The sequence below is a fragment of the Eschscholzia californica genome, unplaced genomic scaffold, assembly GCF_041429995.1.
Source record: "Eschscholzia californica isolate CP2 unplaced genomic scaffold, dmEscCali1.0.p SCAF_1, whole genome shotgun sequence".
Lineage (NCBI taxonomy): Eukaryota > Viridiplantae > Streptophyta > Magnoliopsida > Ranunculales > Papaveraceae > Eschscholzia > Eschscholzia californica.
The window spans coordinates 77,799,703-77,854,373 of NW_028238198.1; the positions used below are offsets into that span (position 1 = coordinate 77,799,703).

Genomic DNA, 54,671 nt, shown 5'->3' on the forward strand with positions numbered 1-54,671 from the left:
CAATAAGGAGTAATATTGACAATTTTTCTACTATTGCACCAATAGCGTCAATAATTGTTGGTGATGGCAATAAACTTCCAGTTATGGGCTCGGGAAACTCCACCCTTAACTTTGCCTCCAAACCCCTATACCTTAAAAATATCCTATTTAATCCCAACATCGTCAAAAACCTTATTTCTGTTCGTCAATTCAATGTTGATAATTACACTTCTATTGAATTTGACCCCTATGGTTTTTCTGTGAAGGATGGCACGATCCTGAGTCGTCACAACAGTTCGAGTGACCTGTACCCGCTCACCCAAAATGCTTCCGCCACTGCTTGTTTTGCTTCTACCCAAGACTCTCCATTCTGGCACAATCGACTCGGTCACCCGTGTCAACCAGTGATGGATTTTCTTCGTTTGAATAACTCTATCTCTTGTAATAAACAGAAGAGCTCATCTCTCTGTCATGCTTGTCAGTTGTCGAAACATAAACGACTACCTTTTTATGATTCAAGTACTCATACTTTATGTCCTTTCTCGTTATTACATTGCGATTTATGGACTTCACCTTTGTTAAGTCATGCAGGGTATAAATATTATTTGGTAATCATTAATGACTATACTCAATACACATGGGTTTATCCCCTTCGTTTTAAATCGGAAACCTTTTCCAAAATCACACACTTTCACCAATTTGTCACCACCCAATTCCGCCTACCCATCCAAACCATACAATGTGACATGGGAGGAGAATTTGACAACACAAACTTTCACAACTTCACTTCCCAAAATGGCATACAGCTTCGCTTTTCTTGCCCTCACACATCTCAACAAAATGGCAAAACGGAGCGCATGATTCGTCGCCTCAACGAAATCATGTTTACCCTTCTTACCCATGCCTCTCTCCCTTCCAACTTTTGGGTTGAGGCTCTCCATACAGCCAGCTATCTTCATAATATCCTTCCAACCAAACTGCACCAAAACCGCACCCCCTTATCCCTCTTGTACCTTCGGGAGCCATCCTACGATCACCTTCGCGTCTTCGGATGCCTATGCTACCCCAACACCTCCGCCACCCGGCCCCATAAGCTTACTCATCGAGCCACACCGTGTCTCTTCCTTGGCTATCCGGCCAACTACCGCGGTTATCGTTGCCTCGAACTCTCCTCGGGCAAAACCATCTTCTCACGTCATGTAACCTTTGACGAGACAATCTTCCCGATGGTCAACCCTCAAACACCTCCACCCTCCCACGACTTTCTCGACCCCAATCCTCTCATGTTTGACCCAACCTATTTTGCCTCCTCATCATCCCAGCCTACAGCCCAGCCTCTTTCGGAACCACCTGTCCAAGCCCATTCCCCCACCCCAGCCATCCCCACTCCCCAACCGGCCCAACCCACTACCTCAATATCCACCCAACCACTCTCCCACAATGTCCAACCGAATCCACCACTCAACTCATCCCCACCTACTCAGCAACCCGAACCGTCCCACCCAATGCAAACCCGCTCGCGGTCAGGCATTTTCAAACCCAAACTGCCGTATTCCCTCCATACCAGTACATCACCCACCATGTCACCTCTTCCAAAGTCCCATCTCACCGCCCTCTCCGACCCGAACTGGAAACTTGCCATGACTGACGAATATGAAGCTCTATTGGCCAACAATACGTGGGAACTTGTCCCTCGACCACCTGATGTCCCGGTCATACGCTGTATGTGGCTTTTCAAGCACAAGTTCCACGCGGATGGCTCTCTAGAACGTCATAAGGCTCGTTTGGTCGTCAATGGGAAAAGCCAAACAGTGGGCGTTGATTGTGATGACACATTTAGCCCGGTTGTCAAACCCACCACCATTCGCACGGTGCTCAGTCTTGCTATTTCGCGTGGTTGGTCGACTCACCAACTTGATGTCAAAAACGCGTTCTTACACGGGCACCTAAAGGAAACCGTATACATGTTTCAACCCCCTGGCTTCACATCCACATCCAATCCCAAATTTGTCTGCAAACTTAAGAAATCTTTATATGGTCTAAAGCAAGCTCCACGAGCTTGGTATCAGCGTTTTGCAGGTTATCTAATTAAGTAAGGCTTCAGGAGCAGTGTCTGCGACACATCTCTTTTCATTTATCACCACGGGGACCAGATGGCTTATCTGCTACTGTATGTAGACGACATTATTTTGACTGCCTCCAGTGATGAACTACTACAGAATATCATTAAGTCACTTACTACTGAATTCAAAATGTCTGATCTGGGGACTCTACATCATTTTTTGGGTATTGCTGTCAACAAACAAGCTAACGGGTTATTTCTCTCGCAATCAACTTATGCAGCTGATATTTTGTCTCGTGCGAACATGTCTAATTGCAAACCCGCTAGCACTCCTGTCGAGGTCGGATCCAAACTTAGTGCCGAAAGTGGTCCCGCTTTTACAGATGGTTCTTTATACAGGAGCTTGGCCGGGGCTTTACAGTATCTCACGATCACCAGGCCTGACATTGCCTACGCTGTCCAACAGGTCTGTCTATTTATGCACGCTCCTCGGGAACCACATTTTCAGTTTCTGAAACGGATTCTTCGCTACATTAAAGGCACCTTAGATCAGGGCTTATTACTTTCCCCGTCATCTTCCACCGAATTGACTGCATTCTCAGATGCTGATTGGGGCGGGTGCCCCGACTCCAGACGCTCCACCTCTGGTTACTGTGTTTATCTTGGATCCAACTTGATCTCCTGGTCTTCTAAACGACAGTCTACAATTTCACGGTCCAGCGCAGAAGCTGAATACCGGGCCGTGGCAAACACCGTTGCAGAACTTAGCTGGGTTCGTAATCTTCTACTGGAACTACATATCCCTGTTCGCCACGCCTCAATCATCTACTGTGACAACATCTCGGCTGTCTACCTCTCCGACAATCTAGTTCAACACCAACGCACCAAACATATCGAATTGGATATTCATTTTGTCCGAGAAAAGGTTCGCCTTGGATCCGTCAAAGTCCTCCACGTCCCTGCCGACTATCAGTATGCCGACATCTTCACCAAAGGGCTGCCGAAGCATCTATTCCAACGTTTTCGATCCAGTTTATGCCTTCGGTCTCCTCCGGCTCAAACTGCGGGGGCGTGTTAGCCGATAATTATATCCTACCATATCGGTTCATCATTGTATATTCTTTGTATATTTACTTCCGTAATTATCTCGATGTATATTTAGCTATTTCCGTATTTAACCCATTCCATTGTAACTATATATATGAATTGTGATCAATGAAATAAGGAAGGGTTTAGAATATCTTACACGACCAACTTTGTTCTTTCTTATAACTTCTCATTTCTCCAATAGTTCATTAGTGAACTTACACGTATGAAAATCTAGAAACCTACTAAGTTTGAACACACACCTATTGTCTACGTTCTGAATTGTTTTCTGGATAATCTCAGACTATTTAACGAGAAAACAAAATGAGCTCTGATTGGGTAAATTTTGAAAGAGACAATAATAGATGGGGTAGAGTATGGAGAAGCAACAAGAGAAGGGAGTGCAAAAGGATATATAGCTTGTAATGATTGGGGGAAGGATTGAGGGTGACGCCTCAGGCTGTCGCTTATATTTTTGTTTTCCGACGGTTCCTGCGTGGGAAGTGCTGTCTCGAGGGGTTTCTCTTTCCCAAAGTCATACCCCTCTTCCCCTAAACCTTATCCTAAACCTAATCTCTCCCGCCTGCCCTAATCACCATATTCTTATTTTCTACAACAATATTTTAAAGATTATAAATAACTTGTTTAAGTAGAATTTAAGTAACATCCATTATTATATTTTGGAGGTTCCTCCTTTTGGAAGGCTTTTAGGTTACCTCATATAATTTTTTTTTTTTTTGTTGAAAGAGTTACCTCATATAATTTGATTCCCCTTAAGAAAAGGAACGATAACCGATTTTTTTAAATTAAAACAGTACTTCTAAGAAAATGTACTAGCTCCAGAAGAGTCATTCAGGCGAGTCAAATATCAAAATTCAGAATAAATAAATAAATATTTTGAAATCAAGATTTGTCTTGATTCAATAATATTTTGTCTAGTTATAAGTTCATTGTTCATCATCCAATATGAAATGAACCTTATTATATATATATATTAAAACTTGATCGAAAGTCAAACATACCTATTTTTAGAGAGAAAATCACACGCAAAGAAGTCCATTCGTGTAGTCGTTTTATACGTGGCGTTTCGAATTTTAACTCTGTAGATATTTGTTTATACAGACTAATTTGATCATCCTTTCCAACTCTTTTTTGGAATTTCTTGATATTCCTCCACTTAATTTGGGACTTTGATGTGAAACTTACCTTTTTAATGACATTGACTTCGAAAACTTCTAAAGATATTTTTTATTTCAATCATTTTATCTGATATGAGTCTACGTCCCATACCAGACTGAAGTGCTGACGTGCCCAAAATTTTATCGTTCGTTTTTTTATATAATAATGTTTTCTAATGCACGATGACTCTCGGTGCATAAGCTCTAGTGTGGGATGGAAAATAGGGTAAAGCAAAATATTTCTACTCACATATTTGAAATTAGGAACCATGGACACCCGATAAAGCACAGGAATGAAATTATATTTCGTAGTAATCTATAATGCAATTTTAAGAACATTCATTTCCTCTTAGAACATCAAGCAAAACTTCCCACAGTATCAATCAGTCTAACAATGGAGAAAACAGCAAGTAAACCCTAAAAGAAAGAAGATAATACTTTGCTTCGAAAGGTCAATTACCTGCATTATTCGCCCGTCTTGTCTCCAAAATCCATCCTATTGGTTACTCAGAATATCCATTCATCGGGTGTAACCCACGCGAGAAGTTCCTCAATTTCGTGAAGCTGAAGCTAAATCCGCTAAAAATGTAACAACATCATCTGCAGAGCTTAGTAGGTATCGTGCATTGGAACGTTTCCTTCCCACGGCACAAGAGAAGTAATTCTCTCCTTTGAGATCAAGAACCGATGAACCTGCATTCCATTTTATATTCTCTGGTGATGAACGTAATCCACTCCCGTAGTTTTTGTCGTGGTTTGTTCTTTTCTCAAGACTCGTAGAAGTCTTTTGAGGCCTACCTTGATGAGAAGTTCTTGATCCACTTTTACTAGTCATTTGCTTTGGTGTAGAGCGTTTCCGATCCACAGATGTTTTTATGGGATCGACTACCTTGGCTCTTGAAGTGGATGGAGACTCAGACGGAAGCTCTGGCTCGAAAAATGTATAGATGTCTTCATCCTGAAAAAGCAAATATTAATTTACAAAATGTAGTAGGAACAGATTGAATCTTCAGTGCATATACAGTTGCATTATGGTGGTAAACAACCGACGACAAATTTTTCTAGTTCAGCGAAGAAATTTTGTAACGGACGTTTATCAAATAAAAAATTGTGGAAGAAATCAAATTTTGAAGGATGAAGGTAAAACATACCTTTCCTAGAAAATGTCCGATGGAGAGGACGTAATCAATTGGTGTCACCATGCATTTATTATGAACAATCTCTCCCAAGATACGGTCAACAGCGGCACCCTAATTAAAAAGATCTTGTTATGATCGATGTCCCATCACATAGGTGTATATGTATACGTGTGTGTGTATGCTCAATGACAAAAGTTGAAGTTCACAAACCTTGGTGACACCAACTGACCGAACCTCAACTGAACGGCTGCCTTGAACAACATCAACGGCAGCATTAGAAATTGGACCTGTCCATAGATGCTGTAACATATCCCTCGCTTGGAGTCTCCCAAATTCAATATCTAATTTAAGAAGAGAGAAGAGAGCAAGAAAAAGTACGTATTTAGGCAAACTAAAAACAATTAGAAATAAAAGAACAGAAATAATATGTGATTCAAATATGTACCTGCATATTTATAACTCCAAACAAGTGAAGTCTGACGAAGTTCACAATGAGATCGTGGCGTTCTTTCTGTGAAATACTCGAAAACATGCTGAAAATTTGTATAAAGAAATTAACTTAGCAGATCAAGATTTCGACAAACTTGAAAGGACATGAAAGACGAAGTTACATATATGATAGGTACCTTCACACTGTCAACCCAATCCATGTTCAGATGTTCTGGCATTGTTGTCATCCATTTTCCATTTGTAGGTCGGAGAAACATCCCATTCTCTGCTGCTAACCAAACATCGTATTCTCCGAAGTTCTGCGCTTTGCACATTGAATCAGGGATGGAGTGTAATAATCTTTTATACAGAGAGAAGGGGACGAATAGTGACTACTAAATTTAAGTACCTCGTCTAGAACATTTCTATCACTTCCACTGACGATAACAACGGTAGTTCTTTTATCACTGCATAGAATTTTAAGTGGTTCTTTTAAATCAGGATGCAACTTAAGATCCATTTCTTTTATTTGATCACCCCCTCTTCTCCCTGGAGTATCCACGGGCTCGGTCAAAGTTGCATTGAAACCCTGTGGTTTTGAAACAACATGATTAGAAAAGGAAACAGAATGAAACTCGGTCAAGAGAAGTTTGGATTTTCATCTCAAGGAAACAAGTAATGTGATACAAATACAATACAACGCTATTGTAAGTTTATATTGTAAGAATAGTCCGACATGGATAAAGGGTACTGTCATGACTCATGAGCAAGAATACAATATCTAGAAATTGCGCCGTCATTGCTAATTACTTTTCAAGTTGGATGCCTACAAACTTAATATGGTATCAGAGCAACGCCCATACGTGGTAGACTCGAGGCTGCACATGCTCGCTCAAAGAACACACAAGTGAGAGGGCGTGTGGTAATAGTTCCACATGAACGACGGATACTCTCATGACCAAGAATATATAACATGTAGAGTGTCTCCTTAGACATACGCGAAAAACTAACACATTAAGTGGGTGTTTTTGTAGTATTATAAACGGATGGTACCAATATGAGTAATCGATTTTTAGATTGCAGATAACGTTCAACTGCAGCTTTGACAGGAAGAGTAGGAGGAACTTGTCGCATCCTCAGTTGAGCTTCCACAACAGTATCATTCAGTTCACTGCATTAACACCCATGACATGAAAAATAATTATATCAAATTTAATGTCATTGAAAGTTCAAATCTTGGTTCGAAAGTAGTAGTACAATTGCAGTGAACCCTTAAACACTCATCAGATATGTTTTTGATTGGTGGATCTTTGTACTTATCTGTCATTGGTTCTGAATTATCTAATTCACTCTTAGTTCCATACAACTGTTAGAGCTTGATAACAATATTTTGAATAGAATCAGTACCTTACGAATGTTTCTGCCCAATCTTGAGCCGTGTGAGTTGTAACATGTACGAAGTTATGGTGATGTCGTTTTTCCCTTTCATCAGCAGCCATATTCAAAGCATAACCAATTGAGGCTGCTACTTCTGTGATGTTCCATGGGTTAACAAGGATAGCTCCAGCTCCAAGAGATTGTGCAGCTCCTGCGAACTAGAAAACGAATTGACAACATTAACAAAAACCAGGATCCAAAAAAGTTCACAATTACCGAAAAACAAGCAAATATTATCTGAGTTCGCATGAAGAAGATACAAAGATGGATGAGTTCAACCCAATTGTTTGTGATTACTCAACCAGAAGCATAAGAAATTACATATGCAAATTAACAACCAAATGGTTGAAGTGGCTCAATAGGCATACATAAATGTGAGATAAGAAAATACATTAGAATAAAATTTTCACGAGCATAACAGAAAGAAGCTAGGAAACAAAAATTTTAAGTTATTTTGACAATGACCTCACTAAGGATGAGAACTCCTTTCTTTGAATCTTGGCATGCAACAAACTCATAGCTGACGAGATTCATTCCATCCCTCAAAGAAGTAACTAGAGCTACATCTGAAAAGAACAAACAGAGCAACAACAAGAATTCCATTAATGAAAGTGATCTGAAATTGACGCTTCACGCAGTACCTTAGATAAGGCTTTGCGTAATAGTTTATATTTTGTTATTTTTTCAATCTTTCTTCTTTCACAAGTCCAAGCTAGTGGTAGTGTTTGCTTATGCTTTACTATAATTCCCTATGACATTCATTTATCTTTTAGCTCTATAATGCTGAATTTGAAGTTAAACATGATCTTTTTCTTTTGATAATGTATTGGCAATAAGTGGCCAGTACTTATATCAGTTATGAGAAAACAAATACCCTCTTATATTCTGCAGAATATAGTAACGGCGACCAATTTAATTCTCAACTCATCCGATTCATAAAAACAGAAAAACTCCAATAGACAACACTAATTAATACCACTATACCAGTGACAGCATATAGGGCACATAACGCATGAAAGTCGAGAGATCGATCCTGTGAATAAAGAAGCGAGAAAATGCTTCAGACACTCTTATTATATCAATAAAAGTAAGATATTAACAATAATACATGAGAACACATGAGATCCTATCATATACAATTCGCGAAGTGCAGTAGATAATCAAGCTTCAGTTTTATATTAGTGTCAAATCCAAAAAGGCTTCTTGGACATTGAATTAAACAAGAATGAAACAGCATATATTTATAAAACAAGCTCTTGATCTTCACCATTCCTAGAGAGAAACATAATCTGGAAGAGATCCATTCATATAGAGCACACTCAATCCGACAGTGAAATAAAGAAAAAAGTGGTTTGTCAAATTAAAAAGGCTGAAAACTAACCAGGTGATGAATTGGAACAGCAGTCAAAGATCCAAATCGTCCGTTAATGCGCCCAACTATTTCATGAACCTGGCTTGTAAGTTTTTGGTCTGTATAAAAAGGGAGAAAAGATTAATGAGATGTTTTTATGAGCAATATATGATATGCACCAGTGTTAGGAATGCAGATGAAATGGTCGTCAAGTACAAAATAACTTATAAGGCCACTGAAGAATCACGGGAGAAAGCTACTCTTGGTATCTAGTAATAAACCACCTAAAGACGGGAAAAGGAAATAACTCATATAAAAAGCATATAAAAATATATGTTTCTTTTTCGAACGTAAAATTTAAAGAAACCTGGCAAGATCATCGATCTAAGGTCATCTTATACAAAACCCATTATGGCAACTAAAATCTTTGAGATGTAAATCAGATGTGGATCCTGAGAATTTTATCTTGATCATTTGTTTTGACAAAATAAGGTGTAGTGCTTCCATTCCTCAATACACAATAACTTGATGAAATCTTGTCTTCCAATAGACAGACTAAACCAAATATTATCAAGGATGGGTCAATAATACAACATTTAGATGCAATAATATACTCGTACATTAGAGTATCAAGGTTTTAGAAGCATACACTCAGGAACGTCTGTTCTTGTCGGGACTGCTATTTGCAACAACACCACTTTATCCTGCCAAGCTTTGTTTTCCTCCAGGAACTTTTCAAATGCCAATATCTTTTGCGGAATTCCTTTAATCATGTCAAGGCGATCAACCCCTAACATTACCTAACAACAGCAGATTCCGATGAGAAAATAGAATGACGAAATGATAATGAAATCCCAACACTCAGCAGAGAAAATCTGGTGCATATATCAAGTCTGGCTTGTAGCCTAAGCAGAAAAGAAAAAGAAGCCTATTCCGAGCCTTGAAGTGGTGGAGAATAAGTTGCGACCACAGTAACAAACAAACTGTCAGGACAATCCCATACTGGTTATGGAAGGAGTAGGTGGCCAGGGATCACCTCTTCAGATAGCTTTTGGAGCGAGCGCCTGAAGACTACCAACATTGAAATCAGAGCCCAGGAAACAAGTCTAGACCCAAGCTATAGAAGTTAAAAACGAATGTGTGAAGGGGAGATTCTGGGATAATCACACGTTGGTTGTGTAAGATAAGTGGTTAGATCATTAGTGTGTCTGTATGGATGGGGGGGTGGGGGGGGGGGGGGGGGAGCTCACCTGTTGACTACCCAAAAAGTTGCCCATATAAGAATATTGTGATGATACACATGGAGAAATGGTATTAGCAAGAGAAAACTAATGAAATCAACAGATTTTTCACCCCATGATCTCTTGAGGAACATCTACAGCTTTCTAGCTTATTGAACAGAATTTCGAAGGGAGAAGAAGACGAAGAATCCCAAGATTTTTAAATCAATACAGTAGTTTAGAATTGCATTACCATATTGCATTCAACTTTAAACAAGAACTAGACATTATTCAATAATGTTGCCACACACCTTACGTCCAGCAAATCTTTCCTTCAATTCTCTAATGTCTTCTTGGACCTTTGGAAGCTCAAGTGCGCGAATGAATCGATCAGAATCTATACCAATTGGAAACTGAAATTTCCATCGCAAAGACAAATTTAAAACACCCAAATAAAGAAGCATGAGAAACTAATAAATGCAATTTTCTAGGAAAATTGGTAGAAGAAAACAATGAAATCATTGGATAAATAGTATAGGTATACCGCAGCCACCCTGGTTAGCTTTCCTTGATCTTCGACACCTTCAGGAGTGCCTTCAAGCCCAAGAATACGAGTACAAGCACTGACAAAGTGCCTGGCGTAATCATATGTATGGAAACTGGAGAAAAAAATAAACAAAATCAATACAACATTATAAACTTCACACACAGTGATCGGAATGTGAAAAACAAATTTAATTATATCAAAATGTAGAACTATAACTCAATATGATTTAAAACGCTATCAATTATCACTATCACAAATCTAAAATTTCTTACCCAACAAGGTCAGCAGCAAGAACAGATCTCAAAAGCTCGGAACGAGATGGTAAAGTTCTATGGATTTCGGAAGAAGGAAACGGAGTATGGAGAAACCAACCAACTTTCATTGAAGTGTTATATTCCTTTAAGCATTTTGGAAGAAACATAAGATGATAATCATGGCACCAAACAACATCTCCTTCTTCATAGTGCTCGTTTACCACGTCAGCAAACATTTGATTTGCTGTTTTATATGCATCAAATTGGGATTGGAAACTACGGGTAGTTGCAAGGCGATCTTCTTGAGGAAGTCCAAGATAATGGAAAAGAGGCCATAAAATGTTGTTGCAGTATCCATTATAGTATTGATGTACTATCTCTTCGTCGAGGAAGACCGGGATGCACCTCTGAAGTGAAGGGAAGAGACTTTAGAAGGTAATCTAAGTCGTGAAAAGTTAATGGTTAGTCCTTTTTAGGCAAAACCAAAGTTAGCCATACAAATAAAATGTAGGGATTCGGAGTAGTCTGATTATAAGTGTAAGACCAAACCTTTTCAGCAAGAGCTTTAGTAAGTGCCCTCTGCCCAATCTCGTCGGGTACATTTACCCCAGCCCACCCAATCCATTTTGCCTCAAATTCCTTAACACCTATGAGAAATTATGCCAATATGAGGTGAACAGTTCCACAAATATATCTAGAAAAGAACGGAATCATGTAAATCATTACTTCTACCTAATCGATAATCCAAAACTAAGAACAGTTTTCTAAACTACATCTGTTTACATAAAGTACATGAGACACCAATCAGCAAGGTATCCGATTTCCGCAAAATTTATTGAGAAGAAACTCTGATCCATATCTTCACAACCACCAGAAGAATGGTCATGCTAAATAAAGAACAGACTTGTGGTATGTTATTACAGACAAGTTTTCAGTGTAAAATAAGGGAGCCCGATTATTAATTTCCACGGTTTTTGCAAAATCTAACTACCATACTCAAATCATGGTAGCTCTGGCAATTGACACAGAAGCTTTTGAATTCTTGGCGTTATGTTTAATTAACGTGCATGACTATAAAGAGAATATCATCTACATACCAAGAAGAGCACTAACAAGACCTCCTGCACTTATCTCCAATGACCAAGAATCCTCTCCTCTTCGAACGGCAGACACTGGCAACCTATTAGCAACCACCAATAGTCGTTGTTTCGTAGGCCTACCATCTTTCCTTTCATATCCCTCATTAAGTGCTCTTGCTGCGGAAGCTGCTTCTAATAACTCTTCCTCATAAGGTGTATCCCAAGAGTTACCTTCTCTCAAGCTACATTCTTGTTCAAAAAGCTCAGCTTCCCTACTACCGTCATTGGCATCCTCATTCGGTCGAAAAGTTCTATTGAATTTTCTTAGCTCTCTCTCTCTTAAGAGTCTTTCTAATCTAGTTGGAGGAACAGAAGGATAACCATTGTAATTGTTACCAGGCATGCTACAAAATTCTCTATATTCACCTCTACTTGGACCTTAAATCGGTTTCCGCCCCTGAATTTCATCATCATCAGCACAAGTCAATAAGAGTAAAGCCCAAATTCAATTCAAAAGAATCACAAAAACTCTGTAAATTAAAAAGTAATCACATTCATTTCAAAATCACCCATGAAAAATCATTTCAAAAGCAAAAAAAGATGAATACCCAGATATGCAAACAAGGAAATTGAGACCCAAAAACAAGAACAATTTGTTCCAGACATGAAAGCACACAGAAATTAAAACCCATGAAGAGTCTGATATTCATTAATGAAATACAATTCCTCACAAGAAGGAGAGAAACAAAAATCAGAGTTAAGCACATTTAAACCACAAGAAATGAAAAACCCATATCCAAAATAAAACCCTGAATCTTATACTCATCCTCATAAACCCAAGAAAAATTCAAAATGTATGGATTAGATAATACCCATAGCTGCAAAAATCATAGAAAAAAAAACCCAAGCAAGAAATTGGAAATGCAAAGTATATAACTAGAATTTGACTGACCTAATTCGAACCTGAAGAGTGGGTATGAATTACTTTTTTTTTTCTGATTCAACCCACAAGCTTGAAGGGTTTGAACTGAAAGAAGTAAGAAGGAAACTTAAAAATCTGCCATTAATTTGTAGTGAGAGAATATCAACTTGCCAAAACTGATACTCTTTTTTATGCTTTTGTAATCGTCAGTATGGAATCTATAAAATTAAAAAAATCTTTCATTCCAGGGTGTAAGATATATAAATTGGTTAGACTTCTATAGAGAGAGAGAGAGAGAGAGAGAGAGAGAGAGAGAGAGGGGGGGGAAGGAGAGAGAAGAAAGTGAAAAAATGATTGTGGATATCCATGAGGAAGCATTTTACATAGATTTCTATTGAACACATTTTTTTGCTCCATGCAGACAAAATCAAATGATGATATAGAATTGGACCCACATTCAATTTTTTAAAAACCATGAAAATGGTACTATGATATTACAATTATGGTTCATGATTTTTCTATGTAGATAAATAAAAAATCTTATGAGAAAAAATCCAATAAATGCAGGCCCTAGATGTGTTGGGGACCTAATGAATTCCCTGTGATTTTCAAGACATTTTGTCGATAACATCTAGTTTGGCTTGGGTTACAGGCTTACACAAAACATAGGATATTGATCATCGAATAAAATGTTCTTTAATTTTACTTCGAGTTCATCAAATAAGCGTAGGACACACTAAAAGAAAACAACTCATGTATTGGACCTTAATGAATTTTGGATGATTTTGAAGCTTATGTCGGATGACCAATCTGTTTGGCTTATTTTAAAGAACACGTATGAAACTGAATTATTCTTTAAACTGAATGCATCTTTGTTTAACTTTGAATATATAGACGCAGTAGGTCGTGAAAATATTACTGCAAAAAATACACAAAACCAAGATACCCATTCCTATTGAGTTATAATCATTCTAAAACTTATGAAATACTGTAATTGTGTTTTGGTTGGAAATTGTATGGTTTACACATTAGTCTTGTACTAGGCACATTTAGAGGTAGCATAAAATGTATCTCCAAGAATGGAAAAATTCTTGAACTCATTCAATATGTTTTAAATATGTCATACATTAGTTTTAGTTTAGATTTATTCCCAAGTCTTTGGCGCGATGAGCACGAACATTAGGGCCAAACTTCCACGTCTTTGACTGATTTCTTTTATTTTTCTTCAATTTGGATTGTGAAACAACACTTTTGCATCTAAGGAGTGCTTGGGGACTTTCTACAAGACATTGTCAAAATATTTCTTTAACAATATATTAGGCTCAGTATAGTATCAATGTTTGAATAGTTCATATTTGTATCACAACAAAAAGAAAAGAAAAAGCCACAGTAAAATAGTTTTCAAAACGTGAAAAAAATAGAAAATATCAAAAGATATTACTTAAATTATAACAAACAAATTTTCTTTTTCTCCCCATGATTGTTTGTTACACCTCACTTTCAATTTGTTATTTTTGTAATTTTAGATTCTTAATAACTTTGACAGAAAGTTGTGATATGAATAGTATTGTTATAATTTAAGTAATATCTTTTGATATTTTTGTAATTTTAGATTCTTAATAACTGGATGCCTCTTTGTTTAACTTTGGATAGATAGATGTAGTAGGTCATGAAAATATTACTGCAAAAAATACAGAAAACCAACATACCCATTCCTATCGAGTTATAATCATTCTAAAACTTATGAAATAGTGTAATTTTGTTTTGGTTGGAAAATAGAATGATTTACCCATTAGTCTTGTACTATGCAAATTTATAGGTAGTATAAAATGTAGCTCTAAGAGTGGAAAAATCTTTAACTCATTTAACATGTTTAAATATGTCATATATTAGTTTTAGTTTAGATTTATTTCCAAGTCTTTGGCGCGATGAGCACGAACACTAGGGCAAAACTTCCACGTCTTTGATTGATTTCTTTCATTTTTCTTCAATTTGGAGTGTGAAACAACAATTTTGTATCTAAGGAGTGCTTGGGGACTTTCTATGAGACATTGTCAAAATATTTCTTTAACAATACATTAGGCTCGGTATAGTATCAATGTTTGAATAGTTCATATTTGTATCACAACAAAAAGAAAAGAAAAACGACAGTAAAATAGTTTTCAAAACGTGGAAAAATAGATAAATATCAAACGGTGTTACTTAAATTACAACAAACAAATTTCTTTTTCTCGACATGATTGTTTGTTACATCTCACTTTCATTTGTTATTTTTGTAATTTTAGATTCTAAATAATTTTGACAGAAAGTTGTGATATGAATAGTATTGTTGTTGTATATGAAAATTTGACATACCCAAAAAAGATATCAAATTGATACAAATATCGGCAAGCTGTACCAACTTAATCAGTGGGGTCCAAAGAAAAGAGATGGGAAAGAAGTAAACTCGAAAAATTGACAGATTCCACAGAATTTCTGTTTTTATTATAGTAGGAATAATATGGATAGAATATAAATACCCGTGAAAAGAGGGATTCTGTTAAGGGCCGGTAATTATAAGGCCCAAAATGGGGAAGTTAAAGAGAATCAGGCCCAATACTAAATAATAATGAGGAAAAAACCCAGTAGGTAAAAATACAATTTTACCCTCCAAAATGAAATTTTCCGCCCAAATCAACGTCAAAAACAATTTTGAACATTTCTGAACAATCTTTGGTTTGCTCTCGACAATTTTGTAAATTTCTGAACAAATCTTAGTTTGTCTCAACAATTTGTAAATTTTTGAACAAATTCGTTCTTGCTTAGACATTGTTTTGCCAAAATATTTCGCATTTTTTTCTTTTGCATTTTACATAGACAAACTAACACAAACATTTTGGCTACAACATTTTTCGATTTGTCTTGTGAAAAAATAAATGGTTTTGGCATTTTTTGTTTTGCCTTCGACATAAATATAAAGACTAAAGCATTTATTTATTTGTCCTTTACAAAAATTAAAATGTTATGCATATTATCCTTTGTATTTAACAAATCTGTTAACGAACAAATAATATTTTGACTAATACATTATATATGTTGTTAAGAACATTATATATGACGCCAACATTTTATAATAAGTCGGGACATTATTATAGATATTGTTTTATAACAACACAATGATATATGTTGTCAACATATAAGGGTAAAAATGGAATTATGAAAAAAATATGTTGTCTTGTTAACAACATAATTACATATATTGTGAACATTTTGAAAAATGTTCAAAAAATGGGTTTTTTTGACATTATTATTTTTGAGTGGGTTTTTTTCTTATTAGGGTCTAGATTTTTGGGGTTTTCGCTCATTGTTTATTCTGTTAAATGGACACCACCCATGTGGGTAGACACCACCATTATATCCTTCACTAAAAACAACACTTTTGTAAGGCTCACTATCTTTCTAGCATATTTGGTCTTAGAGTAATAGTAGAGCACAAGAAAATTTAAAAAATTTTGGACAACATATATGTGATTTGTCACATTTCAGTAGATTAGAATCATCGGAAATACGAAGCACATAAAATTACATAGAATTTCTGTATAGACTCATAGCTTTCTGGATTTTCTTGTTTCTTTATTTCGTAGCATTATTACTCTTTTTTGTGTTTTGTAAGGCTCACTATATTTTTAGCATAATTTGTTTATAAGAGTAATACTAGAGAAAAAAAACTTAAAAAAATTAGACAAAATTTATGTAGTTTGTCACATTTTAGTAGATTAGAATTATCGAAAACACGAAATACAAAGAACCATCATAATATATAGTATATATATGTATATAGAAAGTTACACAACATAATATATAGTATAGTATATATAGAGAGAGAGAGAAAGTTAGGTCACAAGAGAGAAGTGTGATGAGGGAATGAAACATAGTGAAGTTTTATTCTTTAGTTATTGTGACCAATCATTTGGAGGTAATGTGTTCCTTTCTTTTTAGAAAGAGGGGAACCCCTTTTAATCTTATTAGAACAACATAGGTGCTCTTCCTTTTATCTCTTCTATTAGTGTTTACTCCTAATCCAACCCATATTTAATTTGAAAGTACACTAATTATACATTTTAATGGATTCCACAAATTTTCATCAACTAATCTTTTTTGAGCATCCAGTAAGTTAAAAACGGTTTTATACATTGTACAGACGATGAAGTCGATATTTTAAGTAATAAGAGTTAAATTGATGAATCTCCACTAGTCAAGTGGGAAAAATAAACTCGAACATGTGATGTTTTGTTCCACTTGAGTTTATTATTATATGTACGAATACAAGTACAAAACAAATAACCTAGCACCACCACCCCATCACAAGTTCCCCATTCACAAAGGAAAAGTTGTTTTCTTGTGTAATTGTTTTAATTATGCAGGAGAATATCTTATCTGTGCAGAATCTATACTCCAATCTTTGAGTGAGTGATACATCTTCCACTAATGACTAAACTACTTATTTCATTTTTTATTCTCTTTTTCTTAAAGGGTTCGAGTCTATTATATGGTAATGGTACCGTTAGGGGGTCGGGTTGATGTATGGGTAGGTTCCAACCCTCGCCCTCACAAGAAAAGAAGTAAATGAAAACATAAATAAAGATACAATTGTCCGGTGTGTTTTTTTATTTTCTGAATCTGACTCGCTTTTGTTCATGAATACACTAATAACCATTTCGAATTATTTTCTTAATTTTGACATGTTTATATGGTTGAGTCAAACTTAATTTGAGTGACCCATTCCATTCACACAAGTTAATGGACAAACCATTCAGACAAACCTAAAGATATATTAGATTTCTGCCTCTATGTCTGACTTTTTTGTTTGAACATGAAATGATGAATAACTTTTGTTTTCTCTCTCTTTATCTCCAAGTAGAGGAAAGACATAAAAAGATTTCTTTGTCTAAGAAAGTTGGTTCTACTTTAAATCTTATAATAGATTTTGTGTAGATAACTCACTTTATTCTTCAACGTCAAATGATATCTAATGTCTTCTTTTTCAGCTCCTGGAATAAACCTTACTTAATGAGAGGGAAAAGGTAAAGGAAAATTTGTCGATCTAGGTCTATTCTAAAAGTCGCCGAAAGTTTTGGGAAGGGTTTTTATAATAATATTAGATGTCTCTAATCTCCATAATCTACAATGTGATTTTACTCTAATGAAACAGGTTTCGCTTAATTTAGTTTCTTTCTGAATACCATCAAAGTAAAATTCAGCTATTTATGTAAAAATGAAGGCGCTATCAAACACAACTTAATGAGGCCTGGTTCATGGATGAGAAAAAAAATCATTGAATTTCATCTTCACATTAACAAAAACATGCTAAAGTCTTTGATTTCAAATACATCAATCAACAATCTAGACACAAACTTTTTTAATTTCAGTATGTTAATATGAACTTATCAATACAAGTTTGTTGTTCTTAGTACATAAATGGTGAATGATAGTGGAAAAACAATCACAAGTTTGAAATCAGTGGTTGGTTGAAGAAGTCGATGAATGTGAACTGGGGTCTCTCTTCCACATTGCTTCAAGATGGAAACATCTCAAGGATTTAGCTCTAGCCTGTTAATATCAAAAGAGTAAAAGAAACGTCATAACAAACGAACACCCAAAATCTCTTCACAAGGTCAGTATTTGTGAACAGAATATTCACATATACACAAGGAATTGAGATACTGAGAAACCAAGTTTCGAATTTTTTTTTTTACAATTAAAACCTTTTCATTTCAATCACCAGAATGTTTTCAACTGTCAGTTGCTAGAATGACAAACTATGTCTTCTGTAACTCTTTTGCTGATCACAGGATCCCATAATTCAGATCCTAATGTGTTCATGTGTAGGAAATTTAAACCCACGTTGCTTAGGAAGACCTTTTTAGATGTGACTTATAACACGACCTTTTATCTCACGGGTTATGCCTTTTGAGTGGGTTTGGGGCCTAGACGGGTTAGGAGTCGACGCCTGGGTGGTTTAGGTCATTGCAAGGGAAGACCTTGTATCATGCATTCATGTGGAACTAAGCTAGTAGTATTCCTAGGTTGTGCCAATATCAAGAGGGCAATATGGATCGTGTTGAGAAAGAAGGTCCTGCATCAACTCGTGCATGTAACTGCTCATGCTAAAAGCCTAAAACCCATGACAATAATGGCAAGAAAAATTCCTATGATGAGATGGGTTAGTCTCTAAGATGAAGTTTCGTTAGAATTTATACTAGAGAATGGGGAGTGGTTCAAAATATTTGTTCGGGTTGATACATAACATTATAAATTTACAAATATTAAGCACTAACCTTCCAACGCCGCTTATGACCGAGACTTTTATAAATGGCATTCAGCTTTCCTATTATCACTCTAAATGTTGGTCTCTTCTCGGGCACCTCATTCCAGCATTCCTCTATCAACCTGTGAATGGTGCAAGGACGACAGGACATTTAGAACTAAAGTGTCACTCAATTGTGTGAATAGGCAACAGCATGAGCTGAAACTCGGAAGATATCGTGAGTGGTGAAGCATTCAAATACTATACAAGGTCTACGTAAACTAGCTGACAGTAACATGAGAAGGCGACACATAAATAACAAATCAAAGATCCCCTTTTCTAGAAAAAAAGACAATTTGCCCAAACACGAGACATTAAAAAGAGAAACCAAACATAAATAACAAGTACAAAAGGGTTTTCTTTATATTTCCTGACTAATGGTTGAAATTGATCTAACAACTTATATAAGAAAGAATAGAGTGTCTCATTTTAACAACTCTTTGCCTCCTAAGTTGTAGTTCTTGTGAACCTTAAGGATATTTTACATAACTACAATTCTTTGTAGATGTACTGTAATTTCCTTAACTTTCAACAAAAATACAATTAAGACAAAAAGATGTTAAAATGAGACACTATATTGAATAACCGTTTTCTTATATAAGTTGTTAAATAAGTCTCAACAATTCGTCATGAAATATAAAGAAAAAACTTTTATAATGCTATAAATTCGAAGTTTGCTCTCTATCTTTTCTATAAATTAAAATACGTCCAACTTCCAAAATTTTGCATGTTATATATATAACCAAGTTAAAGGACATACTGTTTTAATCCATGTGAGTAAAGCTTTGCTGAAGCTTTAAAGGCTGGACGCTCTCTTGCCACATATGCGTTAGCAACTTCATCTTCTTGTTTTGTGTCAAAAGGTGGGTGCCCTTCAATCATCTATAAAGAATAACAATATCACTGACTACCAGTAAACTCCAATATCAGAAACAAGCAGGCAGCATACTGCAAGATCCATAATCTACGAATAAAGTTACGTGGCATTATATTATTATATTAAAACAAAGAAGTACTAACTATTACACAATGAAGTTATGTTCACATCACTTGCCTAAGATTCAGTGCAGGTTTAGCAATCTCTTTTTTGAGATAAAGCAAGAATGTAATTGCGGGTTTCCAATGAATTTGAGTAAGCGTAAAGCCATTAAATGAAAACTCATACATCTAGCTGTTACTGTAGGTAAAAGCTAATCATTTTTGGGTAATGGATGCTTCTTTGTTTACGAGAAGTTAATTCAAAGCTCCAAGGCTATATCTGTCTTCATAAAAGTTCTAATCCTTTTGCTTATGAAGTATACAAATTATACAAAGAACTAAAGAGTAAGAATGTGTTTGACAAAAAATAACTACGGGAAGGCATAAGTTATGAGCAAAGTAAACCCATAATTTCGTCTAACTTACTGAACAGCCACAAACCCAGTAGGGCCACTGTACAGAGGCAAAACATTAAGCAAATCCTTGTTATGTCAAGATTTCAAAAATGCAACCTTAGTTTCCGTGACTAAGCTAGCTAATATGTGAAGTCGTTAAACATTTTGATGTGAAGCTTCAAAGATTTCCATGTGAGATAAACCCATAATTTCGTCTAACTTACTGAACAGCCACAAACCCAGTAGGGCTACTCTACAGAGGCAAAACATTAAGCAAATCCTTGTTATATCAAGATTTCAAAAATGCAACCTTAGTTTCCGTGACTAAGCTAGCTAATATGTGTAGTCGTTAAGCATTTTGATATGCAGCTTCAAAGATTTTCATGTGAGATATTTTGATTGTACACCCTCATGGCAGAAGTAATTACAAGATCCTCAGAAGAGATGAAAAAAGTAATTGAATAGCATTATGGTAATCATATTGCAAAACCCAATGCCGTATAACTTTCATAAGAACATTATATGAACTCGAGGTATAACATAGCAAATGCAAACTGATTTGAGAACTTAAATTAACCCTGATCTTGACTATAAAGAATATTTAGAAAGTGAAAGAAAACACAGAGAAACATACACACACTCACTGACACAGACACACAGAGACAGTTAATAAAGTAAACATTTACCTCATGAAGAATTAAAGCGAAGGAAAATACATCCACTTTCATGTCATATTCGTCATTTCTGAAAACCTCTGGAGCAACATACCTGCCTGTCATTTTGAATTAAGGGAATAATAAGAAAGTAAACATAAAGACCTTAAAAGATCAAATCCGATTGATTTTCAGTACAACATTGAGTTCAAGTGGTTCTACTTTGAATGAATACAATAGGGCAAGGACAACTACAGTAGCAAGAAACAACTTACAAGAAGTGTCTTCACATGCCAAAGGTTTATCTTCTTTTATAGTATTTGTAACTTTCAGTAGCTTGCGAACTCCCAAATCCTCAACTTTCAGTAGCTTGCTGACGCCAAAATCCGCAACTTTAAGATGACCAGTATCGTCTCGTAGTATATTTCTGTTACCTTACTCGAAGGTAGTTGGAATAGTCAGATAGTTCATAAAAATCTATTTTCAGATTTCAAACTGGCATGAGGATATAACCTCTACAAGAAAACTACTTCAAGAAAGAGTTAAAGCTGAAAACTTACGAAGGCTCAAGGTCACGGTGAATTATAGCTTCAGGCGTCTGCTCATGCAAGTAATTCATTCCCCTGAAAATTATCAAAGAAAATATCATCAAGAATCCTCCAATTGTTCAAGGTACTGTATTAAGTGTTTGTTCCAGTTCAACACCAGAGGTCTGACAATCTGTTTTAACATGTGATTGTTCTCCATCAGATAGCAACAGTACAACAACATCAGTGATAGATCGAAGCTTGAGGTTTTGGACTTACAAGAACGTGTAAGCTATTATTTATCAGTGTACCAATTAAGAAAAAGAAATTATATTAGCATTTCCTCGAAGAATAGTATTAAACCACATTTAAGTTGTCTTTACATTTTATGTTACTGGTCTCATATAAGACATAACAACTTAAAAGAGGTACTTCACCATCTAAAAGTAACAACATTTCTTAACTCGATCTGAGAAATAAGACCAGCATAGCTCTCAAGGTTTACTCGACTGTAGCTTGGTATGTGAACTCATATTTCACTAAGGTAGATTCCATACTTATCCCGCTAATTTTCAATTGTCATGTATATTCTTTTCACACTTAATTTTGGCCATTATATCCATTGAGGTTGCAAACAGTGATCTAGAAAATAAAAGTATAATTGCCTCCATTGAACTTCACGCTTAATGGAGCTTGTATCATTGACATATCACTTTCCTATCCTGTTTTACTTCTCTACTTAACTCACTCCTTTCAAGATTCTGGACATCCTAAACCTAGTTTGTTATCCAACAGTCAGATCTGTCAACTCGCAAATAAAAGATTGTGGCCCCCCTAGTTGGATCAGGAAGGTAATCCAACTAGAGTAAAGCAAACAAAATCTGGAATCATCTCAAACAAATTATAACTTCCCAAATTATTCTAGATTCCAGATCCAGACGCAACAGCATGATGCACAAGGTGATACCATTATGAAAGGTAGAAGTAGAACAGGATTAAGCAGCATATCTTTATTAAAAATTTGGCAAATTATACTATGTTAAAGCATCAGATTTATCGTGCTGCAAAAACAGAGACACTTCCAGATCACCTTGCAATATCAAGTGCAAATTTCACTGCTGTTGCTGGCTTTAAGGCCCCTTTCTCGGTCAAGTATGCACGAAGATCACCCTGCAACATAAGTTTGACATTAAATATTAGCATCAGCTTCTAACTTTGCAATTGAAATCTCAGTGTTAAAGGAATTGCACATATAGTATGAACCTGCTAATCTTTATAAATTGCTTCTAAATTCTGCTAACCAAAAAAGACATGGGAAACATTTGAGGACCTAAGATACTAATCAGTGGTATAATACAACAAATAAACCCTGCCCCAAAATAAATCAAGTCAAGTTCTAAACTCAACACTAATGCAATCAAAAACATCGTGTTAGAAATTATGAAGGCTTAAGGTCAATCCAGCATGTTAGAAATTCAAAATAAATCCAGTCAAGTTCAAAACTTATATATCAGAATAGACCTTGGGCAAGTATTCGGTGACAATCATCATTGGACTACTTTGTGTTACAGCTCCCAAAAACTGGACTACATTAGGATGGCGTATCCTCTGTAGCAATGCAAGCTCATCCCTGAAAGCTTTTCTGCAAAATAACCTTTCTTAAAAAATATATATGTAGTCATTTTAAGAAAGGTGCTCTAATTCATAGAGCGTAACACTAAGTTGCGCCTAGCAAAGTAGACAAAATTCAATAATCCACTAAAGCATATGAGACACTCACACTTTATCACCGTCACTAATTACGTCCTCTGGAAGCTCTTTCACAGCAACTTGAATTCCACGCCATGAAGCAATACGAAAGGTTCCCTAGATAAGATCGATGGTGAATTACATGAAAGAAATTGACAACCTTAAGGAGTGAACTTGTCTGAAATACTCAACATCCACATACTTAACAAAGCAGAAAGTTAAATTTTCAAATAAGATAAAGTGAGTGAGCGAAGTTCCCATATATAAATAACCTAAAGTTGGAACAAAAGACATTATATACCTTAGTTATGTAAACACTGTTGGTAAAATCAATCTCACTTGGGTCGATCTCATATTCCGGAACTTCACCGGCACTGTTCACGTGCATCGGAGCCACCTAACGAAGTAGTCATAAGAGAAAAGGACAGCAAAATCAGTCACTGGGAGATAACAAGCATTGCAAGTAAGCTTTAAGGTGTCTAGAGATGCAGAACCTCGTCCCGAAGCTTAAAAATAAAGGATGATATGATGTAAATGTTTACCAGAGGCTTTGCTCCTTTCTGCTCTAGAAGCTTTTTCACATTATGGTTTTTGTAGTAGATTGCATCAGCAAGAGGCTATTTATGCAAAACAAGAACAGTTGAAAGTCATTAGAATTCATTTCGATGCACAGCCTCTCGAGAATAATGATATACACTTGAATAGTTTCTATAGATCACCTATCCTTAACCTCAGTTTGCCCTAGTTTTATAAAGGGTGGCTTTTCGATGTAAGAGGTGTATTCTATTTTTCGGTTTTGAGAGGGAGTCGTGGAGGTGGAGTTCTAGGGTTCCAGTGAGCTACAAATACTGAAATCCTAGAGATAATGAAAAGCATCGCGTCATAGTTTGTCGTGGAGTAGGTCTCACCAACTTGACCACGTAAATCTCTTGTGTCACTGTGTGATTCTTTACTTTCGTTATGCTTTTCTTGGTTTGCTTGTTCTTCGTCATAACAGACTGTATACTAAGAAATTAAGGATTTCACACCTCAATACTTCAAATAAAAAAGGGTATATCATCCATGTATTTCAGGCATTCATTTATAATAATAGCAGCTTTCACCTCTATTAAGCAAAGAATCTATAATACTAGTTCAATAATAAACTAGTAATTCAAAGTACTAACCCAAATACCTAACTGATAAATCTTATTATTGCTACTAGTTTAGGTAAAATTCGAACACCAAGAGACATCAAAATAGCCTAATTAAATCCGTAAACTAGATCTAATTAGGTTTTGCGATTTTCTGTATATAAATTCTATAGAGAGAGAGAAGATAAATCATATATATATACCGTACTGCCCCAACGATCTTGAGGATCAATTTCAGCACCACGTTGAAGTAACAAATCAACAACATCAGCAACACCTTGACAAGCAGCAATATGAAGAGGAGTTCGTCCATCTTCATCCCTAAAATTGACATTAATACCTGAATCTAAAAGTTCATTAATACCTTCTAAATCACATTCATTAGTAAGATACATGAGTTGAAATGTTGGATCAATTTCATCTAATTCTTCTAATGATTCTTCATCATCTTCAATTCCTCCAAGTCCATCTAATTTCGCTAACGATGATTGTCTTCCTAAACTAAACGTCACTGGTACTACTTTCCCTTCCATTTCAACAAACAAAATCTTCTTCGATTCAACAAAAAAAGAAAATCCTCTTCGTTTCAACTTCCCTGAGAAATTGGAAACTACTATATTATTGGAAGAAGAAGAAGAAGAAAAATAAAGCTAGAGATGAACTGTCAAAAGAAGGGATTTTATGTGATCAAGCTGCTGGTTGAGGACAGAGTATATAAGAGAAGCCCTAAAAATAAAAACAATCTGTTTGTTTAGAGGGAGAAAAGTCAGAATGGGATCATGTGAAGACGACAACGAATTTTGACCCTATTTTACGTTTTCCACTTCTCAAATAATTTGACCGACAAATTTATTCTTATTTACTAGTATATATTTAATAATTTAGATTCAATATGTATCGATTTCGCTTCTTCTTGGAATCGAACTTAAGACATGTCAATGTTATCAATCACTTAGATACAAATGTTTTTTTTGACATAATAATCTTTTTTTATGATCTATCAAATGTTGTTTATAACTGTTATTTTTATGAAAAAACATTAAAGTGATTATTATAGTGATTCCTGTTTTAGAGATCAAACGCGTAATGATTTTGTTGAGAATAACTTATTCCGTATTACAAGGCGTCTAATTTTAAACACCATTACCAACCCTTCAACTTGGTTGTGTTTGTGAACACATAATCTATAAAATTAAGGTGCTGTTTGTTTTTTTATTTATGTCTGAATCTGAATTGGTTGAATCTGAATTGGCTGAACTGAATTGGCTGAATCTGAATTGCCTTAATTATTTTACAACTAAGATGTTTGTTTTTCTAATCTGAACTATTAAGTCTGAATCGATGTTTTGTCAATTATACCCCTAAATTTGATATTTATACCACAAAAAACCTTTTTCACAAAACCCTAAACTCTCCTAAATCTAGAACTTCTGCCGCCCCTTCCTTTCTCAACCCATTACCCAATCTCAACTTTCCATTATTTACCCCCTTCCCTTTCTCTTTGTAACACCATTACCCAAAACCTCAAATGAGCCACCAGGATGATACGATCCTTCAGGAAGACTCCATTGAAGACCTAAATCAGAACTAGATGAAAAAATCCCATCTTTTCTTTTACTCTCAATAACCTTCACACTTTCCCTACCCATTGATTGCAAACTTGTAAAAAGTTAACCTTTTCCCTAAAAGTATCACCTACCCAGAGTTAAATTTCCATTCAATCTAATGATTTGATGGTCTGAGAACACAGACAGAGAATTCTTATAATCAAATGGGTACCCAAAAAGACAAATTTTTATCTAAAAAATGAACTTTTGCAAATGAAAAAAAGGTGAGAAATGTCACAAACCTGTTAAAGGAGAGATTTTGAGATATGGGTATTGATATATTGGATTAGTAATGGAAGAATCAAAGAAGGCAGGATTATTCTATAGAGTTTTTTAGGAAGAAAATCAAAGATAAAAGAGAGGGTAGGGACTCTCTCTCTCTCTCTCTTCTTCTTCTTCACCCTCACAAAATTAGTAAATCTGACAATGGCGAATACTAATAGCTTCAAGGTAGTTGTGTTCCGTTACTTGTTACTTCTAATGGATATTTTTTCGACAGATCTACGAAGGTAGTAGCTTCAATTTATATCTCTCTCTCTCTCTCTCTATTTCCCTTTAACCGATCGGCAACTTTAAGCCCTCGCCAGATCCGGCGAGGGTTCGTCTCCCTCTCTTCCTCAGTCTCTCTAACCAAAGATCGGTTTGTGGTGGTGCGATTTGGTGTCGTTTGTTGTGTGGTGATGCGATTTGGTTTTCAGTGGTGGTGCGGTCTGTCATGTGGTGGTGCTGGTGTGGTTTTTAGTGGTGGTGCGGTCTGTCATGTGGTGGTGCTGGTGTGGTTTTTGGTGGTGGTGCTGGTGTGATTTTTGGTGGTGGTGGATAAGGAGGACAAGGAAGAAGAAGGATATAATTATGTATTTTAGATTTAAACAGGGGTATATATGTCTTTCGTAACTTTTCAGATGTTGGGTTTCATTTTCAGACTTGTTTTTATGTCTGAAAAGAATGGACCATTATTCAGCCCATTCAGACATGCAATCCACTCAGACGAAATTTCAGATTTACATAAATGTAAAAAACAAACATCTGAAATCTGAATTGAGTCCAATTCAGATTTCAGACCTGAAAATTAAAAAAAAACAAACAGCACCTAAGTATTTAAGCTTTAGATATGTGAGTTTACATTATTTTTTTGTATTTTAAATATGGTATTAGATTTGTCTAAATAGATCTAACTGATATTTTAAGAGTTAATTATGTTGACTTTTATTGGTCGCCAAAAGAACTTAGCAAGAAACATATTGAAAAGTCAATAACTTAAAAGATAGAATGGTCGTCCCCAAAATAGCAATCCATATCACAAATGAGATGGAGATGATGCAATCTATATAACATATGAGATGGGGATGGATGGATGATGAGACAGTTCCCTGGCATCAACCAATGTGTTAAAGGGAGGTTCTTTTTTTTTTTTTGTTGAAGTGTGTTAAAGGGAGGTTGTGAATTGTGATATCATTTATGTACAACTAGGTATAGCCCGTGCCTACGGCACGGTAAAAAATAAAATTTCAAACATAAATGTAACTTCTAGGACACTCGAAGAAATGCATACATTTTTTATGATGATTTTTATTATCCATTCCATAATATCAAAATGAAGAAAAATCTTAATGAAACGCAAACATGATTATGAGAATTTCATATTTAAGATTGTAAATTAGGGATAACTGAGATGGAAATACCATTGAGGCCCAAAAGGGATGAACTTATTGTACATTAGTTGATGAGATTACACCAACCGGAGCTAAACCTTAACAAAACTTTGATATAGTGATTGCCAAAATCAAAAGCCTCATTTCTTTCAACCCATGTAACTCGATGGAACATAACCGACCTTGTTTAGACGAACATTGGATGTTTCCTGGTCAAATTTGATATGTCAATACCCCACCTCCTAATTACCATGAACTACTATTTTCCTTCACATAACTTTGTTCTTAGTAAGAACGAAGTAATTCAGTGATCTTTTGATTCAAAGTCTTCTGCCCCACGCATTCGCTTTTTCAACAATCCTTCTTCCATTGTCTCCTTCAATCGTTAACAACCTTTGCATCACAACTGGTAGGTTCAGTTCTCCCACTTTACTAATATCAGATTCTTCTTTATTCAATTAGTAAGCGTCAAGCATTATCATGATCCACTTGTACAAATCTTTCGGACTTATGCATCACGACGACCCAAACCAGAAGGTGAAAAAAAATATTGAGATTCTTTTATTGCAGTTTCGTCACCAAGAGAAGAGCAGTAGCTTTATCTCTTTTTGCAAAACGCTCTCAAGACAACTCTTTGTAAATGGAAACCACGAATCACAACAATATGTCTTTTACCTACAAAACCGAGAATAAACATTAGAGAGCTTTAACATAAGTTTGTATCTGAAATAATTTCAAAAGCTTCCAGGCTATACATTCTTAGTTGTTAGGTCAGATTTCCCTTGATCTTTTATTCTTTATAGTTGTAGACTCTTGAGGTGCAACCCAAACACTGCCTTTAAAAATATCAATGAAGATAGATTTCTTTTGTCTTCCATTCTTTGATCTTTTCATAATGTGTTTGAAACAATGGTCTTCGGATTTGAGGGAAGTTGAATAGGAAAAACCTTCAGAAACACAAGAATTCACCCATTGGAGTTAATATACTAATTCCTTTACACCCATAATTTTTGTCAAAAAAAATTAAAATAAGACATAAGTGATGGAAAATTCATTACTTATGCATATAAATAACAAAACACAAGTAATGAAATTAAACCAAGATCACTATTAGATGAATTAAAGAGATGTAAAAGGTTTCAGGTACTTACCCGACTCCATAGCTTGAAGATACATTAGATTTCCTTGTTAACCCTAAGATTTGGACAATATCTTCTAAACCTTGAGAATAGACATTGTTTCTGATTTCTCAAAAATGGGAGTTGGGAAAATCACGTCTCTCTTCTCTGGTTTAGGGATTTGCCCTGAATAATATGGGAACTGCCTAGGTAGTTACTAGCAGTTACCCAAGTAATTATTAAAGAGCCCATTATTCTTTGATAATTACTTTTGAGTGCTCTACACATGACATATTGCTAATACGCTCCCCACACTTCAAACTGATATTTTATGGTCCATAATGTATAAATTGATTAGATCACCTTTTGGGACCCTTAAGTGAAATAACATGTATTATGTAATTAATACATATATTAGTCCACATTAGTAATTAGTATTAAAAATACTAACAATCTCCCACTTGGACTTTATATGTTTCTCGAATTACATAATACAAGAACCTTAGTGTGCACAAAAATTGTTATTTCACGACTTCAAATATCACGTACAATCTGGTTCATTAATCACATTAGCAAGGGATCAAAACGGCGTTCGTCGCATTAGTTCATGACTAAACCTTTAATGGTCACATTACTAACGTAATCAACAACATAGATCAAGTGTGGATGTGTAGCATGGAAATTGCATGCAATTGTGATCTTAAACATGTCTATTTCCAACTAATCCAATGACTCCACAGAGTCCAACTTTCTCCCAATGGTGTCCTCAATAGAAAGTTGATATCCTTATGTTCAGAGTACCAAAAATAATACATAATTTCCGAAACAACGTAAGGTCAATACAAGAAACCAAACATTTCCAATGAGCACAACCAAATGGATCCAAAAAATTAAGACAACAAACTCCCACTAATCAATGGGATCCTAGAATCCCGATATAAACCACATACTTGCTGAAAATCTTTAGGCGGTAAATCTTTAGTGAGTGGTTCACCATATTGGAGTTTGTGTCAATGTGCTCAAGGGATACCAAAAGACTCTGAACGTTATCTTTTACCGCAAGGTACTGCATACCAATGTATTTGGACTTTGAAGAGCTTTTGTTGTTATTTAAGTACAACTCAGCTGCCTAATCGTCATGTTAGATCCTCATTGGTCGTTTTACGTATCCGACCACTTTTTAACTTAAAGACAAAATTTCAAAGCCAAATTGCATGATTGATGCTTGAAAGCATGTTAAGAACTCTGCTTTCATGGTCGAGAAGGTCATAGGGATTGTTTTACACTTTCCAATAATTAACCCTTCCAACCACCACAAAAATGTAACCTGACCTGGATTTCTTATGATAAAGATATCCAACAAATCCGCATCGGAGCAACCCATGATCTCTCTCGGTTCTCCTCAAAAGTGAGCATGTAATCTTTCGCTCTTTTGCAGTTATCACATAACCCGTTGGATGACCTTTCAACGGTCTAGCCTTGGGTTACTTGGATATCTACCCAACATTCCTTCAACAAGTGTCAAATCCGAACATGTACAAACTTGTGCATGCATGAGACTTCCAACCACAGACGAGTTTTGGATTGTCTCAGTTTCCTTCTCAAGATCGAACTTCACAAGTTGGAGCAAACTAAACCGTCATTATTCACTGACGTATCTCCTAGCGAATATTTCTGGATGCCATAGAGAAATTAACGATATAGGCCTTTTGGGAAAGACCAAGAGTGTCCTTAGGGTGATCTTGGTCTATCTGAATACCCAAAACATAAGAAGCATTTCCAAGGTCTTTCATTTTAAATTCGCTTGAGAGAAAGCCCTTGGTCTAATGCTACAATCCTATATCAGTGTTTGCTAGTAGAACCACACCTACATATAGTTCTAGGATCATAAATTCACTCCCACTGATCTTGAGATATATGCACTGATCGATGATATTTTCCTCATAGAACCTAAAGAGGAAATACCTCATCAAAATTTTGGTACAATTTATTTGACTTAAAGAATACTTCGTAAAGTCAGGTGAGAATACCTCTTCGAAGTTTAATCCTCCCTTATGAGTAAAGTCATTGACGACTAGACGTGCTTTATATCTTTCGATGTTACCTTTTGAGTCCTTTTGGTTTCGTAAATTCATTTACAACCAATTGATCTCACCCTACAGGTAACTCGACAAGATCCTAATGTTAATGTCGTCCATAGACTTCAACTCTCCTTTCATGAGCTCAATTCAGTCATCAGATTTTTGAGCTCATTTTGACTTCACTAGGAGAAGTTAAATACTTCAAACCTTAAGTCATAATTGTGCTCATTAAGATAGACAACAAAGTCATAGTGGATCTCCTAAGTGGTTCCTTAATTCAAGGTCGTTAATGTCAACCATAATCTCTCTAGCTATTCCTCTGTTTCTTTTAGAGGTTCTTTATTAACTAGTACGAGAAAAGGTTGTTCACTAAATGTGGGATTAACCAACATGGTTGTATCTGATTAAATACTTTAATTCACAGGCTGAACAATAACTGTATCCAAAAAAATTTAGTTATTGTCAGTCGTGACTTTAAGACGAATATTTGCATACTCATCTTCAAACACAATCTCTTTATTTTGAGCGATCAAACTGCTTCCAGTAAAGGTATTCCTAATGCGACGAGTCATTATTGAAGCAGACAAGACAATGTTTGTCATTCCACGATACCTAAGGGAATGAACCCCAAATATCTTTGCCTGACTCCACATTCGCCTTTATGGTGTTTGATTATATATCTTTAATCAATTTAAGTACTATAATCCACAATATTAGAATTTAAAGAAACATTAAATGATCTATTTCAATTGAACAATTAAAACCAAATTTGTCCAAAAGGAAATAGAAATTAGTTCCGTCTGAATGACGGTACATGAAAAGTTTCTTCTAAATTCAAATAACAATCAGTACGTAATTGAACTACAAATAAAACAAACACTGATTGCTTCCAACTGCAAGGTTGTTCTACAACCCACAAAGATGTATCTTTCACCATCAATCGACTTTCAATAGTGGAGGCAAACCTTTCTTAGCACGCCAAGCGGCGTATTCATAACACATTTTCTTCACGATACCAGTCCTTTTGCAAAAGAAACAGGAATGCCTGGAATCCAAATTTCTCTTGCCTTTGACTTGTGAAGTTATTGTGTTTGCTATACCTTTATCCTTCTTTTGCTTATCTAGCCTTTTTACTCCTGAAGTTGATGCTAGGTGAGCACTTTCTGTCTTTTCCTGGTTAATCTTATCTTCTTCCTGAACACAATGTGCAATGAGCTCGTTCAAGCTCCACTTCTCCTTTTGAGAATTATAGGAGATCTTAAGTGTGTTATACTGAACAGGAAGAGATATGAGGACCAAATGAACAAGTATGTCTTGACAATACAAGTCTTAGTTCCCTGAGTTTGGTCATCAGGTTAGACATATTCATAATGTACTCCCGTATGTTCCCCTCACCGTTATACCGCATGGTGACAAGCTTAGATAATGTAGTGCTTGTCTCTACTTTCTCACTCGCTGAAAAGCAATCAGAGAGTTGCTTGAGGAACTCCTTAGCACTCGCCTTAGTCAGTCCACTGCTTATCGAGTCTGGAATTGAGTTTTGCATGATCATCAGGCTCATCCGATCAGATCTCTCCCATTTTTTCCATAACAACCTTCTGTTCAGTAGTACTTAAGCTGGACAGAGGCATTGGGCGATCCATCCTAAGAGCAATGTCAAGATCCATGCAACCAAGCACAGTCATCACGTGCTTCTTCTATTTCTTAAAGTTAATGCCGTTAAGCACCGGAATGTTGTTTATGTTGGCAGATATAGATGATACTAAATACAAAAGACAATAAAATACACATGCTCATATTAGAGTTCAATAAAATCATGCATAAAAATTAGCAATTAACAAAATATTGCAATTTGTGGGCCCATTTCAAGATATCAAGTGTAACATTACTACCTAGTCTTTGGACAGAGATAATAACTTACTAGTGATACTCTCTGATATTGATACAAGATCTGCCAAGTGTTGTGCCTTTCTTTGGACCGACACAATACTCGCATGACACCTAAATATATCACATATCTTAGTCATAAGGCAATTTAAGGCTTCCCTTAGACCTGTCAAAGTAACCTTCCTTTGGGCCGATCACTTCACATGGACTAAGACATGTTTATCTACACCAACTATGGTATTTTACCCGACAGAGGTCACTTTGGCGACATGTCAGTTCAATCCCATAATTAATGCAATAACCATCTAAGTTCTTGACAAAAATTAAAATCATAATATTTTGTGCAAGATTAATCAATAGCCTAACCTTATGTTTAATGATTATTGACATATAATCACTTAATCATGTTTCTTATTACTTATTAAGCATATATCAACATAGATATTATATCCACTAAAGGTTGATAATTCAAGGTACACATATGCATGAAATCATCGTCAAATTACCATAATTAACGATAAACCAAAAATCATATGTGCATTATTTAGTAGTAGAAACATGTTGTGGTGCCTTCAAACACCCAATTAAGGCACTCAACAATAACTCACAATTCATGGATTACAAATAGAACAAGTGCATTGACGTGAGATACATACATTACTCCAAAATGAGTAATTAGAGGTCTACAAGTGCCCAAATATGATGTTGTATGCATCCAAAATTTCTGTTACGAGCACCCAAACTAACTACTAAAGGCACCCAAAACGATTAACACCAAGTGCTACAGGCGCCCCAAAACTATAGGCACCCCACAATTGCTATAGGCGCCCAACCTGTGGGATAAATCCACACAACACTCTATTGCTATAGGCACCCAACCGGTGCTGTTGGCACCCGCCAACGCTATATACACCCATGTTGCTCTAGGCATCCTCGGTAATTGCTATGGGCGCCCACACTAGAAACTACTATATTTATTGCCTGATATATATGTATGATAACGTTTAATACCTCCAGTATCTAAAGCAATTGTAATGGTATCAAAATTTCTCTAAACAAATTTGATTTAGTGAAAAAAAACCATGTTAGGAGGAATTAATTGAACCCAATTATCTCTCTAAACAACCGAATAAGAGAGATTATGGAATGGATAAATTAAAACCTAATCAATATTTCTCTGACCCAAAAATAGTTGAACCCAAAATAGTTGACAGAATCTTAAAAAAAAATAAAATTATACTAACCAATATTTTCTCTGTAAATAACCTAATCAGAGAAATAAAATTTAAAATTGGTTATATATAATCTACCTAAAATATCCTGTTAACTAATGAAACATTCAACTCATAAATGATGGGAGAGGAAATTAAGGAAATAATAACTACTTATATTTTATCTCTCCCAACACAAACCTAAGAAGATAATCCAACAGAGAATTAAATCTCCCAAATATTTGCAGAAATAAACGGATTTAGGGATAAACTAAAAGCAAAACAGTTTCTTACGAAATATCTTAAACATCACAAACATGGTGAACATAACACATAAAATCATCTCAAAATTCATACAAATAGTGGCTCTGATACCACTTGATGGAAAATTCATTACTTATGCATATAAATAACAAAACACAAGTAATGAAATTAAACCAAGATCACTATTAGATGAATTAAAGAGATGTAAAAGGTTTCAGGTACTTACCCGACTCCATAGCTTGAAGATACATTAGATTTCCTTGTTAACCCTAAGATTTGGACAATATCTTCTAAACCTTGAGAATAGACATTGTTTCTGATTTCTCAAAAATGGGAGTTGGGAAAATCACGTCTCTCTTCTCTGGTTTAGGGATTTGCCCTGAATAATATGGGAACTGCCTAGGTAGTTACTAGCAGTTACCCAAGTAATTATTAAAGAGCCCATTATTCTTTGATAATTACTTTTGAGGGCTCTACACATGACATATTGCTAATACGCTCCCCACACTTCAAACTGATATTTTATGGTCCATAATGTATAAATTGATTAGATCACCTTTTGGGACCCTTAAGTGAAATAACATGTATTATGTAATTAATACATATATTAGTCCACATTAGTAATTAGTATTAAAAATACTAACAATAAGACCCTAGCAAAAGGGGCTTTGGCCATCTATCTGTCTCTCTTGGTCAATTTGAGATTGTTTCCAAACTTTGTCTATTTTTATAGATACAAAGCAGATCGAGTACGTTTTATAGCTATCTACTCTTTGAGTGCTTAATTCGTATTAAGTATTGTAGTTTTCGTCCATAAACCTAAATTAAACCCTCCAATAAGAGGTTTTGGGTTTGACCGTGCTTGCGGACAAGTAACAATTTTCTTGACATACAACCATTTTCCACAATTCTAATAAACGACCATTTTGTTAGATGAACAACCATTTTCAATATTATGATAGCTACTTCAATGATCGATTTGCGACTCCACTGAAATAAAATCGCGGTTCAAGTGTTCAACCACAATCTCTACTTTGTCTTACTTTCACAATATTGGTATCTCTAAGTATTATTATCTAAACCTGAGATTATTAAATGATGTTTCATACTAATAAGAGTGAAAATTTGTGCTTCTTAAAGCAATATAGCACAACACGCTATAACTGTGTTATTCTGGAAATCAAAATCAAAACTAACCTTTCCTTCAAAACAACATGGCAGCAATATCTTGTGAGTTCACTTCAAGGACAATATAACAACAATCTATACACAAATTCATGGTAAGTGTATTGTACGACTGACTACCCATCCTACGAAAAAGGGAACCTGAGCCTGCACAAACTTGTGAAAATTACGTAAGAAACCACAACGATAGATAACTTTGTTGGGAAGATAAATCTGCAAAAATATGCTTAAATCTATGTTTCAGCATACATAACAATAAACAACAAATGACTAATTTAAAACTCAAGAAAGAAATCTTACTAATTACTAAGAAATAGAGAAGAAAAATATAGAACGTCGAAAAAGTGCCTACGTTGTTGGAGAGAAATAGGTCAATGAATTTTATGCCTCAAGGGCTAAGAGAATTTTCTGGAATAAAATGGAAAAAATTGTCATGAAGTGAGCTGAGGATAAGAACCTTCAGGAAGCGGCTTAAGGAGAAAAATTGATGCATTTTTCAAGGAAAATAATGCAAGCAAGAACTCAGTAGTACATGAAAAAATAGAATATTCCACATTTCACATCATAGTTCTTTCAACGTGCACACCACCTGCACAATAGAAATGGGCAGTGAGCGATTTAAGCACAATCATAAATTATTTTAGATTCAAATTCTTTTCATGAATATGTCTGATCACAATTCTCGAAACAACAAAAAATCGTCAACCATAAGTCCAATGCTAATATACTCTGCATTGATGTTTTTGTTGTTGTTCATAGTAATTCTCCGATTGTCCTCATTTAACCAAATTATGTTGAACCAAATTCGGAAAGAAAACTTCGGTTACCATGAATCAATTATACTGTCATGGGTATTGAAGCTCTCACTCGCTCATATCATCAAGCAGATCTTCATAAAATCCTATACGAATGATTAAGAAACAAAAATGATTTTTTCAACACGAAAAAATGCAATTTAGATATCAAATTCTCACTCAAATAGATCCCATCACAAGTTCTAATTTTTCTCATTGACTCAAATGGATAGAAATAATAATTACATAGAAAGAAAGAAAATAAAATGGAAGAGAGATTCATTTTTCATTGCATTATAATGTAGGTTTTCATTACTGGATAACCTTAGGACTACTATCATCATATAAGTAAAGGAACAAAGAATTCTTTTGTTATCTGCAAGAGGAATTGGAGGTTATTTATTTTTTACCTATTTGAAGAATTACATTTTCTTTTGGGCGCATCATAAAATGCATTTATTTCTTCCACATTGTCCTAAGTGTGATGGATTATGGGCAATCACTCGTTTATCCAAGTCAAGTGCCTGCAAAGATGACCAGATCAGAAATGTTTACAAACATAAAGTGGGTTTCTCAAAGAAGAAAATGACATAAAAGTTGAGGTAGTATATGTTTCTTTTCTCAACGCGATAGTTGAGGTAATGTATGTTTTTTTCTCTCAACCCGATATAAAATTTGACTTGAAGTTTAAAATAACTCATGAAGGAGCGCTGATAGGTATTTTATTAAATCAGAAAAGAACTTTAGATAACAATTTCACTCAAAATAGGGTATACAAAATATAATCTAATGTTTCTGATACAAAATTTTGTATCCCTACTTTTCGGAAACAGTGAATCCTATTTATTAGTTAGATCATGATATAAGAGAGAGTGACACTTGAGTTTAGTTTGATCAGTAAGGAAGTAGAGCCTGTTGAACTTACCCGTTCTTTTCCTTTCAAAGATTTACCTCCTGTTTGTTCCATCAAGAACGACATCACGAAAACTTCATAGAGAACACTGTTTCTCATTGAAAATAAATATTGAATCTTGTGTATCATAATGTATCACTTTCCATTTGGGCTCTTCTTCTCAATTGGGTAGCACTGCTTGGGTAGCAATAGTGATAACATTGGAATATATGAAAATGAAAAACAACAAAAAATTCTATCAATAAAAACGTTCGCCTCGCATACATGAAATTAAATTGGAACAAATCCACAATGGGTCAGAACTTCAAAAATAATTACTAAATGAGATGAAAGTAGATTTGGTAACCTGTTAGGGGAATATAATCAAATGCGCGACTAACGTGAGTTCTATTCTGTGCAACAAATAAGAAAACAAACGTTAAAGTATTTAAAGATCCAATTGATGAACTCAAACTCAATCTGGATTTTTTTGTTACTCTCTTATTCATCTGCAAGTACAGGAGATGGAGGATGATCCACGAAGTTAATTCAGTATCCAAATACATAAAAAAAACAGTAACAAAATGTAGAAACTGGCATGATTAAACTAATATAAACTTAATTCTATTGCAAAAGGAAAGTGAAATAAAAATATAGGGTTGTTTTTTTTTATTATTTACCCTATTTTATTGCAAGAACAAATTCTGCAGCCAAAGGTAAAGATGATACTGCAGCTGATTCAGGCAAACATGATATTCATGGTGATTAAATCGCCCAAGATTCCCCTTACTGTAAAAAAAGTAACAAATTTAGAAGGACCAAAATTTGTAATTTATGTGAAATGGAAATCCAAAGGCAAACATGATATTGATTCAGGCAACATGAAATGGAAATCTATTGACCCAAGATGCTTTCGGTGTAAATATATCAAGTAACCCCTGACTATATGCATTGATCCATTTGATGTCATCTAATTGACCAGATTACAATCAAATTCAAAGTCCCCGTATTTTTGAGAACCCATTACTAAACAATCAGGTTAGAATAAGAAACCCTATAAAAATTCAAATAAAGAGAAACTTTATAAACTAATTCGACACTTACCAGATTTCACTCCATTGTAACTTGGCCACAAAAAAATGAACTACGAACCCCAGGTAGGAGTTGACAAGAAAGATGGTGACTTTACAGATAGAGAGATTTGCTTCCCATACAAACACAAAAACGACCGATTTTGGTAACAGAAGTCATTAATTGAGGATGAGTAAAGATTGTAACGACACTATTCAATGGGAGGATGAGGAAGGAGCCCTTAAAGTTGCTAGGGATAAACGATCCAGATTCGAGGTCGTTGAACCTGCTCTAACGATCCATATTCTTCGTCGTTTAAAGCTACTTCAATGATGCAGATTAAAAAATAGAGAGGAATAAATAGTCCTGATTCATCGTTTTGTTTACCCTCTTTCTTTGAGTGGGTGATGGAAAATGTTGTCCTACTCACAAACATTTATTTTGTCCTAGTCAGCACAAAACCACTCTGTTTTGTTATATAGATAATGGGAGGTCTAATTTAGTAGACTTTAATAACACAATATACTTGTGAAATATATGACTTGCATTTGACAACTTTGTCTAGCCCATAGGACTAATGTCAAGTATTTGTTCGCAGGTTATACCTAATCAAATAAGCATATGAAGCATCGAAATATTAATGTTCGGTTTGAGTTTAGTATTTACGGTGGAATTTCTTTTCATGTGTTTTCTGTTATGTTGAGAAGTTTCGAAGATTGTTCACATACAATATTTTAGGATTTTAGCATAGAAGCCAAAACGCAGTACTTGCTCTCTGACCCAAATTTGAAGTTTTAGCCATTCCTAACAGTATCGCTGATATTTACATGAGCTGAACAGCTAATGGAAGTTGGCATGAAGCAAGTTGGAGTTTCTGAAATGAACAAGAGATAGTAACTTATGTAAGAAATGATGCAATTCAGATTAACACCGTTGTTGTCGTTGAAACAGTCATTTCTCTATTTTTCATTAATCATCAATGAGTAACATGAAAGTGTTAGCCGATAATTATATTCCACAATATTATCGGTCCATTATTGTATATTCTCTATATTTCCTTCCGTAATTATCTCGATGTATATTTAGCTATTTCCGTATTTAACCCATTCCACTGTAACTATATATACACATTGTGATCAATGAAATAAGCAAGGGTTTACATTACCTTACATGGTATCAGAGCTTTCTAGGGTTTGTTTTCGATCAAACCATTGCCGTCCCATCCCTTCTTGCCAGATCTCGATCGGCTCTTTCAACCCTCCATTCTTCCCATGGCCGACAAAGCTCCTTCTTCATCCAATGAAGCAACCACTCACAAATCACTTCACCTTTGTTAAGTCATGCGGGCTATAAATATTATTTGGTAATTATTGATGACTTTACTCAATACACATGGGTTTATCCCCTCCGTTTTAAGTCGGAAACATACACCAAAATCACTCATTTTCACCAATTCGTCACCACCCAATTTCGCCTACCCATCCAAGCTATACAGTGTGACATGGGAGGAGAATTTGACAACACCAACCTTCACAACTTCTCTTCTCAACATGGCATCCAGCTTCGCTTTTCTTGCCCGCACACATCTCAACAAAACGGCAAAGCGGAGCGCATGATTCGTCGTCTTAACGAAATCATGTTTACCCTTCTCACCCATGCCTCTCTTCCCTCCAACTTTTGGGTTGAGGCCCTCCATACAGCCAGCTACCTTCATAACATTCTTCCCACCAAACTGCACCAAAACCGCACTCCCTTGTCCCTCTTGTACCTTCGGGAACCTTCCTACGACCACCTTCGCGTCTTCGGAAGCTTATGTTACCCCAACACCTCGGCCACTCGGCCCAATAAACTCACCCACCGAGCCACCCCGTGTCTCTTCCTCGGCTATCCGGCCAACTTCCGCGGTTATCGTTGTCTTGAACTCTCCTCGGGCAAAACCATCTTCTCTCGTCATGTCACCTTCGACGAGACCAGTTTCCCGATGAACAACCCTCAAACACCTCCACCCTCCCACGATTTTCTCGACCCCAATCCCCTTCTCTTTGACCCAACCTATTTTACCTCTATCCAACCCACTGCCCGATCCTCATCCGACCAACCAAACCCGGACCGAAACCCTACCCCACCCAACTCCGCTCCACAACCAGCCCGACCCACTCCCTCCACCTCCTCATCCACCCCACCCATCGACCACACTGTCCCACCTGACCCCTCCCCTAACCCATCTGCAACTCCACCGCAACCCGGACCGTCCCACCAAATGCAAACTCGCTCACGTTCGGGCATCTTCAAACCCAAACTTCCCTACTCCCTCCATACCTGTACCTCACCCACCATGTCACCTCTACCGAAATCCCATCTAACCGCCCTATCCGATCCTAACTGGAAACTTGCCATGACCGACGAATATGAAGCTCTATTGGCCAACAATACGTGGGAACTTGTCCCTCGACCACCTGATGTCCCGGTTATACGATGCATGTGGCTTTTCAAACACAAGTTTCACGCGGATGGATCTCTAGAACGTCATAAGGCCCGTTTGGTAGTAAATGGGAAAAGCCAAACAGTGGGTGTCGACTGTGATGACACATTCAGCCCGGTTGTCAAACGCACCACTATTCGCACGGTGCTCAGTCTTGCTATTTCGCGTGGTTGGTCGACTCACCAACTTACATTACCTTACAGAAAGGAGCAAAGCTAACGAGGTTTAAACAATTTGCCTTGTAACCTTCAAGTAATTTCGTTCGAGTTGAGGCAAATAATGCTTTAAGAAGCCTCTGATCTTCATAACTTAATTTTGTTATTCGGAGATAATTTTTGTAACAGAGGAGATTTATATTCTGTTGTTCCACTAAATGCATGCCTCATGTATAGTCATTTTGCTACCACTTACAACATGTTCAATTACTAATGACGTAGAGCATGATATGAAGTGCTAAAACCATTTTTCTGAAAATGGTTTCATATACTCAAATGAAACGGAGACTGTCCTCTGTAAAGACTTCTTCCAAGAATTGATTTTGATTTCGACCTCTCTCTGCTTAAAAACTCATTTTATCTCTCTAAAAACACATATTCGTACACTAAACGTCTAAACCACCGTTGTTCATCAAGTTTTGAATTTTTATGGACCCAAATTTTCTTATTTTTCATCACGAAAGACCATTTTTATTACCGAAAATCTAATTTAAGTAACCTTAATGGTTTATCTTCAGTTTTATGGAATTTGAAGTTTCAGATCCGGTTTTTGACGTTTCAAATCTTGTCCATCTCCACTTCTCCAGCCTTTACTAAAAAAACATTATGGATATCGAGTTTTGCCACTTGTTGTGTAAATGTGTTCGACCCAAACTCTCACCCGTTCATTATACATGGCAAAAAAAAAGAGGCCCTGAAGAGAGTACCATTTGCAATGTGGAAGAGTATTAAGGGCACCTAATATATTTAGGTTTTGTATTTGAGGAATATTAAGGGCACCTATCAATCTATCATTAAAAAGGCTCTAATATAGAATTTGTTTTTCCATTAGCAAAGGAGCTCGTACATGGTTTTCGGTACTGCCTGTGAATCCTCTATGGAAAAATGCTTTGTTTGTTGAGTTCTCGATTCTCTCATTTCTTAACTCCGCGTGCCTAACGTTTTTTTCCAATTCGATCAGGTCACCGTTACATGATATAATCTAGATCACAAATGTACTCCCAATTAATAATGAAAACGGAAGTATGCGTGAATTTTTAAAAGTAGTTATCGTCGTCTTTCAAGTTTTTATAAACAAGTATTTATGATCCATATATTGATGGTTTAATCTAATTTGTGACTTTTTATATTATTATGAAATAATAGCTTTTTTTTTAATCTTACCAGAGGAACATGAGGTAATGGTTAAGAAGAAAGACCAGCTGTACTCAATAGATAGTAAATGAATTGAACTTTAAAACAGATTCGTCTTTCACTAAAGTTTAGGGGCTAGACCGTAAACAGGTAAACAGTTAGGGGTAAAGTTTAGGGGCTAGACCGTAAACGGGTAAAAAGTTAGGGGTTGTATGTAAAATAACTGAATAAAAAAATTGTTTTATTTGTAGTTGATCTGGGATTCCGTCTGGGACTCAAATAAGGTAGTTGTTTCTATATTAATGGATGAGGGCTATAAGAATAGGTAAATCCCTAAATAAGAAAGCTCTACTAACTAACCCTCCTCTTTGATTTATTTCTCTGTGTTCTTTTGGATTTCTCATAGCCTCTAACCTAAAAACTGATAGATAATCAATGGCGGAATCACCGCAAGGATACTCACCGGAGTTTATAGTTGGTAAGTATATGCAAGCCCTAAGACGAACCGATAGTATGGTGGATAGAGTAATAGAATTATCTACATCTATTGCAGAGAATCCTCATACCTTCACTAATGAAAGTCTCGCCCCTTATTTTGAGATGTGGGATGAGCTTACGGATTCTGCAATCACTTTAGAACACTTAGGCCTTACGGCGGAGTCATGTTTGAAACATATTCCAACCGTAAACTATAACCTGCTTGTTGATCCGATCATTGAATTTACGCAAAATTTGGAGATTAAGACCGACATAGTGTTTGAACTACGCGAACATCTACATCAAAAATTGCATGAGCACAATGTCGAAATACAATACCAACAACAACGAATGGAAGATAAGCTCCTCCGAAACACAAACCTACACTTTCTCGCTAGGGTTTGGAACTTTCTCTTTCGATTTTGGGGTTAGCTTCACCCAGTGAAATTTTTAGCACTTTACTAGGTTTAATAGTATTTTTTATTTCTTTTACTAGGGTATGTGACCTTTTATTTTCTTTTAACGCATCTCTTGGTAATGATTTAATGATACAAATAATGAGTGATTATTTATTTGGCCAATGGAGTCTTTAAATTTTGTTAGTATCCTGTACTAATATATCATTAGCTAGGTTTTTTTGTGATTTTAGTAAAAAAAAATGAATTAGGGTTCAACGCAACTTAGGTTTATCTCCAGTTTTATGGAATTTGAAGTTTCAGATTTGGTTTGTGATTGTGTTCATATGTGGTTTCATCTCCATCCTTATAAAATAATATTATGAATATTGAGTTTTACCACTTGTTGGATAAATGTATGCGACCCAAACTCTCACCGGTTCATAGTACAAGCCAAAACAAAACACAGTGAAGAAAGAACCATTTGCAGAAGGCAAAGTACCACTTTATATAAGTTCTCTCACAAACTTACAGAGAAAAAGGTAAGCCCCTATGTCTCCACCTCTTTTCGACACAATTTAAGTCGGCTATCGATGAGTTAATCTTTATCTATTACTCAGAGAAGGTAAAAAAAGTTACATGGATCTAATATGTGGACTTCTGAATGGCCAACGTAGAAAAGGGAAAGATGGTCGTTTTTTTGGATTTGTGACGGTTTAGACAAGCAATTGGTGTCTACAGATTAACTCAGTTAACCTCTATGTATACACTTCTATAGGACCGGTGCTCCCTGGTAGACGAACAACTAGACTAGTCAGCTCTCGTCCCATTCGTGGAGCATTAGCCTAACCAGAAAAGCAAAAGAGGGTCGTTCGGCGCGTGCAGTTGGCCCCAATGATCGATAGTCATGCACTTAAAGAGACTAACAAGAAGGCGGTTCTTGAGAGGATCGAATGAAAGAGATAGTAACTTATGTAAGAAATGATGCAATTCAGATTAACACCGTTGTTGTGGTTGAAACAGTTATCTCTCTACTTATCATTAATCATGAATGAGTAGCTTGAAAGGAGCAAAGCTAACAAGGTATAAACAAGGAACAATATATGACTACAAGTGGGTAGCTACAATTTGGAGCAAAACGATACACAGAGAACACACTGGTCAGATTAGGCACGTGCAAGTTCCATGAGAAATTAAACGACAATCAAGATGTAACGAAGTTCGAATGTCACGAAAGGACAGATACTTGGATAATTCTAACATAGTCAGGAAAGGATGAAGACCACGTGCAAGTTCCATGAGAAATTAAACGACAATCAAGATGTAACGAAGTTCGAATGTCACGAAAGGACAGATACTTGGATAATTCTAACATAGTCAGGAAAGGATGAAGATGCAAAATATCACTATAATATCAAAGATGCAGGAAATCAAGGATACAGGAATGGGTTTGTTCTCATTAATAACAAGCTCAGGGTCCTTCTCATTCAGTATAATCAAAATTCTAATAACAAAATTTCTGCAGTATCCGATATCCAAATCAATTCGAGAACTAGTTCAACTAGATTCACAATGAAATATGTCAAAGAAGCATCTGAAACTATAATCTGAGTAGAGTTATGTGTACATTATAGGGGCCCTACATTATAATTGAATAAACAAAATCAGTAAGCCCGAGAAAATAAATGAGGAACTCATCATCGAATCGAAGCAACGAGTCTTGTGTACTACTTTCACTGTGTTTTTTTATCAAAAGATATCTGTGAGTATTTCAGAAACCCGGACTGGAAACATTAGAAACAGGGCAAGAAAAGCAAGTACCTTTAACTATATTTGGTAGTGAATGCTGAATTCGGCTATACATACACACACACGAACTTCATCGCCTCAAACCCGTCAAAGCATGTAGAAATTGCTCAAGTCGAATCAAATATTTTGGGAAAAGTACTCCAACTTGCTTCATTTCCAAGCATCGAGCAAAAACCAGTCAAGTTAACCAAATCTGGTATAGTTCAGACATGAACGAATACAAACAAATCCAAATATGGTTCAAACTCGGAACATGAAAGAGTTCTGACACGAGGATAAAGTGTCATTAGTTTGAAGCTGTTGGCATGGTTCAGGAGATACTTGAAAAGCTGAACCATTAACAAATTCACATTGCCAATTCAAGGAAGGAGATAGTCCCAAAAGAGTGATATTTTTCATACAAATCCCTTCAAAGGGTGATTCCTTTATACCATCCAAAACAGGTGCTTTTATTGTATTTACACTTATCACATTACTAATAGAAATGCCTTCTACAATGGGAAATGCATTTCGATTCCATCCTTCATCAGGGTGGTCGTTAGAACCCCGACTAAACCGTATAGGTATTTTCACTTTATCCATGGATATATTTGTTATCGTGATATTGTTTATGTATCCTCCTCTTCCTCGGTCAGTTTTTACTCGAATACCAGCTGCTGAGTTATAAATGTGCATATTTTCGATAAGGATGTTAAAAATCCCACCAGACATCTCACTTCCAATTCCTACACCAGAGCAAGTTGGAGTTGTACCAGAGACGTTTCTTACTACGATATTTGAGCTTGGACGAGCCATGGTGATTCCATATTGGTCCCACCCGCTCTTTATCGCAACAAGATCATCACCACTCTCGACGTAACAGTCTTCAATACAAACATTTGTGCTTGAATCTGTTGATCGTTATTTGCTTCAAAATCAACAATTTGTTGCATGAAAATGGAAGAGTAAGACAAATAAGAATTATCTTGTACCTGGATCTATGCCATCTGTGTTTGGAGAATTTAGAGGAGCCAAAATCGTCATTCCTTTGATAACAACATTGCTGAAACCAAAAGTTATTGAATCATTAAATGGAAAAAAATATAAGAATTTAGGAATGAACAGTCAACAAGGTAGGGACTTATATCCGAGCTAAGAGTATATGCTTAAATCTAATCACCAATGACAAATAACAGAAATGTTGAGGCGATCTTATACTAGGACTACAAAAATTGATGATACCAATAGAATCCACATGAATTATGAAGACCAACAGTAGATGGAAAACCATCAACCTCTAACAGAACGAATAAATTGTTGCTATAGAGTGAGGAGAGGAGAAGAAATTGGTGTTAAGTAAGAGCATACCTGCAGTAAACAGGATGGATGGTCCAAAAGGGAGAGTTCATGAAGGTGAGGTTGGAAATGAGAATGTTATTCGAATTCATTAGTTCAAGAAGGTGACCCCTCGTGTGTTCAAGTGTTCTGTTCCACCATAGATCCCACCAAAACTTCCCTTGTCCATCAATGGTTCCATTCTCTCCTGTAACAACCAAAACAAGGGGAAAGAGAAAAACTTTAGGAAAGTCGATTCTTGTTTAATTACTAAATAAAATTGATGAAAAAGATAGTCGATTCTCGTGTATCTGATTGTGGTATCCGAGATTGAAATTGAAATTGTCATGGATAAGCAAGAATTAAAATCTGTCATTACTGGTTTAGGTGTCTTACCAGCTAGATTAAAACAAGCAACCAAACACCAAATTGACAACCACATTTAAGAGGCCCAAATGTTATTTGGAGAAACAGTAAAATGTGCTATCTATCTGCAAGTTCTAACTCTACTTTACGTCAGTTTCTTTGCTTACTTCAATTTGGGAAGGCTAAGATGGGATATTGATATAAAAGAACTACATTTTTGTTACTTCAGGAATTATTCTTTTTGCTTAAACATTAAACTGTGTTAACAACACGATACTCCTACTATATCAAGTGTCAGCTTTAGAAAGGTAAGAACATTTTAGTGAATATGATTTGAAACCTGACAATCTGCTCAACTATGCACTTGACGAAAAGCGAATGATTGAATCTCCAATTTAGGGCCAATTGGATTAGATCAAGACTTGTATGATATATACTAACTTATGCAATCCCTAATGTCCATTCTTCTCGACCCTCATTTCCACTGTTTAGTGTCTAAAGGTTTGGTTCAAGATATTTTATGATAGACTTCGTAGATATACCCATAGATTGATCTAATCGGATCTTCGTACGAAACTAAATGTGCATTGAATGATTTTAGCAGAACTAGTCCAAAGTACTTGTAGGGTTGCCTCATGAGATTTGCACCATAGTTTTACATTCATAAATCATTAATAAATGTACAAAACTACAAATCTAAAAGAAACTTGGATGGATTAATGGGTCCAATATAGTATCACATGTCTGCATTTAATACTCTCATGGGGAGTCATGAATATGTCCATACATTTAGTATTAAAGAAATACATGAAAATCTTGAGAGAGAGAGAGAGAGAGATGGGGGTTTACCTGTAATGACAACATTAGAGAGAGAATCACCATGAATGAGGCTTATATGCCTTCTTCCTAATCTCTCTCTACCTCTACCATAAGATGGTAATGGATCAATTAGAGGCCACTCCTCTGGATTCTGTTCTCAAACACCAACCATACAAAAAAAAATTAGAAAAATCAAAATATTTCTTTCTCTTCTCTTTTTAATTGAGAATTTCAAAGTATAAGAACAATTAAAGTTGCAGAAAAACCCATTATTTAGAAAACCCATCAAGCAAAATTAAACTAAATCAACAAGAAAATTGGTGACAAGGGAAAGAGAAAGAGATTCAATTGTATCTGATAAGAACTGTTTTTCTCTTACTTGGGAACCTAGAATAACAGCACCAGATTCCAAAAAAAGGGTAAAATTACTGGTAAGATTGAAGCTACCAGTAACCCATTTTCCTTTTGGGATATTAAGTTGTGATCCTCCTTTGTCTTCAAATCTCTTCAAATACTCTAAAGCTTTTCTAAAAGCTTCTGTATTTGAACTATTCCCATCTCCAATCCCTCCAAAATCTGTAATCGACATAACCACCTTTCTCGACGGTTGTTGCCGGAAAAATAAAGAACAACTCTGTGGGTCGGCCGGAAAACTTGATTTTGAATCGAAAACAACCCATATTGGAAAACTAGAATTAGTTGAAATCTGAAGGAGAGAAACAGCTATAAGAGTAAGAATCAAGAAGAAAACTGTGTAAGAAGGTCTTGTGAAGCTACCCAAGAAAGTAATGTAGATGGGTTTTTCAACTTCCATGAATAAAGACAATGGGAAACAACCAGGAACAATTTGATAGAGGTGGGCTTTTGTGGTTTTGATTTTGGAAGAGAGAGAGAGGGAGGTGTACTATTAGCGTATGAGATTTGGAGAGAGGCGCAACTCTGACGTTCTGGTGCTTCAACCTTTGTCTTTTTAGGATATACCTTTTTTCTTTTCTTTTTTGTTGAAATGATATACTAGTACATAATATGCCTTCACTAGAAAAAATGGAAAAATATTGGGACAACCCTAGACTAGATGGAAATATTTCAATTTTGATAGTTACTAAATCGCAAAGATCGAACTTGGGACCTCTGCATTGCAGAGTATATGCCAACTGGACTACCAGTGGTTGGCGTTATTGAAGTTTTTAGTAGACGGGAGATTTCTTTTGACAATGTTTGTAGATAATATTGTTGAGCGCGTGACACCACTTGATTATCTATCAAAAGTAACCAAATTTTTCAAAGTCTTCATTTTCTCAAAGCTCTACATTCACTTGATTTATGATTGAACTTGTGACTCACGATTGATGTGGCGCAGTATCATCGAAAAAAAAAAAGGAATTTGATGTGGTGCAACATATATTTTTAATTTAAAGTGATTGAGATTTCATAAAGTAGTTGATTTAAGTATTTGATGAGGAAAAATTTTGAGTTACAAATTTAGTCACTTGTCATGTACAAATATTGTTCCTTTTCTTTTCTTTGGTGTAGGGGTTGGACACTCCCTCTTAAACTCATGTGATTTTGGGATCTAGTTTCGGTGGAAGCAGTTAATCATCAAGATTTATCGCATGTGATTTAGGCAATAAATAAAGTAGATGTAAGAATAAAACATGAGTCCAATCTCAAAAAAGAACATGAATACCACTCTTGGAGTCCTATCTCCAAAAAAAAAAAACTTCAACTAACTACATGAGATTTATAGAAAAAGTTTTGTAACATTGATTCTAGAGTCATTATATTTAAAATGATACGAATACACCACGAATAAAACACAAATTAAAATAAAGTCTGGAAAATATCATCATAAAAAAATATATTGGGTTCTAGATGTATACAAAGACCCTAAACTTGTCATACGAGCATGGAATATAATTCCTAAACGTCAATAAATGATATATTCCACTTCTACTGGAATTGGCTAAATAGTTATTGGCAGATCTACACATTTTGTAACATAGTATATACAACACTTGCAAAAATTGCATAGTTTCTACCCATATACTTGGAAAACCCAAATCTTGAACGTATCGGCATGTCTTCTGTAACCCCTAATTTAAGAAATGATATCTTATGCATCTACAAAAATATTGGGTGTTGTAAAAGAAAAAGTGGTACTTCGTGTATTATAAGAAAGTGACATGGTCCTATCGTGTTCCTTTTGCCATTCTCTACCAACCAAATCTGACTAAAAATATGGACCTTACAAACCAATAGGTCCACATTTGTTAATAAGGACGAGACTTTTCAACAAAAAAAAAGAAGGACGAGACTTCTATATCTGACTAAGGTGGTGTTTGTTTTTTTTATACGTCTGAATCTGAATTGGCTGAACTGAATTGGCTGAATCTGAATTGGCTGAATTATTTTGTAAATTTGATGTTTGTTTTATAAATCTGAAATTTTAAGTCTGAATTAGCCGTTTTACATCTCTACCCCTATATAATTATACCCATATTTAATGAGTAGTTTTCAATAAAAACCTAATTTCAGAGAACCCAATGCTTTCTCTCTCTAATAAAAAGAACTTAAAAACCTAATCTCAACATTCTCTCTTTCTCCATCTCTCCCGGCTCTCTCTCCCTCTCTCTCCCGGCGAACTCTCCCTCCCGGCGAACTCTCTCTCCCGGCGAACTCTTCTCTCTAGGCGAGATCTCATTGTCTCCGGGGTAAAGTCAATCTCTCTTTCTCCCAGTTCCTCTCTCTTTGTACCCGACAAGATCTCTCTCCATCTCTCTTTCTCTCTATTCCTCTCTTTCTTTAACCTTGTGGTGGTGCGATCTGTTAGAGTTTCGTCAAATCTGTTAGAAAGTTTAAAGGAAACTTGGATTTCAATTAAGATTTCAGAAATAATTTTTTATATCTCCATTACCATTATTAATTACAGAATAAGTTAGGGTTTTGATGATAATAAAAGAGACGGAGGGAGAGAGTGGTCGGTGGTGTGGTCGGCGGTGATTGGGTGGTGGTGCAGTCGGTGGTGGTGGTGCGGTCGAAGGTGGTGATCTGGTGGTGATGGTTTGTTGAAGAGGGTGAAGATGGAAGTAATTTTTTAGATTTTACAGGGCTAAAGAAGTCATTTTATATATTTCAGATTCCTCCCTTATTTTCAGACTTGTTTTAAAGTCTGAAAAAAATGGACTTTATTCAGCCCATTTCAGACCTCAAACCCATTCAGCAGAACTTTCTTTTGGTAAAGAAAAAAAACAAACATCTGAAATCTGAATTGGACCCCAATTCAGATTTCAGATCTGAAAATTTTAAAAAACAAACAGCACCTAAGATGGATCTGGTAGTGAAACCGTGTGCAAATTCCTTCTATAATTTAAAAAGTTGTATTATTAGTCCTTAGGATCTAGGGACCGTCCAGGGCACTCTCAATTTATTCAATATAATGATAGTTTAACAATGTGTTTTTATAGTCTAAAACTTGCTTGCCCAAATGGTTGAAACTTGAAAGTGTGTATCACATATTCTCGATGCATCAGTGCCTTGTAACGACTAACGTAGATCGTAATTAATTTCTCAAAGAAAAAAAACACAATGTCTTTTTGTACGATATATGGGATTATTCCCTATAATACCTTTTGGGGCTGTTTCATGACAATTGTCTACGCGTCCTTATGATGTATCGACATGTAATATAGTGAGTCCTTCACATAATAGTTTTATTTAAGTTCGACGGGGGTAAAGTGCCAGAGTCCTCTGATATTCATGTCCATCACGGAGATCCACATTTCCATTCCTCCCTTTTCCACTCTTCAGGGGTTCATTCGAATGTTTTAAGACCTAACGAGTTGTATAGGTGTCTTGATGTAGAGGATTGGCCGAAAAATATATGGAAGAAATAGATGTGGCGAAGTATAAAGGTGACAGACTGGAACGACCAAAACCGAAGCTACGAGTGTCGGAATTGAACGAAATTTTGAGGGATAGTGCGAAATAGCCTTCCGCTCATTCGTTGTCGCTTTGCCACAAGTGGCCCACTTTGAGGGTCCATCGTTTAGGTCCTCAAACCCGACTTTTTAGTAGTTTTCTATTTTTAGTAATTGTTTTCAGTTTAGGATTTTTTATTCTAGTGTTTTATTTTCTTAGGAGTTGTTTGAATTTGATTAGGATTAGGAAATCCTGAAACCCCAGGGCTATATAAAGGGGGCTGGTAGCTGTTTTATTCATTCAAGTTTATCACTAAAAATTCAGTATTTAGTAGTAAATTTTCTTAGTTTCGGTCCTATAGTCTATAGACGAAGATTTAATTCTTTTCGGAGATTTTTGCTGCGTCATATCTCTAGTCGTGGCTTCATCCTCACGCTATATTATCGGTATGCTAAAAATATATTAAATAAATTTAGTGTAACTTAGTGAGAAATGCAGTTTGTTTACTTTTAATCCTACATTTATAGCATGCCCAGTACTGGAACTAAAAGTATGATGAGATGGAGATCTTGATTCTTTTGTTTACTTGTCACTTCAAATATACTTCTTAAAAACCAAAAATTCATGAATCTAAATTTTATATTAGTTAAAATTCTATCCTACCCTTTAATATTTAATATTTGCTAAGATTTTCAATCGATCTTAAATTTGGATTCAACTAAAATGTCCTTCAATTAAAAGATTTTTTTTTTGCAAAATAACTGTTAAAAATATATTTTTTTCAATAGCTATTTTATCAAGTAAGGTATTTTCGAAAACACCTTTTCTCCAAAACAATTTCTCAATTTTTTTTTCAAACACGCTATTATACTTTTTCAATAACATGAATCCAGACCTCTACTAGTTTGGTGTAATCAAATCATCCTCGTCACAGAAAATTGCTACTATTTTCCACTTTTAAAAGAAAATGAATAACATTATAACCACGAAAAGAACATAATTTTAAAATTTGTAACTATAAAATTATTAATTAGTAAGAAGGGGTAATTTCTAGAAAGGTCAAAATAATATTGAAAATGAGTAGAAAAGCACAAAACATTTGAAAATTATTATTCAGGTCAAAAAGTGTGCAAATACTAAAGTACCCTTTTTTGTCATTTTGTGTAACTAAATTCCTTTATTTTTTTTTATTTTAAATCGATATAACTTTTGTTTGAGATGTCGGATTTCTATAAAAATTATATATTTAGAAATGACTTTTCATTAACTTTCTAACAAGATCCACTTTCAATATTTTTTTCTACAAAAAAAAACCCAGAAAAAAAACGGCGTTTTTTTCCTTTACGTTTTTCTGCAAACGTGTTTGCAACAATCTGTTATGCAAACGTGGTTGCAACAATCTGTTATGCAAACGTGGTTGCAACAATCTGTTATGCAAACGTGGTTGCAACAATCTGATATGCAAACGTGTTTGCAACAATCTGTTCTGCAAACGTGTTTGCAACAATCTGTTCTGCAAACGTGTTTGCAACAATCTGATCTGCAAACATGTGTTTGCAACAATCGGCTATGCAAACATGTGTTTGCAAAATATGGATTGCAAACATGATTTGCAAGTTTTGCAGAATAAAATATTGAGATGGAATTTCGACTTTAGAAGACATTTCTGCGCCTCGGAGATAATTTGTTTAGCTTCAGCTCAAAATCTTGTATGAGTTTAAGATTAGAGAAGATGAAGATGCTTTGAAGTTGAGGCAGTAGATAGGTTGTAAAAAAAAATGTTGTCTGGACAGTTACACTATAAAGTAGTTTGAGGGGAAGAAGGAATTCCATTGAACTGCATGGGTATAGAGTGACTTGGCCCATAGCCACCGAGTAGTTCAATTGTCCAACACAAACAACTAAATTCAAAAGAATTTGGTAACTTAAATGTAACACATGATATGGTTACTGGCAGGATTTGATTTATTTGCATATAAATATTAGTGAAGGCCAAGTTGGACAGTAAGTGATGAAATTGCTCTAGACCAAGTAGCTTGGTGAAACATTTTCGTCAATTGATTAGTGGAGCGAAGGTGATTAGTTTGAACAAGACCAAAGTCAAGATTCTCACTGACGAAGTGGCATTCAATCGAGCTAGGTATTCTCTAGAAGTTGCTCTTAGATAACCAGAGTAGGAGGAAGCTGCCTAAGGAGGGATTCAGCTGGTCGGCCAGGTGCTGATGAGATTGTTGAGTTTCTGCCCCAAATCCCAAACTGTCTCTGCTACTCCTAAGAACCTTACAAATTAATCTAGTACTCCACAAGAATTTCACACCTTCCAGTGTGCTGAAACCTCATCCACTTCACAGTGCACTTGAGTCCATGCCCATCAACTTCACCATCATTTTCATTCTCAAATCTATTATCATGATTCATGGTTGCTACTATCAACATAAACTCATCCCAAATTTACAACTCCCTCAGCTGGCAACTGTCTTGCAAACTCTTTAATCTCTCTGAATATAGAACCTCTTGTTTACAATTAAACAAAACCAAATAACTAACAAGCATTACTTCATAAGAAGGAAGATAAAAGCTAACAGATTGTCATCCTATAAAAAGAAAAACCAGGCCATAAAACCATCATAAAATGAAAAATTTACTAGACATCAAGAAAGGGAAAACTTTACTTGCTCTACTGATCATATGTGTGGGAGTTATTATAATACCCTTCACCAAAGAGATGATGATAGGAGGCACAATTCTCTCCTTCCAATACTTACTGACCTCCCCAAAAACTTCACGTGTTTCGGTTAAAGGTAAGCCATTCACAACAATATCAACATCCCAGACTGCCTCCTGCAAGTTGGTGACAACCTTCAAAGGCCAAAGAGGTGTGTCAATCATATTCAAGAAAAACCCTTCTTTCAAAATCTCATCTGCATACACTTAGCTCCACTATCATCTTGCAGTGGGATTTGGCTTTTAGTTATCAGCAGTTTTCACCTAAAACAACACATAACATGTGACTTTCACACATTTCATCAAACAACTCATGTGCTATATTAGTATCACCAAACTTCCAATATATATTTAAAAGTCATATTAGTTATAGTAACATCAGCACCAAAATCCATCTTCAACACAACTTCATGGATTTGGCGTCCGCTGTCCAATTAAAAGGTCATTCCTTATAATAACATCAACCCAAAACCCATCTTGAACACAACTCGAGCCTCCATGGATTTGGCATCAATTGCCCAATGAATTACACTTTCAACAGTGTTATAAGAACTCTAAAACTCTTGGCCACTCAAACGAAATCAATAAAATAATCGGCTGGTGATGGTGGTATAGCCCGATTTCAAACAATAAATGAGTTAAATGGTTGATGAACTGAACCGGCTAAAATCCAAATCTATTGCTGATGGTAATGCTCAAAGATGATGAACTAGTGATGATGAAAGGGTGATAGATCAGCTGAGTTTAGAGCGATGAACATGAGAGGAAAATGATAAAGAAGAAGAATAAGAC

The 54,671-nt window shown here is 35.7% G+C and overlaps 3 protein-coding genes and 1 long non-coding RNA gene across 7 annotated transcripts; all 4 read right to left on the minus strand.

The window, feature by feature from the left end:
- Positions 1 to 4,588: 4,588 nt before the first annotated feature.
- Positions 4,589 to 13,321, minus strand: LOC147569435 (alpha,alpha-trehalose-phosphate synthase [UDP-forming] 1-like). 2 transcript variants are annotated; one of them, XM_086655927.1, is made up of 18 exons: positions 12,714 to 13,321; positions 11,780 to 12,218; positions 11,232 to 11,329; positions 10,701 to 11,089; positions 10,426 to 10,540; positions 10,193 to 10,294; positions 9,311 to 9,461; positions 8,692 to 8,780; positions 8,295 to 8,343; positions 7,776 to 7,876; positions 7,281 to 7,468; positions 6,927 to 7,044; positions 6,283 to 6,462; positions 6,071 to 6,193; positions 5,890 to 5,977; positions 5,655 to 5,785; positions 5,457 to 5,555; positions 4,589 to 5,263 (listed from the first exon to the last, which is right to left on the minus strand). In XM_086655927.1, exons 2-18 carry the CDS (start codon positions 12,162 to 12,164, stop codon positions 4,856 to 4,858), a joined length of 2,814 nt encoding a protein of 937 aa, XP_086512053.1. In that variant the 5' UTR covers positions 12,165 to 12,218; positions 12,714 to 13,321; the 3' UTR covers positions 4,589 to 4,855. The 2 variants fall into 2 exon arrangements, with proteins under 2 accessions (XP_086512053.1, XP_086512054.1); XM_086655928.1 differs by having other exon boundaries at positions 12,725 to 13,122.
- Positions 13,322 to 17,978: 4,657 nt separating this feature from the next.
- Positions 17,979 to 25,309, minus strand: LOC147569436 (serine/threonine-protein kinase 12-like). The gene is made up of 12 exons (XM_086655925.1): positions 24,668 to 25,309; positions 23,874 to 23,948; positions 23,633 to 23,728; positions 23,363 to 23,448; positions 23,104 to 23,224; positions 22,673 to 22,752; positions 21,616 to 21,678; positions 21,331 to 21,482; positions 21,089 to 21,174; positions 19,790 to 19,911; positions 19,001 to 19,112; positions 17,979 to 18,272 (listed from the first exon to the last, which is right to left on the minus strand). The coding sequence occupies exons 1-12, from the start codon at positions 24,995 to 24,997 to the stop codon at positions 18,180 to 18,182; spliced, it is 1,416 nt and encodes a 471-aa protein (XP_086512051.1). The 5' UTR covers positions 24,998 to 25,309; the 3' UTR covers positions 17,979 to 18,179.
- Positions 25,310 to 27,701: 2,392 nt separating this feature from the next.
- On the minus strand, positions 27,702 to 38,713 carry LOC147569437 (uncharacterized). 2 transcript variants are annotated; one of them, XR_015231265.1, is made up of 10 exons: positions 38,260 to 38,713; positions 37,836 to 37,944; positions 37,523 to 37,664; positions 37,189 to 37,350; positions 36,674 to 36,787; positions 35,927 to 36,058; positions 35,770 to 35,817; positions 35,482 to 35,616; positions 28,479 to 28,670; positions 27,702 to 28,398 (listed from the first exon to the last, which is right to left on the minus strand). It is a non-coding gene; the product is annotated as an uncharacterized LOC147569437 (long non-coding RNA). The 2 variants fall into 2 exon arrangements; XR_015231264.1 differs by lacking the exon at positions 35,770 to 35,817 and having other exon boundaries at positions 38,260 to 38,514.
- Positions 38,714 to 44,366: 5,653 nt separating this feature from the next.
- LOC147569438 (Pectin lyase-like superfamily protein) lies at positions 44,367 to 48,299 on the minus strand. 2 transcript variants are annotated; one of them, XR_015231266.1, is made up of 6 exons: positions 47,617 to 48,299; positions 47,268 to 47,388; positions 46,086 to 46,260; positions 45,710 to 45,780; positions 44,751 to 45,628; positions 44,367 to 44,665 (listed from the first exon to the last, which is right to left on the minus strand). XR_015231266.1 is itself a non-coding variant. In XM_086655929.1 (5 exons), exons 1-5 carry the CDS (start codon positions 48,049 to 48,051, stop codon positions 44,979 to 44,981), a joined length of 1,452 nt encoding a protein of 483 aa, XP_086512055.1. In that variant the 5' UTR covers positions 48,052 to 48,299; the 3' UTR covers positions 44,367 to 44,978. The 2 variants fall into 2 exon arrangements, 1 of the variants encoding a protein (XP_086512055.1); XM_086655929.1 differs by having other exon boundaries at positions 44,367 to 45,628.
- Between the last annotated feature and the right edge of the window lie 6,372 nt (positions 48,300 to 54,671).

Bases quoted from the DNA above. Each gene is read 5' to 3' on its own strand.
- LOC147569436 (XM_086655925.1), bottom strand. From the start codon at position 24,997: ATGGAAGGGAAAGTAGTACCAGTGACGTTTAGTTTAGGAAGACAATCA. The intron at 23,449-23,632 runs GTATATAATGTC...GATCTTATCTAG, and splicing joins ACAGTGTTTACATAACTAAG to GGAACCTTTCGTATTGCTTC. The intron at 19,912-21,088 runs GTAAATGTTTAC...TATTCTTTATAG, and splicing joins TCGCTTTAATTCTTCATGAG to ATGATTGAAGGGCACCCACC.
- LOC147569438 (XM_086655929.1), bottom strand. From the start codon at position 48,051: ATGGAAGTTGAAAAACCCATCTACATTACTTTCTTGGGTAGCTTCACA. The intron at 46,261-47,267 runs GTAAACCCCCAT...TGGTTGTTACAG, and splicing joins CTCTAATGTTGTCATTACAG to GAGAGAATGGAACCATTGAT. The intron at 45,629-45,709 runs GTACAAGATAAT...AACGATCAACAG, and splicing joins CACAGATGGCATAGATCCAG to ATTCAAGCACAAATGTTTGT.
- LOC147569435 (XM_086655927.1), bottom strand. From the start codon at position 12,164: ATGCCTGGTAACAATTACAATGGTTATCCTTCTGTTCCTCCAACTAGA. The intron at 11,330-11,779 runs GTATGTAGATGA...AATTTCTCATAG, and splicing joins TCTTGTTAGTGCTCTTCTTG to GTGTTAAGGAATTTGAGGCA. The intron at 7,469-7,775 runs GTCATTGTCAAA...TTCGTTTTCTAG, and splicing joins GAGTTCTCATCCTTAGTGAG to TTCGCAGGAGCTGCACAATC.